The sequence below is a fragment of the Amblyomma mixtum genome, chromosome 5, assembly GCF_055824585.1.
Source record: "Amblyomma mixtum isolate Tamu chromosome 5, ASM5582458v1, whole genome shotgun sequence".
Classification (NCBI taxonomy): Eukaryota; Metazoa; Arthropoda; class Arachnida; order Ixodida; family Ixodidae; genus Amblyomma; species Amblyomma mixtum.
Genome location: NC_143016.1, coordinates 165245829 through 165317917, shown reverse-complemented (window position 1 = coordinate 165317917; position 72089 = coordinate 165245829). Strand labels below are relative to the sequence as shown.

General features: G+C 47.2%; 1 protein-coding gene across 1 annotated transcript; it reads right to left on the bottom strand.

Moving 5' to 3' along the window:
• Nucleotides 1-32558: 32558 nt before the first annotated feature.
• LOC149344496 (uncharacterized) lies at nucleotides 32559-43357 on the bottom strand. Its single transcript, XM_089547245.1, has 8 exons — nucleotides 43211-43357; nucleotides 40968-41027; nucleotides 39663-39737; nucleotides 38046-38094; nucleotides 36462-36673; nucleotides 35034-35324; nucleotides 33354-33573; nucleotides 32559-32581 (listed from the first exon to the last, which is right to left on the bottom strand). The coding sequence occupies exons 1-8, from the start codon at nucleotides 43355-43357 to the stop codon at nucleotides 32559-32561; spliced, it is 1077 nt and encodes a 358-aa protein (XP_089403371.1).
• Between the last annotated feature and the right edge of the window lie 28732 nt (nucleotides 43358-72089).

Below are 72089 nucleotides of genomic sequence, written 5' to 3'. Positions count from 1 at the left end.
GATAGAGACGAAAAAAAAATGCTATCCGGATGAGTGACAATGCGACGACAATCGGGAATTGTGCTACTCATCGTTGAAACCACTCGTTTAATCAGAGACGTGAATTCTAGAGAAGTAGTTGCAGAAGTTTCGTGAAAGAATACGTACAAAAAACGCAATGGAGTTTGAAAGCAATATGTGACGTTAGCCAGTCGGGCAACAAACGCGGTTAAATGATATCCTAGTCCAAATCAATGAGAAATGTGCTTGGGCAGGGCATGTAGGTTACTGATGGCTGTTAAGGGTAACTGACTAGATTCGAAGAGAAGGCAGCCGCAGAGGGTGCCGGCAGAACGTAAGGTGGGCGGATGAGATTAAGAAGTTCGCCGAGATATTGGGGCCGCAGCTCGCAAAGATTGGGCGTAGTCAGATTCACGATGACGATGGTGGTGTGGCGTTGGAGCGCAGTTAATAAGATAACGAGAAACAGAATCGCGAACACGTCCAGACGGTCGGGACCGAAAACGATGAAAATAGGAAGGGAAACCTCCTTGGACTATTATGAAATGAACGATAGATTTCGGAGGTGGGACGGAAGATGAAATTTCAGTGACATCAGGAACCCAGCTGTAACAGGTAAGTGCCATTGTCAGAGGAATGCCCTTGCGCAGACCATTGCTGATGGACAGCAGATGCACAAGCTGTCTAGGCACAACGGCGGGAAAACTGAGGAGAGCGGGACAGTTCGCAACGCGTTGCCTTGGCCGCTGCAAGTTCGTTACCAACAACACCCCGATGAGCCAGGACATTAAAGGGCTGAATCGTATCATAATCATCATCATCATCAGCATGACTACGCCCACTCCAGGGCAAAAGCCTCTCCCATGCCTGTCCAATTAACCCTGTCCTTCGCCAGTGTCGGACAACGCCCCACAAACTTCTGCTACGCTTTCCTTCTATTGGTATCCAGTCCGTTAACCTTAAGGGCCAGCGGCGGTTATCTTGCTTCGCATTACAAGCCCTGCCCAACCCCATTTCTTCTTTATTTCGACTAGGAGGTCATTAACCAGTGTTTTTTCCCTGACCCACCGTGCCCTCTCCCTGTCTCCTAATGTTACGCCTATCATTTTACTCTGCATCGCTAGCTGCGTGAGCTGAATCGCATACAGCTCTGTAATTTGCAGTAAATGATGCTTTGTGTGGCAATGCTGAGGGTGGTACACGGATATGGGAAACAGAAACGACTAAGTACGACGAACCAGTGACCACTCTCTTCCGCTGACGCTGAGGAAATAGTCTTTACGCTATCTGTAAAAATGTAGAATAAACGCTGCTTGGATAAATCAGCGGCCGCTGCAGGAGTAAAGCCCTCTTGTGAGGCCCTTGGAAAAGTAGAGGGAAGATGAACCCACTTGTATGGCATCGGGATAACAGCGGGGTGAAAAGCACCAGTACCAAATGTGACATTTTCTATTCAGCAGAAAAGGCGGAATTGAGCACTGAGAGCAGCAAATTATATTTTAAAGTGATGAGTAGTCGCCGGAACTTGCAATGATTAATCATTTTGGGTACAGTCATTACAAGGACTTTTTTCTATTAACCTCAGTGTGTAAGCAGAGATTGGTGCTTAATAGCTGCGCTGGCTAATCTTTATTGCAAAACGGAAGAAGTCATGCTAGCGCTGACAACATAATGCTCAACAAAACACAGTTGCAACACCGAGTGACACAAGATACGGAAGACACCGAACAAAGCAGAAATGCTAAAGCAAATAAACAATAAACATTAACAGTAGGAATCATAATTCTAATAAAGGGAAAATAAACAATAGCCAAGCATAACAACTTCCTTGCGAGATTCGCTCCCGTGCTCACCGCAGAACATGTGGGATTCGAAAGACTGCATTTCAAAACATAGGGTACGACCGAATTGGCTCATCTGGCATCACGCACACACACACATGAACGCACGCACGCACACAAACACACGCATGCGCGCGCACACGCACGCACGGACACACATACATGCAAACGCACGCGCACACACACACACGCGAGCGCACAAACACACGCACGCATGCGCACACACATACAGACACGCACAAACTTACCACACACGCTAGCACGCGTACACATACAAGCAAGCACACGCACGCACACACACACACACACACACACACACACATCCCCGCAGGGGGGCGTATGCAGCATGCAGACGTTGGTGAGTGGCAACACCACGGGGTATCCCGAGCTTCCGCAGGGACATCCCCGCAGGGGGATGATGGTGAACATGCGTCACCACGGACCCGAGCATCCGCGCTTAGCCGTGCGTGGCATCGCCGTGTCCGGGGAAAAGGGGATCCTGGTGGTTGAGCCGATGCCGAGCGTTTGGACCCTTAAGGCCCCTCGGCGGAGGCAACACACCACTTTGGCCCCAGCTTCCTGTAGACGGCACCTCCGGCCTGACCCGACCGGGGGAAATTGGCAGTCGCCTTTTCCTGTCCTCCCCTCTATCTTTCACTTTCCTATTTCCTTTCTTACAACTTTCCTGTATCCTCCTCTCTTCTTCGTTTTTTCCTCTTTTTCCTGGCGGTGAGGGTTAACCGTGTGTGACCAACTACCCTGAGTTGAGTCATATTAGGTTATAGTTGAGGTGTACAGCTGGCGTGGGCAGGGCTTGTTTTCCAAGTTCCTGTCCCGTCCCCTCGTTGGACTCCATGGTGGGTTGCTGGCACCGTGGCCGAAACACACACATTTTACGGCTTCTCTTATTTCAAGTAATGATCGCACTCTAAAAAGAGTGCGGACCGAAGAACTCACAGCCCAGTGCTCCCGAAAAATAAACAAACTTTCCCCAAATACCACGTCATCCACAGCGAAACTGAAAAAACTGCCAGAAAATTGTCACCATTCATAGTGTCCAAAAGTCTGACCGATGCTTTGAGCACGGGATACAAGTTGTCAAAAATGCCTAGCGGTGACCTGCTTCTAGAAATTAAAGACAGCAACCAGCACTCCAAACTGTCCAGCATAGTTTCAATTGGAGACATCCCTGTTACGATAACTGCACACCGATCCTTAAACACCGTCCGTGGAGTGATATCCGAATTTGACTTTCTCGACCTCACCGAAGAAGAAATGCTTGAGGGTCTCAAAGATCAAAATGTCACAAATGTACTTCGTATCAGAATCAGAAAAGAAAACAAAGAAATACCAACCAAACATCTCGTCCTCACTTTCAACTCTAGCACACTCCCCGAGTACATTGAAGTAGGTTACCTGAAGATCAAAGTTCGACACTATATCCCAAACCCGAGAAGGTGTTTCAACTGCCAGCGATATGGCCATGGGTCACTGAGGTGCCGTGGTCGACAAACCTGCGCAAAATGGGCATCAAACGAGCATGTTTCTGAGAACTGTGAAGCCGCAGCCCTGTACTGCGCAAACTGTGAAGGAGATCATCCCGCCGACTCAAGATCCTGCCCAAGATGGAAAACTGAAAAAGAAATGATCACTCTAAAAACAAAAGAAAACATTTCATTCAAAGAAGCTCCTAATCGACTGTCACACAACATCAATACATTCTCCTTCACTGCAGGAACAAATTTTGCTGATGTGGTGCGCAGGGGCGGCACACCACACCGGTCTCCGGCGGTGGCACAGCCAAGGCTGCCCTGCCACCTCTCAAAAAGGGCCCGCCGGCCCCTCAGTCGGCTGCCCGCAAGGCTTCCCCCAGTCGGGAGAGGCCTGTAAACCGCACACCCGCGGGATCTTCGCCGGCCTCCAGAGCCTCTAGCGAGGCGATGGACACAATGGAGAGCTCGCCTCCGCTGCAGCGGTGGCGCAGCTCTCTAGAAAGAAAAAGCAAAGATAAGAGCCCAGTAATGGCACCCCCAAAACCAGTATCGTACCTCTTAACTACACTCCCCAAAATTGTCCAACATGGCTTTCCTTATACACTGGAACTGCCGTGGAGTATTAAATAATTATTCGGACATAAAAGAACTTCTAAACACACTTTCCCCTGTGGCTCTATGCCTACAGAAGACAAACTTAGGTCCCAAACAGTAGAATATCCTAAAGAAGTGCAAAGTGTTTTGGTGCGACCGAGAGCAGGCTAACAGGCTCTCGGGAGGTGTTGCTATTGTTGTGCAGAGTGGAGTTGCAACACGTGAAATCAAGATTAAAACCAAATATGAAGCTGTTGCAGTCACCATCCTCCATTTTAAAACCATCACCATATGCTCTCTATATCTACAGCCACATCTATCAGTAGCACTTCATGACTTAGAAACACTTTTACAACAGCTGCCAGAGCCATATCTGGTTGTCGTTGATTTTAATGCTCACTCTAATTTTTGGGGAAGTACACAAACAGATACTAGGGGTCGTATTTTAGAAGATTTTATTCTGTCAAATAATATTTGCCTGCTCAATACAGGCAAACACACATACTGTTCTCCAAGCTCGGGAAAAATGAGCTGTATAGACTTGTCTTTTAGCTCACCATCTATTTTTATGGATTTTAAATGGGATGTCCTTGACAACCCCTACGGAAGCGACCATCTGCCAGTAGTAATCACCTTGTTGTCATCACCATCAATCATCCCTAGCAAACCACGTCGATGGAAACTTCACATAGCGGATTGGGAGCTGTTTCGGGAAAAAGCCTCTCTAGAAAAAATATTTGCGGATCACATTAATGTAGATCAACTAAATGAAATGATGACATCCTGCATAATTTCTGCGGCACACCTGGCTATCCCTCAGTCCTCTGGGGTGGTTCGACACAACCACAAGGTGTGGTATGGGAGAGAATGTAGACAAGCGAAGAAGGTGCAAAATAAAGCCTGGGGAATTTTTAGAAGATACCCCACACACGAGAACCTTATAAACTTTAAAAAGGCGAGAGCAAATGCACGTCGTATCCGTCGCAATGCCGAGAAGACCTACTGGAAAAACTATGTATCATCCATCAATAGTTCAATTACATCAAAAAAGATGTGGGAACAGGTGCATAAATTAGATGGCAAATCCTCTCCCTTTACAGTACCATTTCTAACAGCCCCTGGAACACAAACAACTATAAATGAACAGGCTGACATACTAGGACAACATTTCTCTGAAGTTTCAAGCTCTTCACCCTACGCACAGTTATTCTTAAAACACAAAAACACAACTGAAAAAAGAAACTTCCTACGACTGGCAGTACAAACGAAACATACAATACATTATTTACAATTCAGGAGATCAAAAACGTACTGTCCTCCGGTAAACAGACAGCACCTGGCCCGGATGGTGTACATTATGAAATGCTTGCCCACCTGTCCGAAGCTGCTGTAGGGGCACTTTCGCAATTTTTTAACAAAATATGGGTGTCCGGAAAGATGCCGAAGGCTTGGAAGAAAGCATTTATAGTACCATTCTTAAAACCGGGAAAGCCGCCCACCTCCCCTAATAGTTATAGGCCCATAGCTCTTACAAGTTTTATCGCAAAATCATTTGAAAGTGTGCTCAACGTTAGGCTGATGTTCATTCTTGAATCACGTGAACTTCTCGACATCCACCAGGGCGGATTTAAAAAGGATGTTCGACAACTGACCATCTCGTCCGATTAGAAAACACAGTCCGAGAGGCGTTCATACACCACCAACACTGTCTGGCAGTCTTCTTTGACATGGAGAACGCGTACGATACCACATGGAGATATGGGATTCTACGCGACTTAGCAGATCTTGGCATCCGGGGTAGGATGTTGAACTGCCTGAAGGATTTCCTGTCAGACCGATCTTTTCAGGTGCGCCTAGCTGGAAACCTTTCGAACAGCTTTGTCCAGGAGAATGCAGTACCGCAGGGCTGTATCCTAAGTACCACACTTTTTGTGGTAAAAATGAAATCAATAGCGAAAATAATTCCCAACTCTATTATGTATTCCGTGTATGTCGACGACCTTCAGATTGCTTGCACGTCCTCCAGCCTGTCAACGTGTGAGAGGCAGGTACAACTCACATTAAACAAGCTAGCAATCTGGGCAGACAAAAATGGGTTCAAGTTCTCTCCACAGAAAACAGTGGCTGTTGCTTTCTCGCTTAAAAGAGGCTTGCAGATCGATCTGAACTTACACCTGAATGGAGCCACACTACCGGTAAAACAAGAACATAAATTTTTAGGAATAACATTTGATAAAAAACTTACATTTCTGCCGCACAAAAAGAAATTGAAAGTAAAGGCCTCCCGAGCAATGAATATCCTTAAAGTACTCTCAAGGAAACGCTGGGGATCTGACAGAGCATGCCTCCTTCACATCTACCGTTCTCTAGTGCGCTCATGTCTAGATTATGGGAGTATAGTGTACGGCTCGGCAAGGCCCTCATATCTAAAAAGATTAGATCCAGTTCATAATCTAGGTATCCGCCTTTCTTGTGGAGCATACAGAACGTCTCCGGTAATAAGCCTTCATGTTGAAGCAAATGAGGCATCACTAGAAGACAGAAGGAAAGCACTCACATGTTCATACATTCTTAGAATAAGGTCGCGACCAAAACACGTGTGTTATTCAATCGTCACAACATGCCCTTCTCGAATAATATTTACAAATAAGCCCCAAGCAACCAGGGCTTTGCTAATGCGGTTTGAGGAGATCTGCCGAGAACTTGACTTATCAGAAGCATTACCAAATGTTGCAGAACGTTGCGACGCATTTGGCCCTTGCTACAGTTTTCCATCGGTCTGTGATATAAGTCTTACACAGTTCAACAAGAGACAAACTCCAGCAGAACACATCATACAAGAGTTCCTTACACTAAAGAAAAAATATGATAGCTACACCGAGTTCTACACAAATGGATCGAAAACTACAGGTTATGTTGGAAGTGCAGTAGTGGAAGGGAACTGGGAAAAAATCGTAAGGCTTCCTCAGTGCGCGTCGGTTTTTACAGCCGAGTGATATGCTGTGTTTCTTGCTACAGAGAAAATAATAAGCAAGAACATCGAAAACAGCATTATCTACACAGACTCCCTCAGTGTACTGAAAGCACTACAGTCCAGAAATGCAGTCATGCCATCACTAGGTACTGTCATACACAACATAACAAGGATCATAACACAAGGACATAACATAAAATTATGTTGGGTTCCAAGCCATGTTGGAATTGATGGTAACGAGAAAGCGGACGCATGCGCCTCTGAAGCCCACAACAAGGAAATACAGAAATTAAGAATGCCACATAATGATTGTATGAAGCTAGTTCAAAGCAGACTGAGGAAAAAATGGCAGAGCACATGGAATAGTCAGATAAATAACAAGCTACACTTAATAAAACCAATATTAGGATAATGGAAATCATGCACACATCAGGAACTCTTTTCTGAAGTTATTTTATGTCGTTTACGTATTGGACACACACACCTTACCCACAACTTTCTACTAACCAAACAAGACAAATCTGTTTGCGAAGAATGCGGAGACGAACTTACGGTTAACCATATTTTAATCCCTTGTGTTAAACTAGAAAAACTAAGAAGAAAGTACTTCAGTCAATTTTATAAAGAATGCATTCCTTTCCATCCAACACTGCTCTTACATGATAATGCCATTGTTAACATACGTTCTATTTTTAACTTTTTAAAAGAAGCAGGCTTACTCGAAAAACTGTAAACACTGAACCACTGGCTCGCTTTATTGCATGATACACCTCAGCCGCTTTCTCATTCCTGAGAAGAAGGCTGAGGCTTTTATTTGATTGGTTGGGATCCTCGACATCCTTGGCCAGCCAAGGATAGCCGCTGAGGTTGCCTGACCTTTTTTAAAGCTTCTACTATTAGCCATTCTCAAATCCCGTTTTGTCTGTTATTACTAGGTAGTTAAAATTTTTAGCCCCTTTACACCATATTTTTATTAAAGCACACAGAAAACATTCCCTATTACCTTGTGTTTGGCGCATGATGGCCTTAGATGCATATGTGCCACTAAACCCAAACAGAACACAACACACACACACACACACACACACACACAGACACACACACACACACACACACACACACACACACACACACACACACACACATACGCACACACACACGCGCGCGCGCGCGCGCGCACACACACAAACACACACGCGCGCGCGCACACACACACACACACACACACGCACAGACACATATACATGCAAACGCGCATGCACACGCACACAGGCGCGCGCGCGCACACACACACACCCACTCGCACACACACGCACGCACGCGCACACGCATACAGACACGCACAAACATACCACATACGCAAGCACGCGTACACATACGCACGTACACACACACACACACACGCGCGCGCGCACTCATGCACTCCTTTGGAAACATTGCAAAGAACTCTTTTGCAAATAATTGACAGACAGGCAGATTAGAAAGTTTGCGGTAATAAAGTGCCCGCCGCTTGCACAAGAGAGGGTAAATTGGAGATGAATGGGATATATATCTCTCTCACCCAATGAAGCAATAAATTAAAATATAGAAATAATGCCACATTCGCTATGCGCCCACTGGCATAATTTTGAGTGAGCGAATTACAATTGGTGTCTGACTCATTATTCACTGCAATCCAATCTCCATAAAGTCAGCAATAAAATTCGAATAAGGATGGGTGTCAGACCGGGATACGCGATCCTCTGAACACCGCCTGTTTAAGGAGGTGTTCAGACGCTTGGATTAAGAACAGTTAGGGGAGAAGGGGTAATGGAGAATACCTTAGTGACTTGCGATATTGCCTTGCTATGATTTGCAAAGCATGATCAATGACTTAGGCAAGAGGGGCTAAACGGTGGGTCTAAAAATTGAAACGCAGAAAACGAAAACAATGTTCAACAAACTCGTAAGGGAACAAAAGTTTACAATAGGTAGTTAGGCTCTCGAAATGGTTAAGGAATACGTCTACTTAGGGTCCGGATCCGGATCCTAAGATTCCGATCACGAGCGTGAAATAACTGGAAGGACAAGAATGGGGTGGAGCGCATTTGGCAGGTTCTCTCAGGTCATGAATGGCAGTTTACCAATATCCCTTAAGAGAAAAGTTTACAACAGCTGTATCCTACCGGTACTCACCTATGGGGCAGAAACGTGGAGGCTAACAAAGAGGGTTCTGCTTAAGTTAACCAGTGAGGTATGGAAAGAAAAATGGTAGGTGTAATGTTAAGAGACAGGAAGAGGGCATAGTGGGAACAAAAGTGGCTTAATCACATCCTAATCGAAATGAAGAGGAAGAAATGGGCTCGGGCAGGGCATGTAATGCGAAGGCAAGATAACTAACTGCTGGTCCTTTTAAGGGTAACGGAGTGGATTCCAAGAGAAGACAAGCGTAGCGGGGAAGGCAGAAAGTTGCGTGGGCGGATGAGATTAAGAAGTTTGCGGGGATAGGGTGGCGGCAGCTGGCACAGGACTACGTTATTTGGAGAGGTATGGGAAAGGCCTTTTTTCTGCAGTGGACATAGGCTTGTGATTGTGACATTTAATTGTAAACTAAGCAATTCTATGCAGCCGACATCGAAGAACTGATTATTTACTTTATAACGTTGGGCTACGATAAAGTGCGCATCTCCCAACGAGGAAAAGAAAACAAAACACCAATGATAGCGCAGCGGTAAAAAGGCGACGAACAATTGCAGGTCTCGTCATTTGGGAAGTTTGATGCAAGAAAAATATTTGATGAGCGAAAATCTCCCTAAACCATTAACGTGTTGAACCGTGCGCTAATGATAAAACGAGCAACTTTTGTAGCGCATCGGAAGTCAAGGGACGGAGACAGAGGCAGACAAAGCGCGACTACAACACAAAAAAATGTGGTTACGCGGATCCTTGCCGCTAAGATCTCTGACGACAGTTCGCTTGTCTTTTTTGCCGCGTATGCGAAGTCTTTACGTTTTCGTGCGAATGACAATGATTTCTTCGGTTCAATGCTTTAAGATGCGTTCCTTCTTTTTTTTTTTCACCCTATATGCGTTGTCAAGTTCAGAAGCCGGCAGCCGTCAAGTAAGACTTTGCATCGCACGACGCCGCCGGCTGTCTGTTGTCCCTACCTAAGCGACGGCACCGCCATCTATGAACTGACCATGCGGCGAAGTACGCGGGCTGGAATTTCAGTTTTTTCTTGTGAGGCCCATAGCGACCCTCGTATCGCCAAACCCAAGGTACGCGTTCTTCGCTGCATCCACTTCAATACACTCTTGAGCCCTGCCCGTTCTCTCCGGTTCTGTCTCCGGCCCTTCCCCGCATTCCCCGAACTTTGCGCTCACCTGGAGCGTTCCGTTTTCCCCTGCGGCAGTTTCTACCCGCTTGATTCCGTATCGTTCTTCCCGGACGCGTAGATAATGAGCTAGTAGACGAGCCCGCTATTGTAACGCTGCCCAAGAATTTCATCCGAGTACTAACTTGCGGTGCTATAAACTTCGTTCTCTCGCAGGCGCAAGTTTAGGCAGTATGCGGGCGTGTAGAGGCGACACGCGTAATAAGATCAGTGACATGTACCGCAATACCTGCAGTGCGCCTTAACCAATCGACTGATCCGCTTATTACCTTTCGTGAAGTCTACTCGAGATGGCCTATGTCAAAGTATACGGTAAAACATGTTTGCGGCGCGAGAGCAATGATGATTTACTGCCCGTTCTGTCCGCGTTTAATGCGTCGCTGTGAGCGAAACAAAGCGAAACGGTCAGGAGGCCGCTCCTTTGACGCGGCCGTGGGTCGGAAATGTTTGATCCGGAAGGATGGGCAACACTGGGCAAGAACGTATAAGCGCTACGGAAGCTGCACCGGTTGGAAGCACCGAGTTCGGAACATATCGAGGTTGCGCTGCTGTTGTGGAAAACGTCGAACTGTAATCTCCACAATAAGCTCGTTCAGCTGTGTAGTTTTCAATCTCGATTTCGTTAAAATGTACACAAAGTAAATTTTTTTTCGGAAACAGCGTATGGAGTACGCGAAATCTGCTCTCTAAGGTCGTCCATGCTTGATTTAGCCGGTTTTGTCCGTAGAAAGAAAGAACAGTTAGACGATTTTCATCAGAACAGACACAGAGGAAACAGGACAGACACACACACTTTCAACAAACCCAGATGCACTATCCAAGCAGTACACGTAGCTATAGGAACCAAGCCCTGAAAGAGCGTGCGGCACTCCAATATTAAGGCGAAAGCCTTTAATGCCCCATCGTTGTCGACAGAAGGTTGTCAGAAGAGGTGTCACGCTTTTTCTAGTCAGAAAAGAAAAAAATTTTATCCACGATGGGATTCCAACCACCATCCTTCCGTTCCGCAGCCGAGCGTGCTAATGGCTACGCTACTTCCTGCCAACGCATGCGTAGTTCTCCTTGTCTAGGACGCTGGAGAGTGTTTGCAGAAATGCGTCGAATCAGACGGATGTCTCCTAAACGCCCTCCAGTGTCTCCAGCATTTATTATTCACAAACAATTGTGTACTTAATTAACATCTTAACCACTCATCAGTGACACAAGCAGCAACACCGCGCTTAAGGACTCACCGCACTTTAGGTCAACAAAGTGCCCCTGAATTTTTTAAAGCGAATGCATATCTTGTCTCATGTGGGGCGTGTACAGAATCTGTCAACAGATGAGCATGTCAGAAGGGCGTATCAGGGCCTACCGCACGAAAATGACCACTGGAAAAGAAATTCGCCGCCAGTGCGGTTCGAATCCCAGCTCTCTCTGTGCCAGCCGGGCAGGCAACGCGTACGCCGCGAAGGGTCGTTGGTTCAAGCTTTTTAAAGAGATCCGGTTGGGGTGTGTACGACTGTAATGTGTGTTGGGGTGAGCACTGATATGTTAGTCAGTGATGACCTTCAAAAAACTTGGTGACGTCATCCAAATGTCACGTGATGAGTGTCACGCGACAACGATGACTTGCAAAAAACTTTGCTGACGTTCAAACGCAAATGCTTTCGCGTTTCACCAATGCTGCAGACTGCAGAGCTCTACAATTTTCCCTTTTTTTTTGCTACTGTTCATCCAAAAATATTGTTGACTGCGAACCTCCCAACCACGGTCACAAGCGATACCTAGTATACCGCGTTTCTGTGTAGTTTTGTAGCACACTGAATTAAGCAGCTTTGCTGTGCGCGTATATGAAACTCGTCAAACGGCCCTTGAGGACAAGTCGAGAGTGTGACGGAATCCCGTCTGGCCGGGTGGATACATTTCAAAAAGCAGAGACGCCGAGCAGTAAAATAAAATTGAAATTGACGTTTCGGCGCCCAGAACGGGGGCCTTGTTCACAATCTGTGTGAAGATTGAGAACAAGGCCCCCGTTCTGGGCGCGGAAACGTCCACTTCAATTTTCATTTACTGGTCGGCGTCTCTGCTTTTTGAAACTTTAAGGACTATTCCACCGTTTCTTGCAGTGGGTAAAAATCGATTCTACGGCTCCCCTTGAGCATGTTGATGTTTGTCCGGCAGCGGAAGACATTTGTTGCGGAGAACTCTTTCTTGTCACTCGAATGAAAGCCGTGGCGTCTATACGGAAAAGGTCTCTGTGGTCACGTGCCGAAGCGAATGGCAGTAAAGCCTAGCCATTGTGATCCGGGTTCAAAAACTGTGTGGATGCATCGCCGTTTATTTGCGAAATCGGCGGCTGCTGGCGACAACCGTAATTAATTTCGTCCCCCTTTATAGCTTATACAATGATCTGTTTTCAGCAACCAGCGTCTTTGCTCTTAAACGCATTAATCTATCGATACAAGCGAATTTCAGTTATTCCTGAATGGCTCTTTAATTGCTTGATGCCACCAGCCACTTTGCGTACGCAGACGTGTTTACACGTCTGCGTACGCAAAAGTTGAAAGTGCAGGTTGGAAACTGGAATGGGCGTTGTGAACCCGTGTGTTTCGTGTTAAAGTCCCGCCATTTTGACGGCTGGTAAGCGACGGACCCGAGTTCTCCCTCCCACACCAGGTGTGAAGTGCTTCTCGAGGCTATCGCTTCCCGGAGAGGTTGGCCCGCTGGAGCAGCCTATTTGTTGTAGGCGGTAGGCAGGTGCAAGTGCATTATACTGTACAGCTGGGAATCGTTGCGCATCTAATTTCTTGTGCATGCGCGTTTCTGAGTGACAGTTCTTTTTGTGCGCTCATGAATGCTGACGGAGACCTGGTTGCACGCCGGTGTGCTCGATAATGAAATCATCCCCCCATTGTATAAAATATTTAGATGTGACAGACAATCCCGAGGGGGCGGAGTTGCTATTGTAGTTAAGGAAAACATTAATGTGACAATTTTTCCAGCTATTCCTTAACACGAAAGCATCTTTTGTAAAATTGATTTTTACGGTAACTCTATAGCTCTCGGTGTTGTATACCGCCCTCCTACGGCAGATCTTGCATTTCTCGAGCAACTATAGGATTATGTACAGCGTTTCCGGGGTGAGCACGTAAAGTTTTTCTTAGCTGGGGATTTCAATTTGCTGAACATCGATTGGTCAACCATGAATACGATGGACATGAATGTTAGGCACTCAGAGATTCTTTTGAACACTGCATTTTCATGTGGTCTAGCTCAAATTGTTACTGACCCTACCAGAATAACTACAACCACTAGGCATATTCTTGATTTATTGTTTATAAGTTCCGCTGTCAAATGTGACACTGTTGATGTCATGAACGGGCTCTCTGATCACAACTTAGTATTTGGCACCTTTTCCTTTGAAAGGTTTTGTGGCAAAACCAAGCCTGTGATTGTTGTGAAAGATTTCAACAGGGCAGACGATGAGAGCATCCTGGACTGTTTAGAAATGAATTTGGACGGTTTTAATGTTGACGTAGATGTGAATGTTTTGTGGTGTAAATTCAAGCAAATTTGTCTTCATTGTATTGCCATGTTTGTTCCTGACAGGATTAAGAAAAAGAAACAAAACCCCTGGGTTACGAGACAGATGATACACATGAAAAGAAAGCTTAAGAGAATGAGACGATCAGGTCGGTCTCGAGACCCTGCTATTAATACTCTGAGCGCAGCGCTGAATACTTTCTTCACTACAACTTTAGGCAATTTCATGAAAGAAGCACCAGGGAAATTTTGGAGGCATATAGGTGGCACCAAATCCAATAGTATTTCGTTGATGGTTGACGGCTGCCCAGTCTCAGAGGCAAAACCAGTTGCCGATGAATTTAACAGGTACTCTCAATCCGTATACGCCCAGAAGGATAGTCATCTTGTTACCGAGCCTGCTGGGTATTTTTTTTCTATGCCTGATGTCATTGTGAGTCGAGAAGGTATTTTAAACTTGCTCCTTAACCTTGACGCTAAAAAATCGGGCGGCCCCGATAACATTCCTACAGTTTTCCTGCACCGTTACGCGGAATGGATTTCGCATTACTTGTCCCTCATTTTTAACGCGTCACTAGCACAGTGTTCTCTTCCGGCAGACTGGAGGGGTGCTCGTATCATTCCCATATTCAAGTCAACTGATCGCCTGAGTGTATCCAATTACCGTCCAAATTCCTTGACCTCAACTAGTTGCAAAATATTGGAACATATAATCTGCCGACACTTGACCGTATTTCTCGAAGAAAACAAACTGTTATCAGACGCACAGCACGGGTTTCGGCGTGGTTTGTCGACTGTAACGCAGCTCCTTAGTGCATGCCATGATTTTTCACTCGCGATTAATAACAAAGAACAGATTGATGCTATATTTTTAGACTATGCGAAAGCATTTGATAAAATGCCACATAATAAATTATTACAGAAACTTTACGACATGGGAATAAATAGCAGACTTATCGAGTTCATTAGGGCTTACCTAGAAAACAGGTATCAGTACGTCCAAGTTGACAAGTACTGCTCGGAGGCACTGCAGGTGACATCAGGGGTACCACAAGGCTCGGTTCTTGGACCGATTTTATTCCTTATTTATGTTAATGATATCGTAAAAGTCATACACAGTGATGTAAAGATAAAGCTTTTCGTAGATGACTGCGTTCTTTACACCTCGGTTAAGTGTGCAACTGACCAAGTTAAACTTAACAAAGCCCTTGCTGACGTTTCAGGTTGGTGCGCAAATTGGAACATGTTTTTAAATGCTGATAAGTGCTTAGTCCTCCGCATATCCAGGAACAAAACCGTTTTACAACATTCTTATTCTGTAAATGGCACTGCACTTAAGGAATCGCCGTCTGTTAAATACCTCGGAGTTACTATTACACACAATCTGAGTTGGGATTTTCATATTAATACAGTCTGCACCAAAGCCTTTAAATCTCTCTGGTTTATTATACGCAAGCTTTCAAAAGCATCCATGCACGTGAAACTAGCAGCCTATAAAGCGTTGGTTCGGCCATGTCTGGAGTATGCCTCGTCTCTATGGGACCCTTATACAAAGAAAAATATTTCCAAATTAGAAAGGGTTCAAAGAACCGCGGCCAGATTCATTTCCAATAAATATAAACGCACTGACAGCGTGACAGAAATGATTGATTATCTTGGTCTCGAGACACTACGAGCGAGGCGTTCCGAATGCAGATTAAAATACTTGTATTTAATATATAACAATATAATAGACATCAACAATCATAATTTCATTACCCCTCACACACTACGCACAAGCTCGCGTTTTGATAACGGGAAAATGATTCGTGAATATAGCCCCCTAAACGATACCTTTAAGTATTCATTTTTTCCGAAAACCATACACGCTTGGAATAAATTACCTAAGAATATTTTCGACAGTCCCAGTGCGCAAGAGTTCGTTAAAAACCTGAAAATGCTGGGGCGAAGTTGTACTTGTATTCTTGTACTGTTTCTTGTATTCGTGTATTCTTGTATTCGTGTACTCTTGTATTCTTGTATTCTTGATTCTTGTATTTGTTTTTTTTTGTGTCCACTCCTGCTTGGAGTCAGCCGACTCTGCAGTATTCCCAAATAAATAAATAAATAAATAAATAAATAAATAAAAAACGTACCAACGATCTCGAGACACGCTTTCCTTCCATGCAGCCATGTCCGAAATGAAACCCGACTTCTGCCACACGTCGTCCGACAAGCCGAACAGCACCACTTTGGGAGGAAACTATACCACAGTAGTGACAGCCGAAATGAGTTTTATCCTCATTATTACAAAACAAGCGCAGGAGACTAGGATGACGGCAGAGACAACGGTCAGCCGAAGTGTGCGGAAGCTCTGGCACGGAGCTTAGACTGGCCATAGCTGAGCTCGTTATGCATCGATACGTTTTCCCACTCTCCTAGCTCCTGACGTGAGGTCAGAATGCTCGGACAAATGCGCTCACACGCAGCGATTCGAGGACACCCCGAAATCAGTGTTATCGTGGTCGCATTTCTCTCTGATATCTGCTTGCATCCGCCGTCGCAATTAGTTAAAAGTTCCTCCACCATGTTTTCAAAGTTTATTGATTATTAAGGCTTCGTCTGCAATGGAGTCATTGCAAAAAGATTTTGATAGAAGTATTTCACGGGGGCAGCCGTTTGCAGTGTGGGAAAAAAAAGTTTTATTTACAGCTGTCAATCATACGCAGCAATTGTGGATAAAAGCATTTTTGGGCGGGAAACCGTTTATGCGCGCAATATTTACCTATAATGTAAGATTTCACTATAACAATCAATATATGCGCAGATAACCCGACGCCAGTCTTCAATTTTTTTTCCTATTGACGGGTTTGCTATCATCAGAAGCGTTACCCATTGGCTTTCTACGGCGGTCTTTACTCTTCGATGCGTTGCTACACATAACAAGAATGGACCATTACCTTCAATATTTCCTTTGTAGTGTCTTACAATTTTCCAAATTTGAAAATTTTTGCCCGAGAATGTTGTACATATGAGAACCCGCTATAAATGCTCTTGATAGCTCTGGGAATATAATATTTTATTTTTCGAAATTACAGTTTCTAACATAGATAGATAGATAGAGAGGGAAAAGGCACGGATGTTAACCGGAAAGAATTCCGGTTGGCTACTCTAGCATAACGATTTCACTATCGTAACAGCTATAACATCAAAATCTTAACAGTCTTCATCACAAAAATGACCATGACCAGAAAGCGTAAAAGAGAGGGTCTTCTCTCGTGCATTGAAACTATAAAGCAAATTATAGCACGGCTGCAAAACTGCTGTCCATGTAACAGTTGAAAGGAGGGAGCTGAGTGAGTTCATCGAACGGAGTTCATCGACCTTTTACATGAGGATATCTCGTCCTTCGCTATAGGCGCTGGTCATCACCGGGTGTCGTCCGGTGGTTTTACGTAGATATCTTGACAAGCTCTTCATTACAAAATGGCATGTCAACACTTACTGCTACAAGCGGTGATAAAAATTAATCCCTGGGCCAGCTGTAATCAGACATAAGTTTATCGATTGGAGGAGGAGAGAGGTCGTCCGGAAGATGATTATCTGTCCTGCTAATCTTTACTGCGGGAAGGGAAGAGGAGAAGAAAGTGTGGGTCGTGGAGGATTCAAGAGTGCACGTTGTCGGGCGAGTCGGTCGTACACACTTCGGCAAGGGAAGTGCGCAAAAGAAGACCAGGACGAGAAGGGCACAAGGACGGGCGCTCTTGTTGTTCAACAAAACACAAACACAAACAAAATACTTGGGTATAATATATGACCCGCATTTAGACTGGCGGCCACACATTAGGAGCATGGCGCTTAAGGGTGAGCGTGCCCGAGGCCGGTTGGTGAGGATCAGCAACAAAAAATTCGGTATGCGACGAGACACTCTACTACTTCTTTATAAAACCTATGTACGGCCAATCCTTGAATTCGGCTCCGTTCTCTTTTCTGGATGCCCGAAGTACAAAAGTGAACCCCTGTTTGTTATGGAGCGACGCGCTCTCCGCCTTTGCTTAGGTCTGCTTAAATCAGTAGCTAATGCTGTGTTGTACTTGGAGGCGCGGATACCTGTTCTCAATTCCCGGTTTGAGCTTTTCACTGTGCGGACATTTTTAAGGTCTTTGGAGCCTGTTGCTGGATTGGCTAACCCTATATTTACAACGAACCCAACTCTCTTCTTTGGTATTCCCTGGCCTCGGTATAAGTTCCCTCAGGTGGTGTTCACTGATTCCCTGCTGTCAATGTAACCTGTTTCAATGTAACCTGATTGATATAAACCCCCAAAAAACTCATCTAGTGTGCTTTAAAAATGCACACAAGCCAATCCCGAAAAACGCTGCGGTTTTTTTGCACAGCTCCAGTTGCACTGCATGTTCTTGCTACCCCATTACATGTGTTCCGTCCGTGAAATACCTTGGCATTTACTTTGACAGTGATTTATCCTGGAACACGCACATGGCACACCTCAGTAAGAAGCTTAGAGGCGTCGCATGCTTGCTCTATGCTCTAAGGGCCTACCTGCCATTTGCCATAAGACGTTTAATTGCACAGTCTTTGGGGTATTCTCTGCTGAGATATGGCATGTGCTGTTTCTTCAACTGTTCTGCAACATGGAAAAATAGGATAAACCGTATTCTCAAGAATATGGCTAAGAGTGTCATCTATTCAATACCCCATAAACAGCAAAGTGTATTCCTTTCTTCAGGTCTGCCTTCCTTTGACATTGTGTTCAAACAAGTCACTGTACTCAGATATTTCTGGAACTCTGAATTTCGGTTCCACAACGTTAAACCAATCCCATTAAGAAAAGTTTCTCGATATATTGTCCCTGCAGTGCGAACTCATTTTGGTATGTCTATGAGGTCATATTATATCCCATGTATATTCAATGAGATGCCTGATAATGTTTTCAACTTGAACACTCGCAGACAGTTACGTGATGCTATTGCCGAGCTTGAACAGCTCTAGTGCATATGTTTTAATGTAGTACACAAAACAATGAATTGATTTGGTAACACAGGTTGTTGCTGCTGCCGGACGGCGCCCTACAAGCCCAATTGAGGCTTTGGCGCGTCCGCGTCTTGTATTGTTTCTTTGGTGTGAATAAAGTATTTATTATTATTATTATTAAATATTTCTGTATCAATGAGATCTTTAGTACTAGTCAACCACAGGCGGGCTGACACGGCAGTCTTCTTTGACAACAGCCTCCCAAGAAATGCTAAGAACCTGCCCGCCAATATGTTAAATGGGCTCATAGAGGAGTACCTAGAAAATTTCCCTAACCATATTGCCGTCTATATAGATGCCTCCCAGCAAAAGGAAAAGGCTGCTATTGGCATCTACTCAAGGGCTCTTGATTGGATACTCATTTCGTGCCCCTGACTATACCCCTATTTTTGTAGCTGAGTTTCTGGCCATTCAGTTAGCCTTAATAAGGATTCCCTGCCGTATCACTCGGGTTATTATACTCTCAGACAACCTTTCTGTTTTGGCAGCGCTCGAAACCTCGAGAGATACTCCTATGAGCCGTTCCCTTCAATTTTTTATTCCTCCACATGTTACAGAAGTACGCTTTCACTGGGTTCCTGGGCACTGTGGCATTGTTTCTAATGAGAGGGCTGATTTTTTAGCAAAGTCTGCCCTTGATGGACCTATTGTCCATTTCGTCCCAAATACTGTTTACTTTACTCTAGCACGCTTTCAGCGATTCCAGCGTTTCCACACCTTGAGCCATGAGCCTCTCCTCGCTGCAGCGGATTTTCAACACCTGGCATTTCCTTGGAGTGTGCGGATGTGCAGTTCGAGGCAATGTCAGGTGTCCATGACCCTTTTGCGCTGCAGGATACCGCTGCTAAATCTTTATTTATGCCGATCGGGGCTTTCGATATCCAACCTTTGAGAGGCATGTGGCGAGATTGAGTCTATTGAACATTTTTTCCTCTCCTGCCGGCGGCTCGCTGCTCTCCGTAGAATTTACTTGGAGATCCCCCTCGCTCGGCTTAGGCTTCCTCTATCTATTCCGATTCTCTTATCCTTCGGGGCAAGCGCCAAGGGATATGCCCTGAAACCAGTGTGCGATTCTATTCACGATTATATAATTTCATCTGGTAGATTCCTCTGCTAGAATGTGATTTCACAACTTTTCCTTCTTCGTATTTTTTTTTGTTTTGTACAAATTCTAGCTCTGCGTCCGAAAATTTTAAATATACTCCATTCCCTGTACATGTGTGCGTTTGTATCCGCTATGCACCCTGAACAATCCCCCTTCGTGGGTATGTGCCATTCGGCCTGAGGACATCATCATCATCATCTTGTTGTTGTGCTCTTCTCCTTGTCTTCTTGCGCGCATTTCCCTTGTTTACAAGTCGCGATGGATGACGATGTGCTGAGAAGAAAGATGAAAAGATGCTGACGTCACAGTCGCGAGTCGAGGCCCCTGTCGCTCAAAAAGCGTGAAAACGCCCGCACTGCCTGAAGAGCATTCTCTCAGACCAAGCGCATAGCGTTAATTCCTCCGATAGCGGCCTGCTGTCGAAAAGCTTCAAGGAAGCGGCGACTGTTAGTCTTTTGTGCGCATACACTGGGAACACCAATAGTACACGCCGCATTATATTTGGAGATGCCGTAACGTTAGTGAAAAGGTTAGAAGGAGACGCTGAGGGCGCGCGAAGGGAGAGGAGACGCTGAGGGCGCGCGAAGGGAGAAGACGGGCGCACATCGGCTCCTATTCTGATCGCTCCTTATTGCGGTCTGTCAACTCGGACCCCACGAATCTTGGCACCATCGTCTCCGCGAAGATCAGCGGCACAAGTGGGCCCCACTTCCATCAAGGTGGGCCCATTTTTGACGAAATTCTGAGATTTTGAAGCTTTCGCCCACCGCCGCGGCGCTAAGCCTAACGGCGGCGGGGCGTTCGCCGGCGTTCGCCAGCCCCGGCTGGGGATTCCCCGGCGATGGCGGCTCCAAATACGGTGACCGGCTATGATCCGCTGTCCATGCAAGTCGTACGCATGGAAACCGTTCAACCCGAGGACCTTCCAACATCGGAAGATGACTATTTGGCAGATATGGTCAAAATCTGGAGACGCCGGCAGAAGACGAACGCTCCCAAGCCAACTGGAGCCGCCGCCCAGCACCAGGCGGCAGTTCGGTCCCCGCACGCTTCGCAAGGAAGTGTCGGTGGCGCGGCCTTGAAGGGTGCAACTTGCAAACCCCAGTGGCGGCCGCAGCAGACGCCGCGCATTGGACGCGACGACCTCATCGTGGTGCTCAAGCCACGCGAGACGCTGGATCTGAAGGCCACCTTCGCTCCAGGTGAAGCCGGAGTTGCCGTGCGCAACATCATACGGGACTGTGGAGAGGTGCAACTCTCTGTATGGCCCGTGTGGGACCAAAATGTGCTGGTGTGTGGCGTGAACTCTGTGCCAGCCGCTGAGAAGCTCCTCGGCGATGTCACGCTGACGGTCGGCGACCGCCAGCTTCTGTTTCGCGGGCACGCCAAGGCTTCTGGCGAGGTCTGCAAGGGAGTGATCAACGTTCACCCCGGCGAAACGTCGGCCTCCCTCAAGCAGAAGCTGGAGTGGAGACACGGAGAAATACTTTCTGTGCGCAAGCTGGGCGGCACCGCCATCGCAGTGGTCACCTTTCAAGGGAAGAAGGTACCCCGCCAAATCTTCTGCAGCGACCAGGGCATTCCTGTGCGACTGTACAAGAAGACGATCCCCGCCTGTCATCGATGCGGCACGGTGGGGCACCGGGCTGACATCTGCCCGCGGCCGCAGTCGGGACGCTGCGGCCTCTGCGGCTCTCAGGTGGCCACCACACCCGAGGGCATACCACAACATGAGTGCACCCCCCGATGTCTGCTGTGCGCGGGTGCCCACTTCACCGGTGCTGCCGGCTGCGTCGGCAAGTACCGGAAACCGATCAAGCCGGGACCATCACGGAGTCAAAGCAAGCGGAAGTCGGCTCAGAAGCAAGCTCCGCCCACCAATGCCAAGGACAGCAAGTCCACTTCTGCGCCGGGCAAGTCCGGTCATGTCAAGACGGCTGTGAAGTCCGGGACCCAGGCGAGGTCGCCGAACTTCAGCGCTGGGGATTTCCCGCCTCTAGCGACCGCCCAAAACAAGGTGAGCGATTGGGCTAGGGCTGCCTCCGGGCCTCTTTCTCCCTCCCTCTCCCCTACGGAAGCCGCCCTACAGAGGCAAAATGTTGAACTTAGGCGCCAAACAGAATTCCTAGTGCGGAAAATTCAGGACCTGGAGGCTAAGTTAGAGGGACGTAAAGAACCTCACGCTGGTCCTTCCGAGCCTATAGAACTAGCCGAGCCGGAGGACCGAGATGAGAATGCCTCGGTCGCATCTGGGCTGACAAGCGTGTCGCAGCAGTCGGCCAGCACAGTGGTTGGTAGGCTGCCAATGGTGGAGAGCCGCCTGTACAACCTGGAGAGCGAAATTGATGCTCTGCCAGGTAAAATCATGGAAGCGGTCCGGGGCTCCATTCAGCAACTTCTTCAGGCCGAATTGGCAAAAATCATGCCTGCTATAGTGGCACAGGTTACTGAGACAGCTCTCTCTGTCGTTCAGGACCAAATTGAAGCTCAACTCAGTCAAAGCCGCTCCCGCTCGCGGTCTCCGCGACCAGACCTCCGCAGGCGGAAGGTGGTCCTTCGCCAGGCCACAGGCTCACTAGAAAACATTCCGGCCGCTCTCTCTCCGGACGTGCTGGTGCCTCTGCCTGAGGCCCCATCACCTTCGGGGGTGGGACCTGGCCCCCAAAATTAAATAATCACGTTCACGATGGCTAGCCGACCCCAGCGGAAAGCCAACAACAATTCGGAGCAATTCGAGATCATACAGTGGAACTGCAGGGGTCTACGGAGCTGGAAAAAACGGTCACACCTCCAGCTCTACCTGCAGTCTCTCGGTACCGCACCGGCGCTCCTAGCTCTTCAGGAACCCGGCGCAGATGCTAAATTCACAGGGTATAGCTCGTTTCAAGGCGGTCCTACAACGTGCATCCTGGTGAACAAAGCGTACACCGCAGTCCCAGTAGACCTCGAACTGGAGACTGAACAGGAATACAGTATGGTCAAGGTCCTGCCGCTCAAGCGCCGCGACCCATCAATACATGTCCTTAACATTTACTGCCCCCCGCATAAGCCGCGCGTGACCTTCAACGAAATCTTCTACCGTGCGCTCAAATCGGCTGACAAGGAACCTCTAGTGATCGTTGGGGACTTCAATGCTCCAAGCCTACATTGGGGCTACCACTTTGAGAAGGCCAGAGGACGCAAGCTGGCGGAGCTCATCTCCACACTTCGTCTTACACTCCTCACGGATCCGTGTTGTCCCACACGTGTGGGCAACTCGGTTACGCGAGACACATGCCCTGACCTGACTCTCGTTACGAACACCAGAGACGCTACCTGGGAGAACCTGGGAGAGACTCTTGGTAGCGATCACTGCCTTCTCCGGGTCACTCTTCTGGCGAAGGCGGCTCGCAAAAAGTGGGGCCACACTAAATTGACCGATTGGCATAAGTTTCGAACAAAAGAGATACCTCCCGTGCTCTTATCCGGCGGATATGCGGAGTGGGCAAAGCAATTAGACACAATACAAAGACAACACGTCACGACACTTCAGACCACTGAAGAGATCCCTGCAGTGGACAATCACCTCCTGCACTTGTGGGAGGCTCGCCGGAGTCTTACCAAACGGTGGAAGAAGCAAAAGCTGAATCGCAAACTTAAAGCTCGCATTGTTGACCTCACGGAGCAGGCTGCGGCGTATGCTGCCCAGCTCACCGATTCAAACTGGATAGAGAAGTGTAATTCGGCAGCGCGTCAGATGAGCTCGAGAGGAACATGGCGCTTCTTTCGCAGTCTCATCGACCCCACTCAAACGAGAGGGGAGACGCAAAGACAGCTCCGGCGGGCTTTGCACGGGTACCAAGGTACGACGGCTCAACTCGCGGACACCCTGTGCGACAGATATCTCTGCCGCATAGAGGACCCAGTTGGGCCCGAGTACGAGTACGCGGGAAAGCCGAATCCCGACATTGATGCCCCTTTTGAGTTACACGACCTTAAGGCGGCTTTAGCTAAAATGCGGCGAGGTACGGCTCCGGGTCGGGATCGCATAACAGTCAATCTGTTGGCCAACCTCCCAGATTCGGCCTACCTCCACCTGCTAGGGTACATTAACCAGATTTGGGACGGGCGTCCACTCCCTCCCGAATGGAAGACCTCCTTGGTCACTTTCATCCCTAAGCCAGGCAAGCCAGTGAATACCGACAACCTGAGGCCCATCTCACTAACCTCTTGTGTGGGCAAGCTTATGGAGACGATGGTCAGGGATCGCCTCTCTCCACACATAGAGACCAAGGGCCTCTTTGCAGACACTATGTTCGGGTTCCGACCGCATATGTCTGCGCAGGACGTCCTCCTCCAGTTACACCGCTACATAATACGACCCACTGCCATGCGCCACAACGACAAGGCCATCCTTGCCCTTGATCTTAAGGGGGCCTTTGACAACGTTCGTCATAGCAGCATCTTGGCTAACTTGAGTACCACTGATTGTGGGCGCAAGGCATTCATATATGTAAGAGACTTTCTCTCCAAGCGTCAGGCCTTCCTCAAGATTGAGGATGACGAATACGGACCATACACGATGGGTACACGGGGTACACCCCAAGGGGCGGTCTTGTCGCCACTTCTTTTCAACATTGCCATGATGCAGCTTCCCCACCAATTGGCCCGGGTGGAAGGCATTCATCACGCACTATACGCGGACGACATAACAATTTGGACTACCGAAGGGAGCCTTGGGGAAATGGAGGACCGCCTTCAGCGGGCCGCCACCATAACCGACAGCTACGCTATCGGCTGTGGTCTCCAATGTGCTCCCGCAAAATCGGAACTTCTGCACATCAGATCCGATCCTAAGGACAACACGAGTTTGCAAATCTCTCTGACGGGAGGCCCCATCAAAGAGGTCGGGGAGCTCCGCATACTAGGTCTGTTCATCCATAACAGGCTCAGCCCGGAATCCACTATTGCCAAACTCAAGCGCGTAGGCGAACAGGTCGGACGCATGATCCATCGCGTTTCTAACAAGCGCGGCGGGTTGCGAGGCAGGGACGCGCTTCGGCTCGCCCATGCCTTCGTGACCAGCAGGATCCTCTACTCCGCTCCCTACCTTCGCACTACGAAACAACAAGAAATAAGAATCGACACCATCGTTAGAAAGGCTACAAAGCGAGCACTGGGCCTTCCAGTGGCCACCTCCAATGCTAAGTTGTCGGCGTTGGGGGTGATCAACTCCTACCAGGAGTTACGAGAGGCCCACCTCGTGAACCAATATACGCGACTCTCGCAGACGGCATCCGGGCGCCGCCTGCTAGACCGCTTGCACATCCAACACGAGTGCACTCCAGAGGAGACGTGTCGGATTCCGGAGCTATGGCGTCACAAGCTCTGGGTCCCTCCACTCCCGCGCAACATGGACACACATACACACGAAGGCAGACGAGAGGCGCGCGCTCGGGCCCTCGAACACCAACACGGATCCAAACAGGGTGTATACTACGTTGACGTGGCAGGGCCGTCGCCCAATGGATTCTACACGGCCGCAGTAGTTCACCAGGATCAATGCGTTAATGGGCTCTCCTTTCGAGCTCGAAATTCAGCACAGGCTGAGGAAGTAGCCATTGCGCTTGCCGCCTCGGACTTGAATTCGAAGGTAATCGTGACAGATTCGCGTCGAGCCTGTCAACACTACCTGGCTGGCGAGATTTCACCTTTAGCCTGGAGTATATTAAAGCGCGCAGTGAGGGAATCGGACCCTTCGCCCAAACGCATAGTTTGGACTCCAGGCCATCAGGGCGTTAGAGGTAATGAGGCTGCGGACGCGGCTGCCCGAGCGCTTACCTACCGGGCACCTCACCCAGGCTCTTCCGGCTCGGAGATTGTGCAACCGCTTCTGCGGTTCAGAGAAATTCTGGACGACTATTGCGAACGCCATCGTCTTTTCCCGGTCCCTGCTAAGGGCCTGAGTAAAGCTGATGAGCGAACTCTGAGGCGCTTGCAGACCAACACTCTGTTGTGTCCTGCAATAGTTAAACATTTCGACCCCAAAATTGATGGGCGCTGCCCTCACTGTGGGGAAGTTTCCGATACCTTCCACATGGTTTGGGCCTGTCAAAAGAATCCTTCCCTTCCCCCCAATCCTTCCCCTTCCCGAGAGGCATGGGAGGCAGCCCTGCTCAACTGCTCGGGGCTGGAGTCTCAAAGGGCTCTAGTCCAACGGGCGCGAGTAGCGGCCTCGTCCAGCGGGGTCCCGGACTAAGGACTCCACCTATGTAAAGGGCCATTTTTGGCCTGCAAACTCTCCTGTTGTTTATTAAAAAGTTTTCACCACCACCACCATAGACACAGTTGCGTCCCAAGTGGAGCAGTAATTTGAATCACAAATGAAAGCGAACCGTGAACTGGTCTCTTTGTTACAAATCTCGATTGGAAATACGCCAGAGCAATATACAAGTGTCTAAGGACCGCGAATGAATTGAATAACTCTGAGTATATATTACAATAACAGTATGCAAGTTTAAAACGAACGAAGAGGGAATGAAACCTTTCTTTTTAGAGCGCAGCTCTTTGGCGTCCGTTCCTGGGTTTCGCGTCGTCGTCGGCGTCGGCGTCGGCGTCGGCCTCGTAACCAGCTCCGCCCCCAATGTCACGCTTTTCAATTGGTCGAAATGCTCGTGACGTCACAGTGCGCGAATTTCAAATGGGGCCAATTGTACTTTGGCTAGTAACCATGCAACCAATCAAAGGGATCGTATAGTGATGCTGCAACTAAGTTGGACTGAGTTTAGTTAATTGCTTAATTAATCAATTAGCCTAATTAATATAGAGGATAATGAACAGGTCAGAAGAAAAGAAAAGAAAGACGCGCGCCGCAGCGACAATAGCGTCCGCGGAAGGAGACGGTGCTGAAAAAAACAGATAAGTACGAAGCCGCGTTCCCTCCACCACCACGCACTTCCCCACTCAATAAGACGTTGCTCGTTTCATATACGTTGTGTCGAACATCCTAGACAGTTCCAACAATTGACAGGTTAATGACAGAACACGATGGAGAGAAATACAATAATATAAATATGAAATAGCCTAATTAACCTTTCTAGTTAGACCGCATAAATCAATAAAACCGAGAACGAAATTGGTCGAGTTGGGGAATCGAACTAGGGTCTCCGGAGTGCGATACGAGCACGCTAGCCACTCCGTAATGCCAGCTGAATGGTTTGGAATGAACAAAGGCGCGTCTAGCTAATACGGCGTCTTCGTTCACTCCCATCTTCCCCCTTTCCCTTACGGCGAGGTGCAGGTGTCCACCCAGATATGCGAGAGAGATACATTTCCTCTCCTCAAAAAATAAATTTACGGTCCAGCAAGGCGTACAGCCGAATTGGCGATGGCGTTCTGTGGACTCCCTGGCAGCGTTGCAAGACGCTGTCGCGTTCCACTCTTACAGGCGAAGCTTAACATGTTAACCACACATCAGTAACACACGCAGACAGCCAATGGACGCGTCATTCGCTGGCAGCACTTGATTCATCATTCACAACCACATTCTTAACGTACGCTCCCTTGCCGCACATGCCAAGGACGTACACCACGATCACATTCTGCGCCATTCCTCTGTACTTTGCTTTGCTGAAACCTGGATGGATCCCGAAGAGCCTCACGAAATCATAGATTTCCTATACTGCTGTGGTGCTCGCAGAGACCACAACAGAGCGGCGGGAGTCGCTATCTACTTGCGCACAGGTCTCTCTGCAATACCAGTCGAAATGTTTGGCACGTCACATGAAGTTGGCGAACTGTGCGCCGCAAAGTTGCCCAACGGCTTGCTGGTAGTAGCTGCCTACTTCGCCCCTACCGCACTCACGAAAGACGTAGTGCACTTCCTGCAACTCGCATTAACCGTCCGTCGATCCACACCGATGTTAGTAGTGGGGGACTTTAATGTTGACATAAAGACAAACAGCAATTTCCTAACACTTATGCGGGAGAACATCCCGTTCCTCTCGCTCGTAACGCGTCCCACGGCTGTGACAACCTCGCGAGGCACTTGTAATAGATCTCGTCTTTGAGAATCAAGCATTGGTGTACCAAGTCGAACATATATCAGTCTATTTCTCCGACCACAAAGCTTCCTTCATGACTGTCAAGAACTGTTAGTGGAGTCTTTGTTAAAGGAATACGTGTGAAAAATAAAAAAAAAAATTCTGTGATAGCGCATACATGTGTTGCTCGATTTCTTTGCCTCAATCTATCGAAAAGGTGAAACAGCTTATTTGCTGCGCTCAAATTTCGCATTAGGAAGTAACGTAATCGTCGGTAATTTTTTCAAAACATTACGTATATCAAACCGGATGCCTTCAGAACTCAATTAGTGTTTTGTGTCCTGATTATGCAAACAGACAACGCTGGAATGGCAGGTGACAATATCACGGACGAAGTCTTTAAAATATAAAAATGAAATTTTTCTGGAAAATGCTTACAACAACCAAAACAACTTGTCAAGTAATGAAATTTTCGGTTCCGGCATGGAACATATCACTGACGAAACCAGCGCCTCGGTTTTGGGTGATGCGAAGTAGGCTAAGAATTCGGTTCGTAGATTGCTAATAAATTCATTGAATGTGTAGAACGAATGCTATTGAGCGCTTGCACTAAGCCGGGCGGCATACGTCGTGGACCAACTTAACATGAGCGTTTAAACCGTGGGAATGGCGTCGTGAGGAGATTTTGTCTGTCTGTCTGCACCAGGTATGAGTCGCTGGAACGGAGCCGGCACTTTAGTAACCGTTAAAACCTGTTTATTTTTAAAATTTGGAGGGCGATTTATCAGCGCAGTAAGGGTTTTTGGAACTATTTTCAGTGACAGCCCACCAGACGCTGGCGTTCGCTGCAGCCGTGACGTCATGGGCACACTTCCAACGCCGCGAAAATCGTTGCTGCGAGAATCCGTCGGACGTGCATGAGCTGGTATGCCTTAGCGCACATGGGCACCGATTTGCCAGTGACCGACTCAGTTTCGACTGTGCAGTTTCGTGTGGGGAAACAGGCGCGGCGACCGTAAGTCTCCAAACCAATGCGTCAACTGATGTGAAATTAATGGGCTGGGCTCCATCCCCTAGCTGTTTTGTTTCTTTCTTTCTGGTTTCGCGGGGAGAGGATGACATCATTTTAAATCGCCGATATCTTCGGCGCTAGTGAGGCCAGCTTAAAACTTCTTGGGTCAGGATGACGAGCGGTAGAATGCCTATCGCTACTCTTTTTAACTTCGTAAAATGGCTTTTTGTAGTTCCTTTGAAAGAAAGCTTCCATGCGCGTACGCAGTAGCACATACATGTAGCCCCATTTGATACTGCGATCTCAGCCTGTGTGTGTTTTTTTTTTGTGTGCGTAGGGGGCGACAAATTCATCCCGAGCGAAAATGGAGACTCTCCTTGCGCTGTGAGCAGAAAGGCAGAGCTTGCTGTGCGTTCACATCATCACATCACTTTAATTTCCTGAAAGACCCCTTGCGGGGTGTTCGCATCGGGCGGAGGAGGATGTCAAGTGGCAATAGATACCGAACTGGAGACGACGACTGGACGCACTGGTTTTTTATTTACGTATTACACAAAGAACGCACGCACCAAAACGCGACAGAAAAATAAATCAATAAATATATAAATAAACGATAACAAAATTTCAGGACAAGTAATTTGTCAGGAATTGATGCTTTAACTGGAAATGACATCTCTCCGGTATTGACGCCAAGGTCGTCAATTTCCCCCAGCCAATGCGACTGCTTCCGTCTGGTGACGCCACTTCCCTCTAATCAATGGGTGAATTTTATGACCACGACGACTCATTTCGGCGTCGTGGGTCTTCTAATGCTAACGCATTAAGGGCGATTCTTACAATGAGGAGGATAGATGAAACACATTTCAAACGAAAAGTATAATTGTCTTCCGACGCCACTGACGCTCGCGCTGCCAGCTAGACGGTTCTGAACGACAGTCATCTTTCAAAAGACAGCGAAACCTTGCGCCTGGCAGAGACTGTTGTCTTCCTCCACCTAGGGATTGTGAATTCAAGTGAAAATCCCTGCATAGACTCCGCACCCGGTTTTCCAATCGTGGCGGTATTTCGGGCGCACTAAGTGACGCAGAGATTACGCCACGGATACTGGAATGTTCACTAGCACGAAACGACTGAAGAAGACCGCTGCGCCTCCGTCTTCCGCTGCGGAGATTGCGGCGTGTTGCATTGTTGTATTGAACCGACATAATTCCATGAAGATGTCGTCTGTTTCCCAGCTTGTGCCATTGTTACTGGCACCAGCTGTAGTCGTATTCGCCGGCTAGTAACAGCTATCAGTGTTCCGCCTGCACGATGCAACACTGGTAATTTGAGGCTAGAAAACGGGCAATAGGCTACGAATAACACCAATGATGGGGTCTCATATCTGTTGGGTGCCATTTGAAACTGTACAAACGAAATGCAGCTGGAAAGAAGGACGCCTGACCCTGTAGGTTTGAGTGCGCACACTTAGAAAAAGCTCGAACCACCTCTGAACACTCGCTCATGCGTCTGTACAAAGTTTTCGCCGCAGATGATCGTCAATCCGAGCTGCGGCGTCGGTGCAGTGTCTGCCGTCGTCCCATTTCACCGGTGTGAGCTGAACGCTTCCACCGAGCCGTGAGTCTCGGAGGCAGCCCGCGGCCATCACACCATCCGGGCGTCGTAGACGAAGCGGCGGCCCCCGGGTTCACGGTGTTCGGCCAGCAAGTCCTCCTGGGACTCGCCCACGGGACTCGAGGGCCCGTTGGGCTGGCCGCCGCCGCCTCCGGGCAGGGCCTTGGCGCCATTGCACAGCTGGGACCCACGTCGGCTGCGCCTCTCGGGACAAGCTGCGGAGGAGGCCCATTCGGTCATCGGTTCATTTCGCTTTGGTGCACAGCTACGCCAAGCTTAAGAAGACGCGTAAGCTTCGCGTTAAGAGTAGACGCTATAGCGCCTTTTCCTTCTTTTCTGAAGCCTAATTAATAGCATTTATATACCTGGTTGCATTTTTATTATTATAACATCAGTACACATCCCCAGCACACTTTACTGTTATACACACTGTGAACCAACGACCAACAATACACGTTTGATTGTAAATGGCTGTCTCTCACAACAAGTGAGTATTCAGTCCCCTGTGAAACAGGGTTGCCCGCTGTCCCCACTTCTGTTCGCATTATACTTGGAGCAACTTTGTCTAAGTGCTATAAACAGTGCAGCTGTCAGTGGCTTCCCTATAATGGGTCGCGAGCTGAAGGTATTAGCCTAAGCGGATGACCTCGCGTTTTTCTGCGCTCGTAAGCCAAGCATCGATGAGATTATTTGCTCAACGGAGGACTGGTTCAATGACAGGAGCTCAGATTAATCGTTCTAAGAGTTGCGGTGTCTGCTTTTGATTGTGAGAATCGACACCTGTGGAATATGGTGGCATGCAACGGACACGTAATCCTCTCAAGTACCTTGGCGTTCCTCTGAATGCCTATAAGCATAGTGAACATTACTGGAAAGACCGTGTGGCAACTCTACAGCCCTATGCTCAGACTTTTGTCCCTCATGGTCTCTCGATTTTTGGCAGGGCGTCTCATGTAATCTGTTCCTCGCCACTAAAATTTACTTGCTCGAACTAACCGTCGTGTGTAGATGCAGACTTGGCAGTGCTCCCGTGTCCGTTGGACGTCGCTATTTGTCGACGCACGACCAGGGCCAGGGCTAGAGCGCAGACGACGAATATGGCGAACAGGGCGGCTGCGCAGCCGACGACGATTTCGACGCTCACGCAGCTCCACGCTGAAAAATTGAAGAAGTGCGAATGAATCAGTTCGCCCCTAACGCTGCAGAGCTAAGCCTTTCACTAAGACAGTCCACCCTTGCGACAGGTGCCCAGCGGTAACAATTATGTTCTTAGTGTACAGGCAAGTCTTGCCAAGTGCAACTGCTATTTGCCTGATGCAGAAAATTCGGTAGTTATGATGGTGTGTGCCCGGAAGTCCAACACCGAGAAAAAGCATGCGAGAGCCGAACAACCACGAGCTCTCCACAAGCGCAAACTCAGCGGTTAGGACGTCACGTAGGACACGATGACCTCGAAATTTCGACTTTTGGTACAAATCTCTTGGAAGTAGAGATGAATCTAAACTACTTTTTGTCTTGAGCGTGCACCAAAAGATGTCCCCCAGCTTCTTCATGCTAAAGACTAGGCGCCAGGCGCACGTTGACAGTTGCTTTATGTTTAGTTACGTTTAAAGACTCGCCTACATACCCTTCGGCTACAGCTGGAAGAAGCCAAAGCCTCTAGCACTACAACAATCGGACGCGACGCTGGCGTTCGGTGTGTTGAATGGCATCGCTCGAATGAAGCAAACGTTTGACAGAAGAGGCAGCACGCGCATCGAAGTATCTGCAGCACTTGTCTTTGCTCGTGTGACAACTCGGAAATGAATATAGCTTGTTTCGCCTCTTAGTCATGATAAAATCGAAACTTGGCCATGCATACAGATGATGTCACCGACAGTATAAAGGACATAGATCCGTGTTGACGTTGCAACGACGCTTCTATATAAGCAAATTGCATTTGCTAGATGAACATTTTTAAGTTTGGCAAAAGTAGTCAGACGTTTGGTGGTCGCTGAACTGATGCAAGGAAACACGACCATCACAGAACAATATGAATTACGACGGTTTTATAACGAAATGTCGAGGCTTCTTGCTTTTACAGTAAGTTATAGTGACCGACACATCGCTTGGTACCGAGGTACTTCTAGATTAATGCAATACATTAAGGCCTGTGAAAATTTCGGCCAGAATGATAATATTAGATCATGGAGCTTACACGGCAAAAGAAAGACAACAATGACATCATGGCTTATTTCTAAGCAATGATATTATTACGGTAAAGACGGCTGATAGGAAACAACTGATATTCGGGGGAGGGGGTACGTTTGTCTGACTTCCGTAAAGTGCTGCCTTACTCGGAAAAGGGTTAACGCAGCGTTGTTAGGGGAAAAAACACAGTTAAATTCGCATGTCCGCAGTAACACGCCCCGAACAATCTCGCTTGCTAGCGCTTTCAAAACGGTCTGCAGGCCTTAAGCACAGTGGCCTAACTCTAGCTTGAAAAATTGAGCAGCGAGTCCTGCAGCGATTATTATTTATGATTTTTACGTCGTTTTCTCTATTCTCGCCCCTTGCCTGTACAATGCCCCTTGCCATCCCCCTCGCGTAAAATGAATACGCTGTAGAGCAGCCGGATTTCCGCACTATGAGAATACATTTTGCGCTTGGCTGGTTGGTGTGTGCTGTGTGACCAGTCCATTTGCTGTTTGCGACGGGAACCAGCGGTTAGCAGTAGTCACTGCAGGAGCGAACCCGAGCATTGATGAGGGAGCATGTAGGTGCAACTCACGCGGAGGGGCCTCCTGAATGCTGGCTTCGGGCTCCGCAGCGAGGAGCGTGTCGAGGAGCAGGGCCTCCGTCTCCGCTTCGGGTTCTCCCGTCCACGAGGACAGGCGGCGGACGAAGATGGAGTAGGAGGTGTCCGGCCGGAGAGGGAGCGTGGCTGACTGCCGGGAGGTGTACAGGCGCCCCGTCACATCCACCGCGTTGTCCAGGACCTTCCACATGACCTGGGAGAGCGCGAAGAACCACCGACGCACCCTTAAATGCGGCTATGAGCAGAACTATCCGATGATCATCGGTCTCGTTTACAGCCTTACCCGTGATGCCCGTGACTGTGAAAAGAGGGTAGAGAACGTGCCATGTCCTGTGTACTAGAGAGGACAGAACTACCCAGGGTTCGTGGCTGGTGAATTTGTCGTATAGGTGGGATATGTACCAGCAATCGCCTGATTTCACTAGCACACGTTAGAGAAGCACAGTGAAACTTTCACCGCCGTAAGTGTGGAACCGCCGGCCGGCATGAAAGCTATGCGCTTTGGTTGCCGTTCGCGTATCCTATATTTTGCTCTCTGCTAAGAGCCCAAAGGACGACCAACCAATATTCCTCTGTATAGATTCTCCTTTGTCTTTACATGAACCGCTAAGCTTATTTGAGCACAGTTCTTTCGTTAATCGTATTTGTAGAACGTCAGATTTCAAGCCTAGTACCGCGTTCGCAAACAGTTCATGACCCATTGCACAATTCCGTAGTATTGATTCATATCCGTGATATCTCTATAGTTTTATACGTTTCATTATGACCGCGTTCGTCTTTCCTTTCATCTTGAGACATTCTTCGTGGGTATTTAGATATTCTTTTTATTCGTCAATCCACACCTCCCGATATTTTATCTTCTCCCTGGACAGCAATAGCGGTATCTGTCTTCTGCCCCTAGCCAACACCGCGTAACGCAATGGGGATGTTTTCACATGCAATTGTGAGGAAACTACAGAGTGCCATTACATGCAGCTTGAACATGTTGATATGTGTGGCCTACGCTTCCACTCTCTACAAAGCCGGACTTGTAAAATGATTGCTACCTTCCGGAAGCACCAACCACCTCCCCTCATTGCGCCTCGTTTAGCCCCACACCAAACGCCACCCTGATCCCCGCCCCACCCTACCCCCACCCATCACCACCTTGTAGGAGCGCGATCCATCAGCCATCCACCAAAGTCTATTCTACAGAAGCGCCAGACATAACGAGATCTCCTCCCTCTACTCTCCACAAGGTCGCACCGGACTAGATACCAACGCAGCAGCGGATTAAAAAGCAACGGTGAATCGAATTCAAGCACGCTGGCTGGGCACTGCGTTGGTATCTGCCAAGAGGCAGTTGGCAGTATCGAATAAATAAATAAATAAATAAATAAATAAATAAATAAATAAGACAGTAGAGTGGGGGAGGGGGGTGTCAGGCCCTCCCCCCCTTGGATACGTGCCTGACCGGAAGTAACGTCACCAAACCGAAAGTGATGCGACAACGCATCGGGGCGCTCCTTGCGGTATCGCAACCCAGGCTGGGCATTGCTTAGGCGTCCACTAATTTTTGCCACCGGCTCTGCCGTTCACCCTGCGGAAACCCTTCCACACAAATATCGGTCTACATTAAACGTGCTCTACAAAGCAACTGTAATGAGACCGCACCTCGAACTTGACTATCTTGGAGTGGGACGAGTGGTGGGCGCAATCCCAGGAGACCTGCGCCTCGACCTTTTGCCCCGCCGACTGGCGCAGCTCCAGCAATTTGGGCGCTGCGCAGGTCTCCACCCTGTCCGCGGCGTCCGACAGCAGGGTGTCCTGGTCTGGCCGTACGGCGTCCAGCTCCAGCATCAGCCGGCTGTGCGCCCAGGGTCCACGGGGCGCCAGAGCCACGATCTCCAGCTCGGACGCCTGCTTCAGCTGGCTGCGGCTCAGGGTCGCGTTCTGGTACTGCGTCTGCGAAGAGCGAGGTGCGATGGTTGAGGCTGTGAAAAAAACATCACAGAGAGGGGCAGAAGGTGCGTCGAAATGTGGGGGAGGAGATTGCAGGTATATTCAGGCTCCTCCTTTAGGAATGACGCGATGCGTTTTTCTGCGGCCTGCAGGCATAAAACGATGATGGTCGATTTGCATATATATTTAAGGCAAATCCGAATTAGGTGCGCTAACGCCTTGTGGCGATTGTTCGGATTGTTTGATGTGCACTTGGGAAATAGGTCACGTGACCTTGTGACGTAATCACGACCTTTGCACTGAGTTTTACAGTTATTCGGGGTTTTTCTGTTTGTTTTTTTAATAAATTGATTAGCTACTCTCAAGAGCTATTGACCATGAGCGCACGTAGACAGCGTAAAGTTTAACGGGTGCATCACGCTAGCGTCTTCCTTAGCCTGTTTAGGTATTTCATTTAGGTATACTCGTTCTGAGAAATATAATTTATGCCGTCATAATTTTAGATACTCACAGCTGAGCATAAAATTGTGCTACTAATATCATGGGAGTAGTTCTGAGATATATACATCAAGAGACAAAGCATTACATGATGTTTCACCTTTTTTGATCCTCGCATACTGCCCAAACGTCTTGAACATCTGCCAGCAAACAACTGCAAATCACTGGCCGCGAGCAGTGGTAAAAGATGGACGCTATAGGGAACCCGCGGGAATGAGTGAAACAAACAGATGGAGACGAAAAGCGCCAATCTGGGGCCGTCTTTTGTAGGCGCTGGTTTCCTTTTCCCTTTTCTTTAGGTTGTCTGTCGTTGTATGTCCGCGACGTGCTACGCCATCGGGAAGCCGCGAGCAGTCGCAGAAAGGGAAACGAATTCTTACAAAGTTGCGGCCCCTGGGGCAGAACTGGCGGTGACTACATGCGAGCCAAGTTGCTGCTGCATCAAACCTTCTGTCCCATAACGTATAAGAAGCAAAAGTCTGAGTGCATGACCATGGAAAGTGGAGGGGAGGGACAGCATACCGCTGCCCTCTTTATGCTGTGTATTTGTTCTGTTATCTTTTTGTTCTAACTGCACAAACCTAACACGGGGCACATGCTTTCACGTCGCCAGATCTCCGACCGCTCGGCTGGCATGCGTACCTGGGCGGCCTCCTCCCAGCGGTCCCGGTGTACCACTCCCCTCAGCAGCAGCAGGTACACCAGCGCCGGTTCGGTCGGACCATCCCCGAGACCCAGAGGCCGATGCCACGTCACGCGCACCGCCTCGTCTCCGTCGGCCGCTTCCAGGCGCGGCGGGTCTGCGAACACGCCGGCCAGTTCCTCCTCTGCAGGGCTTTTCGCAGCTGCGATGCCTGCGAGAAGGAAGCCTGCATTCTTGAGGTCCGCTCGGCACTTGAACTTGCTGGGTTGTGAGGAGGCTTCTTGAATGAGCCGTCGCAGCTGTGTGATCCTAGCCTTTTTGTTAATTTCCGCAGCAAAATTCCCACCCCTGTAGTACTTTTTCACGACAATGATAGCCAAAACGGGTACATAGTCAATAAATTACGTCTGTGCCGATCAAGTAGAGTCCGGTTCAAGATCTGACTTCACTAATCACTTGTTCACTACGACAGAATCATTATGGAGTGCTGACATGACAGTCACAATGAGAACGAACAAATCAAAAATATTTGAAAGCTAATGAGATTTATGTGTGTTACTGAAAGAAGCTTCATTACTTGGAAGCGCGAAAGAGGTATTCCTAAAATGAAGCCCACTCCCTTTTCGAACAAATTAGAAGAAAAAGCGGACAGCGTTTGTGAACACATCTATTAAAAGATAGAAACAATATTCTAGGAAGCTTTTAGAGCACACGCTTTGAATGTTCATACCAAATGGGCTACGGAGAGAGTATTGGCCCAGTGAGATATCTGACACCTATTTGGTTGCATGCACAAGTCTATACATTTTGGATTCAGCCCTGACAAACTACAGTGAGGAACACTGTGATGAGCGCTGTAGATAAACACTCGCTAGCAGAAACCTAAATACAGGTCTTCTCTTGCAGTTTATCTCTGTCTCTGAGGTCTCAAGTTTAATGATGTGCTTTGCTTGTATTTAGAGAAGGAAAAAAGTTTTGTTTCTTTGTTGCGTCGGTGCTTTTGAGGCATTGCATACCCCTCTGTGTATCCCTTCTGTGCTTGTTACTTTCTCAGGGATATATTGGCCGCGCATCCGTGGTATTTCTTGCTTATGATGGTATATTTTTCTAGATAATTTTGTGCATAATATATTTTATATTTAATATTTGCTATCACGCGCTACATAGATTATTCTGAAGCGAGAAGTTTTCTTATGGGCTTTCGGGGCCTTCGTCCGCAATTTTACACCTTCTGCCAACTCGCCTCCGAATTTCACATGTCATTGAAACCAAAGAAACTATCAAGTAATCAATCACTCAATGAAATAAAATGTGTTGACAAGACAAATAAAAAAAACGGATGAAAGGAAAATTAAAACTCAGAGACTGACTCTTCAACGAGCAAACATCCGTTCTAGCTTTTGAAGGTACTACTTGAGAGCTGTAGTGGCTTAACAAAACATTCCAGACAAAAAACTCGGGGAGCTCAATGTAGTCAGCTAGGTCCGGCACGTAGACTTCTGCCTTGTGTTCGGTTCATTCTGTCGGCACCAAGCACTAGTGGTCCCGTCTCGTTTTGTGCTACTACGTGGCAGTATACGTACCGGTTCCATTTGTGCGCTGGAAGGAGCAGGCCACCTGACAGCCCGGAAACTGCGCAAAGAGGGTTGGGAGGTATACGTTAGGAGAGCATGCTCGTGCAGGAGCCGCTGCGCTCCGAAGAACAGGCGAACAACTATAAAAAAAAGACGCTGACAATAGAGACAAGAACATGGGTCCTCTGCTAACAGCTCCTCCAGTGGAGGTTTTAGCCGAACATCCGCACTGCGCGATGTCTTGGCTTGGTCTTTTTTTCTCCCTCCTCGCGTGTTATAAGTGCACAGAAGGTTCTTAATGCGAAGCTGTCAAAGGCCGAAAAGGAATTTTACTGATGACAAAAGAACCAAGTGAGCAATGATGCTTAAAGAGGCACACACAAAGTTTCAACGCTCTACGCGTAAGATTCCGAGTTTTCGCTTTTAGTAAGCAAAAAAAATCAGCGCAGTAATCGTGGTAGTTATACTGCCCCATTCCCACCCACCCATCGTCTAAAAGCCCATCTGAACAAAATTTCCGTAGCCTAGCAATACACACGTCTTTATCTTGTGTTCTCGGACGCAGTCACATCTCTCTCCTTCTCCATTCCCTTTTGCAACCCTTCCTGTTTTTCCCCCTGTGCAAGGCAGCAAATCGGAGGAGCTGGCATTCTTGGAAGCCAACCGGAACACCCTCGTGTTGCTCCCCGCTCCCCGCTCCTCGCCACTTCGCTGCTTCAGCGCGGGCGGGGCAGAGAATGTCACGTCGTATGTGTTTTACGGAATGTCGCCTCTTATTTGACGCCACTCTTTGTGACGCCGCAAGGGCATGGTTTTCGAATGGCGTGACAAATGACCCGAATTAGTTGAGCGACAGCGGCGAGGGTAATCGCATTTTCAAAATTCTAAAAACTGATATGGCTATTACAAACGACTGGCTGCAAATAACTGAATGCAACCAGGAGCCTATAGAAAATAGTTAAAAATTTAAGTCCTAAAATTTAGTTAGGCCTAATCAGTCTACTAGTTAACACGATTCGCCAGTTCTTTGATGCCTGCCAACACTGGTATTAGTATGCCGCAAAATACTTGTATTTACCTCGAAAGCCGTATAAGAAAAAATTTGGACCTTAAAAAAAGCAAGAAAACACCCGGTATATGTAGAAGCGCGGTCTGATGTAAACGAACCGTTCTATGGCCTTCTGGTACTATTTACTTGTTGAGAAATATAAATATGAAGGACGGTCATATTCACGGAACAGTTCCTCATGAACACACTATTTTTCTCAATTTGTGCTACCACAGTAGCAGTGAATGTACTGAGAGCAGACAAGACTGCTCCACTGACTCATGTATGCACCCATACGCTTATCACATAAACACTCCCATAGTATGAAAGAAAAGAATAATTTTGCACACAAGTGCGAATTTTTTTTGCTATTTCTTCACTAAAGTAGAAAATGACTTCTGAATGTTATACGGTAATTTGAGAACAAGTTACAAAACAAAAAAAAACCGTGCCTGTCGCGCCTAACAATGATGATATCAATAACTGAATGCTCTTACTCCGTTCCTCTCATATTGTACACGGGGGTCTCCCGCAAAAAAAAAAAAAAACAAAAAAACCTGCAGGGCGGATTGACTTACGCAGATGTCTGCCGCGGTGCACATGGGTCCCCAGATGGTGAAGTTGTCGTAGAAGAGGCCGCACACTTCCCAGCACTGCGGGGACAAAGAGAGTGGTGAGAGGAACCGACGCTGTCCTGACGAACGCTCCTTGTCGGCTTCCATGTGGCTGACGCGTACGCTGCATGTGCTCAGCCGACAACGACATGCGCTCAGAACACAGCGCATGTCCTCTCTGCGGTCTTTTGAGTCATTACGGGACATTTACAGCGTTCTAGAAGTATCGTGGGTTGGGTAAGCAGGCACTGCTTAGTGTTCAGCTGTGATCCTTTTGGCTTTGCATCAATTCCGCACGCACGCAGCTCGCACACCTGGTGAGTATACATAGCCCATCCATGCGCTCAAAGAAGGATTGCCAGACTGAAGATGCAAAGACGCATATCCCGAGGCAGAGCGCATGAGAGCGGCTCCGTGTCGTGTTCTTCAAGGAGCTAACAACAAATTCCTTAATATAGGCAACCGCCAGGTGCGATCTCCTCGTGCTTTGTGCATGCTCCCACACTGATTAAATTACTTGAAACCTCCATGCAAGGGCACCTTCATAATAAAAATAAAATATCAAGCCGAAGAGAGAACTCCCATCTCACCAAGAATATACGCTGGATCTAGCAACCATGCTTTCTGGATGTACGAGAAGTACAAAGTTCTTTTTGGATGTCGCGGCACGGTTTGGCCGAAGCAAGTGCACTTGTTCGATGCAGTGATATGAAGCGTTCATAATGAAGACAAAAAACTGAGAGCCAGAAGACGCTTTCATGCCTCAGGCTGGCCGTAAATCTGGCCTGTCAATATGGCCGAACCGGGGCTAACAGCCAAGTGCGTTCGGTCTGAAATTACCTGCACGTTCAAGACAGTGCTATTTGCTGGAGTACACCACCGTTGATTTTTATATCTTAAAATCCTACGTTGCACCAAAAACTGCTGCATTGGTTGGTTGGTTTATGGGGTTTAACGTCCCAAAGCGACTAAGGCTATGAGAAACGCCGTAGTGGAGGGCTCCGGAAATTTCGACCACCTGGGGTTCTTTAACGTGCACTGACATCGCACAGTACACGGGTCTCTAGAATTTCTCCTCCAAAGAAATTCTAGCCGCCGCTGCCGGGATCGAACCCGCGTCTTTCGGGTCAGCAGCCGAGCACCATAACCACTAGGCCACCGCGGCGGCTACTGCTGCATTCTACAAATTCGCTGTTTTTCGAAGTGCCTCCTATAAAATATAAATCATGTGAACTCTACGTGAAGTATACCCTGAACTAGAAGACTCACCATGTAACACTCCTTGTCTCCCTTGCATTCAATCTGCTGGGACCCGGTTGCCAGGCCAAGCTGAAAGTAAAGACGTAGCACGCAACTACACATGAGAGCATTACAGTAATCTTTGGCACGCAATTCTATACGGTATCGCTCGACGCGCACTAGGCTGGCAGGCAAGGAATCGTCAACGTTATTGTGTACCGATGAGAGAATTTAAGCAATATGGCCCGCATAACTACTTACTTCCATGTAGCGATGTAATGCGTATAACGAGAGTAGGTTTTGTTGAAAGCTCGACGCTCAATCACTTCTGGTCTGACGGAGCCCGAATCACGTGGAACAAATCAAATTGCCTGTGATTCTGCTTGTCCAGAGATTAACAAACAGCAAATAATGTTGCAGACAAATGGTTGAATCGGGACGTATCCGTACATCTGATGTGAAAAGGGAGGAAAACTTCACGGCCAGCATCATGTAACTATTCCATTATATTCTATTCCTTCCCCGTTGTGTTGTTCAGTGAGTCGTTATCGTCGATATAAGCCAATCGCTGCAGCGGCTGATTTCAATGGAATAGAATCTAGTGAAAAGGCAGTGTATTAAACCGAATTAAAGTACACCAGGCGTTTCACGGCCGTTCTCGACTAATTTTTAAAATAGGCTTTTAGATGCTTTTCGCGCAATTTCAAAAATTCGAAATATCATATCCTAAAAAATGATATGGTATTGGTAACGGCGAACTGCAACTCTCTACTTACAACCAGGCCTCTGGCTATAAGAGTGAAAAAGGTACCTATTAGAATTTAGTTAATCACTTTGCTAGTTAACATCTTCGCCACTTTTCCGTGGCATTACAGTGGTATTACTATGCCGAAGAAAAAATATCTTTACCTAAAAAAACCTCCTGTGAAAATTTAACTCCTTTCAGACTTTAATTGCAGAAGAGCTCGATCACTGTAGTGGAGGGCTCCGGATTAATTTGGAGCAGCTGGGGCTTTTTAACGCGCACTCACATCGTTCAGCACACGGGCGTTTTCGCATTTCGTCTCCATCAAATTGAGGCTGGCGCGGCCGAGATTAAGCACGCATATACTTGAGCTTATAGCAGCCGAATGGCGAATCCACTGAGCCACAGGGGCGAGTTAAACTGGATTAAAGTAAGTCGCGTTAAAATAAAGCGACATTGACGGTCACCGATCAGAATTTGTGCCAATTTCTCGACAACAAATTATTTATCTTTTGTGGCGTTATGTGTGGTTCAAATTATAAGTTTACAGCGTCAAAATAGCGGCGAATAGAAGCGGTTAACAGGAAAAATATTTCATTTCTCAGAGCTGTGAGCGAAGCGTTACAGACCTCCAACGCAGTCGACTGTTCCGATTGTTTCCACGGATGCCTCAGTTTGTGCTGCCGACGGCTCGCAAAGTTAGCGGGCGTCAACACTGGAATGTTCAGAGCCGTGACTTCGACAAGGACATTTTGTATCTTGCGGGCATCATTGACTAAGAAATCGGAATACGACTGTCCTCACGAAACCTGAGTATGCGTTCTTAGTTTTTCTTGCTAGGGGGACAGGAGTTACGGAATGAAGATATTTTACTGCTACAAGGAGTGAAGCCTGTTTCACATGCAAGCGGGAACGCTAGCGAATCCTGCCGCCGCGGCCTAAAAACCTGTTTTGAGGCGTCGCGGCGGCTCGAGCGGGCAAAGCGACGAGGTTTCAACGAGTTGGAAGATTTCGCTGCGACGCGCCGCTCAGTCGCTCGCATGTGAACCAGGCTTGACACCTCCACTCGCGAGAACTTCCTATTTTCATTTTTCTCCTTAAAAGAAACAAAAATTTTACTGCTATTTGCCTCAGGCACTTGCTGTAAAAACTGCGTTTCCTGCTTATATCACGCGTGAATTACTTAATTAATTCACGGCCAGGTATGTTGCACAGGCTGCGCAGTCAGTGTCAAAGCGAATACCTTTAAAACAACTGTCGCGGTCGTGGCGCGTACATTTCAATGGAGCAGAGATGCAGAATCCCCCGTGGCCGAGCGCCATGCGAAGTGAATGCAGGGTAAAGAACCTCAAGCGGTCGGAATTTATCCGGAGCTCTCTGCCACGGCGTCTCTCACAACCCCGTGGGCAGCTGTGGTACGTTAAAGCTCTGGTTAAACGAACTACGTATCAACCGCCGCGCTCTCTGAACAATTCAGCTACCGGATAAATGCCAGCCGTAGGCGTCCACTACTTCCAAGGTCTCTCACCTCTCCGAGGCAGGTGGCTCGGCACTGGGCCAGCCGGAGTCTCTCCCGGAGGGCACCGGCGATGTGGAGTTCCGGCGTCGGCCGGTGGGCCACCACCACGCCGACTGCGACGAGCACGCCCAACACGAACACCTTGCTTGCGAACATGGCTGTGCCCCGGGGCGAAGACCACTAGCGCGTCTCCGGGTGCGAACTGTGACGGGGTCCGGGACCACTCGGAGTCCTTATGGGCGCTCGGTTTCCTGTGTCCCGGAGGCTGCTGATGCGAGCACTGACGATGGCGGACACCCTCTCCATGCCGTCGCCTGTGCGCTATCGGTCCCCCTTTCCTTAAGCTGGGCTCTCCTGCCTGAGTCGATTTCCTTGGTCTTCCTCCATCTCCTAGTCGCCTGCGAACCGATTGAAAACAGTTTCCTGCCTTTTACCCTGTTGTCAGTCGCGTTTCCTCTGAGCGCTGACACCGTTGACGACAGTGATTGCATGACCCATATTTCATTTCCTTCTCATGTAAGGCCTTTGGGCTTGCTTGTACGGTCCTCAGCAGATTTACAATATTGCGTGCTGATTACGTTGTCCCCGAACGAAATAAAATCAGTTAAAGAAACACAGTCTCACTTTGCCCTGCACTAGTAAAAGAAGTTACCGGGAATTACAGTATACAATCGGCGCCCAGTGTACAGTCCGTTCGGAATATTTTTCGCCTAGAAAGATATTTTTTCTTTGCGCTGTCCGCATAGGGTATATGGCCCACAGAAATTGAAATTGAACTTTATTCCCTCGAGGCGGAAAGGGACTCGAACAAAAGTGAAAACATATCACTTGACGTGGTTCCAGCCCCCATTTACAAGGCGTACAGCAGTTGCACATTTACATATATAGCAGCATAATCAAGACAACGTGCCCACATAGCAAGTGAATCAAGACCTTCTTGTCTGAAAAGAAAAATTAGTTGGTCGCAGTCTACGTCAATGTCCCATTTTACACAACAATAAGATATCCCCATCACATCAAGACCAGCATAACACACCTGAGAAAAGAAAAAAAAAGCACCATTATACAATTAGTAGCGAGCATAACCATCACTCTTGTTTTGTAAAGTCTTCAGAGTTTGGGTGCTAACGTTTTCGATATTTATATCGTGTTTATGGACATAACTTAACAAGGTTCGAAGTGAATATTCGAGCATATGACGGCTGATGGTTGTGCGCATGAATAATATTTTCGCAATTTCACTTGACCGCGATGTAGATCTACCTTCTCTTAAACTTAGATTTGATATGGTTTGAATGAGGACCTCATTGTTTTGGACATCGTGTTTATATCTTAGCAAGAAGTGCAACAAAATATATGCGCACGCTCACTGCAAGAAACCTCGCAATAGAATAATGGTTGGGAATTCCATGTCATATTCGGCGATGCTTAAAAAAAAAGCTATATAGTTCTTCTCTGTAGGTAGTTGGCAAAGTGCAAAATTTCAATGTAGAAATATTTTATAAATTTATAATTATGTATTGCCTTCGAAATGTGTGCCACTAGTTACTGTACAGAGGTAGCCCCACTTCCTCATTTTCGGGCTCCTGTGATAGGAAGAAAATAAAAAAAAACTGCGACAAATTGCACTCATGCGAAGGAAATACGAAAACATTCTTTTTTAGCCGGCACAATCTATTCCAGTTTGATTATACTCAATTATGACTCTATTCCAATTACGATGTCTTTCGCTCTCAAACCTATTCCAATTCTCATTCTGTTTCAATACTGAATACTTAACTACGCGGAGTGAGTCGCACTAATAAATCGTGGCTAGTCCTCATATGACTTACCGCAGCAGTGACGCTGCGGTTAAGCGATGCGTCACTCCTCTGACAGGCATTAAACAAAGCCACTGGTTAGGCTTGTGAGACCCAGGTAGCTCTTCCCGAGCCATAGCTCCCGCAAGCCTCGTTTTCGCGAATATAGTTCTTCGGGAGGCTGTCTGTTTTGCACGTAGGCCTGTTGTTTGGTTTGATTTTATGGAGTTTAACGTCCAAAACCTAATTATAGGCCATGAGGAACGCCGGCAATGAGGGAAAGAAAGAGAAAGAAAGAGGGCCGGTGGTAGCAATACCGTACATTCACGTTTCCCATCGCCTGAAAAGCATTGGTCAAAAAGCTGGCGTGAATGTTGTGATGACGGCTCCTAATAAACTCAAAAGTCTGTGCCGACGAGTCAATTCCGACCCGACCAAAAAGAAGCAGGGATGCACGATAAAGCATCGAACCCCCTTTGTGGAGTGTACCGAAGGCCTTGTTTATTCGTTGCCAGTGACATGTGGGAAACAATACATAGGGCAGACTTGCAGGTGCATGAATGAAAGGCTACTAGAACACAAAACTAATGTCGAGCAAGCTTGCAGACACCTGGGAATTCATTGCAGAGATTGCCCTTCAAAAACTCGTGCACCTGATTTCCAAAAATGTACAGCTTTGGGTCATCACAAAGACTAGTTAGTCTGTTAAATAATCGAGGCAGCTTCGATAGCGAGGCTGCGCGACGATCGTGTCAGCACGCCGTCTGTTGCTTTAACAAAGAAAGAATTCCATATGTTAAAAATATGATTATAAATCTCTCTGATTATTTGTCTTAGGTTGTTATTTTAGGACACTTGAGCGATATGGTTGTGACACATGTGTTTAGAGGGTGTGAAGAAGGTATAAGAAGCAATGCTTCTTCGAAATAAAAATCAGTTGTAAGTCAGCGCTTGTCTCTTGTCCCTTGTCCCGGTGTTTTGCGCTGTTCCGTCACAAATGAATAACCAACATGCCCAAGCTGCTGTCCTGGCAGAGTAAAGGCCTCCGGATAATTTTGACCGCCTTGGGTTCTTTCAAGTACGCCTCCATAAAAATGCGACTGCCATGGCCGGGATGAACCCGCCTCTTTCGGATCAGCGGCCGAGCACCACAACCACTGAGCCACCGTGGTGGCGTAGGGCTGCTGTTGACTGTGCGATTTTCTTCATAGACATTTTCATTTTTTCTTACCCACTCTTCGTTCGGCGTCTCCCTCCTCTTCCCTATAGGTGGAAAGAGGCAGGAGGAGAAGGGGTGACGGGTTTCAGGTTGAAGGTGGAGAGACGCAAATCCTCCTAAACCCACCTAGCAGGTGGAGACTTCACACAGACGCCGACACCGACGCCGGACAATTTTCGCCTTCACGACCCTCGCAGTAATGCCGCATTGAAAGTGAGGGACTGCATGCTCCAGCATAGCTATAAGAGGAGTAAACTGATCAAAATAAATTAACGGGTGCTGAAAATAAGAGAAAATGGGCAATGTGATTTTAAATCCAACGTCAATTTTAAAAGACGCACGGGATGCGTTGAGGGGAGAGACAAAGGGAGGGCCGGGGGCGCACTCAAAATGCTGGCTGATGCGAAAAAATGAAAGCCAGGCGCCAAGTGCCATGCAAAGAAGGGGAAAAAAAAGAAGACAACGCGGTAAAATAAAGGACGTGAAGCCAGAAGTATCAAAAGAGAAGATAGGTTATGTTTCACCTCGAACAACGCGATAAAGAAGTAACAAAAGAGGACAGAAGAAGAAACGCAAGGAGGAAAAGAAGGAAGAGAGCAATTCCGCTGAAATGTTCAGTTTTTGGATCTGGGATCATGAATGGCAGTTTACCAATGTCCCTGAAGAGAAAAGTATACAACAGCTGTATCTTACCGGTACTCAGCTACGGGGCAGAAATGTGGAGGCTAACAAAGAGGGTTCAGCTTAAGCTAAGGACAACGCAGCGTTCTGTGGGAAGAAAAATGATCGGTATAGCGTTAAGAGAACGCAAGCGGACAGAGTATGTGAGGGAACAAATGCACATTAATGAGGCCCCGGCCGAAATGAAGAGGCAGAAATGGGCTTGGGCAGAGCATGTAATGCGAAGGCAAGATAACGCTGGTACTTAATGGTGAACGGAGTGGATTCCAAGATAAGGCAAGCCTAGCAGGGGGCGGCAAATAGTTAGCAGGGAGAGGCGGGGGGGGGGGGGGGGGTGATTAAGAATACTGCGAGAGAGGGTGGCCGCAGCTGGCACAGGACAACTTTAAAGGGTCAGTCCACTGAATTTTATCGGCCATATTTTCTTTGCGGCAACCGATAGCTCTTTACTCAAATTACCGTTTAGCCAGGCGTGGTGCCAAGAAGTGCGGTAGAACATTTTAAAATAGACTTTATTGATGTGGGAACACATCTATATGAGATGGGAGTCTCATCTGGCAACCATCTGGATTTCCGCCGCGCGGTGACAAACATGGCGGCGCCCGTCGAAGCCGGACCCCTCGCGCTTCGGACTGAATTCTCGTTGTTGCTGCCTTTTTCAGTGCGTTCACTGGCCATAAATGGGACGCCGGTCTTTCGCTTCGTCTCATCTCGCATATAAGAAAACGTATAAGTGATAAATTTGCTTTATTCTAATAATTAGAGTGACGATTCTGCCGCTTCTAGGCTTAAGTGGAGAGTCGATTTGTTTACAGCAATGGTTCCGGTCCTGACAACCAGATGACGCCAGTATAGGCCGAGTTCCTTTTTGCATCTCTGCTAGCATACGCTGAACTAAATGTGGGAATGCGACCGCGTTTAGCGTACGTATAACTATTCATGTGACGTATAACTATTCATGTATAACTATTCATGTGATTCATGTATAACTATTTCATGTGATTTACAGAAAAAGCGAGCGGTACGCCTTCTACAGTTTATTAGAACAAAACGTACGTTTCTCTGATATTGGGGCATACAAACGGTACGTAGAATAATCACTTATGGTTCTACAAAAAAAGACTACCACCTGCAGCAACAAAATGAACGTTCGGGGTCGCCACCATGCATTTTTACGCGACATTTAACGCCGAAATAAAATATAAATTCCTGCTTAAACCGGGAGCAGTTCCCTCGATATTGATGTTATAGGGTGCCAACTACCAGAACATGCCATTATTTATACACTCATCTCGGTGAGTAGACTGACTCTTTAAGTGATTAGGTATGGGAGAGGCCTTTGTCCTGCAGTGGGAGTAGTCAGGCTGATGATGATGATGACAATCTAATGTACACTAAGCAGTTCTAAGCTGCCGACATTTCTAAGCTGCCGAAGAACCCATTATTTCATCTATAACATTGTGCTGTGAAAAGTGTGCATCTCCAAGCACGGAAAGAAAAAAAAACACCATTGATAGCACAGCTATAGAAGGCAACGACCAGTTGCAAGTCTCATCATTGGGAGGTTTGGTTCAAGAAATATGTTCGGTGTGCGAACACCCCCAAAACGAACGTGTTCAACCCTGCGCAAATGATGAAAAGGACAAAGCTTGTAGAGCATAGGAAGGCAAGGGAGACCGAGTCGGACAAAGCGCGATTACACCACATCAAAATGTGGTCATGTGGATACTTTCCACTGAGGTCTTTGACGACAGTTAGTTTATCTTTTGTGCCGCATATGAGGTCTTAACGTTTTCATGCAAATTACAGGTGTTTCTTCGATTCACTGCTTATAATACGTTCCTGCTTCTTTTTTTTCAGCCTGTATGAGTTGTGAAATTCAAAAGCCGGCAGCCGTCAAGTAAGACGTTGATCAAAGGTCTTCACGCAACGCTGCCGGCTGTCTATTGACCCTAGCGACGTGACGGCACCGCCATCTCCGAGCTGATCATGCGGCGAATTACGCGCGCTGAAATTCCAGTTCCTGCTTGTGCGGCCCATCGCGACCCTCGTCTCGCCAAACCCAAGCTACGCGTTCTTCGCTGCATCCGCTTCAGTGCACTCCTCAGCCCTGTCCGTTCTCTCCTGTTCTGTCTTCGGCCCTTCCCTGCATTCTCCGAACTTTATGCTCATCAGGAGCACTTCTCCTGCGCCAGTCAATCCCTGCATTAATCCGGATCCTTCTGCCCGGACGCGTAGGGAATGAGCTAGCAGACGAGCCCGCTATTATGAGCCTGCCTCGGAATTTGATACAAGTACTAAACTGCAAGAGAACAAATTTTAAAGCAACGTTGCTTTAAACTTCGTTCTCTCGCAGGCGCAAGTTTAAGCAGCACGCGGTCGTGCAGAGGCGACAAGCGTAATCAAATCAGTGGCATGTACGGCAATACCTGCAGTGTGCCTTAACCAATCGACTGATCCGGTTATTACTGGACGTGAAGGCTGCTCTTGATGGCCTATGTCAAAGTACACGATGCGGTGTATTTTTGCGGCGCAGAGAGCGCTCATGTTTTGCTGCCCGTTCCGGTCCCGTGTAATGTGTCACTGTGAGCGAAACAAAGCGAAATGCTCAGTAGGCCGTTGCTTTAACGCGGCCGTGAGTCCGAAATGTTTCATCCGGAAGAATGGGGAAAACAGAGCAGGAACGTAGAAGCACTGCGCAAAGTACGCCGGTTGGAAGCACCAAGCTTTTGGAATATATCTAGGTTGCGCTGCTGTTGTGGAGAACGTTGAACTGTTATTTCCAGCCGAAGCTCATTCAGTAGCGAAGTTCTCAATCTCGATTTTTTTAAAATCTCCAGAGAGTTTTCTTTTTTCCAAGCACCGTATAAGGAGTACGCACAGTCTCTATATGGTCGTACCTGCTTGCTTTAGCCGGTTTTGTCTGTATAAAGAAATACATAACAGTTGAACGATCCTTATGAGAACAGACACTATGAACAGACACAGAGGCAACCGGACAGAAACATACAATTTCTACAAACTCAGACGCAGTCTGCAAGCAGTGCACGTAGCTAGGAACCAAGCCCTCAAACAGCGTGCGGCACTCCAATATTAATGCGGAAGCATTGATTGCCTCATGTGTGGCGTGTGCAGGACCTGTTAGCAGAGCATGTCGGCAAGGCTTATCAGAGCGTGTCCGCGCGAATATTATGGTGTGTTCGACTGTAACGTGTGTTGGGGTGAGTACTGATGTTAGTCAATGATGAATGTCAAAAAACTTGGAGACGTCATCTAAGGGACACGTGATGACTGTCACATGACAACGATGACTTGTAAAAACAGTTGCCGACATAATCGAAAGGTCACGTGATAAGTGTTACGTGACAATGATCATTTGCAAAAAAATTTGCTGACGTTCAAACGCAAATGCTTTCCCGTTTCTCCAATGCTGCAGACTGCACTGCTCTACAATTTTCCTTTTGCTTCTGTTCAGCCAAAAATATAGTTGACTGCGTACCTCCCAAATGCGGTCACAAGCGGTACCTAGTGTACCGCGTTTCTGCGTAGTTTTGTAGCACACTGAATTAAGCAGCTCTCCTGGGCACATAGATGAAAGCCGTAAAATGGACATTAAGGGCAACTGCAGCCGTTTCTTGTTGTGAGCAAAAATCGATTCCATGGCTCCCCCTGAGTAAGTCGATGTTTGTCCGGCAGCGGAAGATATTTGTTGCGGAGAACGCTTTCTTGTCACTCGAATGAAAGTCATGGCGCCTACACGAAAAAGGTCTCTGTGGTCACGTGCGGAAGCGAATGGCAGTAAAGCCTAGCCATTGTGATCCGGGTCCAAAAACTGTGGACGCATCCACGTTTATTTGCGAAATCGGTCGCTGCTGGCGACTCCCGTATTTAATTTCTTCCCTCTTTCTAGATTATACAATGTTCTGCTTTCAGCAGCTACCGTCTTTGTTGTTAAAGGGCAACTCCGGCGTTTCTTCAGCCATTTTACGTCAATGGCTGTTTTGTGTTTCTGAGAACCTCCTCTTATGTGTATAATACAAGGTTTTCAAAAGCAACCCTAAAATAATTTTTAAACACCAAAAAACGCAAAGCTCGAAACCGAAACCGCAAAACCGAAACCGGAGAAGTGCCTTCGTGCGGTATTGACTGTGACGTCACTAGCGTGTTCGCCGTGCTGTGAAGTCCCCGAAGATATAGCAACTACCCTGAGCCGCACTGTCGACATGACTGAAAGCGCGGAGAACAGCTTTTCCGAGACCAGCGGGTCTTTAGAAGACGACTCATTCGACGATTCTTGACTGGACGAGTCACCTTTCAGGTATGATCCCCCGCCGCGCGAGCCAGCCGACTCACACCACAGGCCGCGTCACCTGCAGCATGGAGACGGTCTGAACACGGAGAAGTAAGTATTTGAGCCATTTCTCGTGCATGCATTTGTGACACAATCGTCAGAACAAAAGTTGATGTGATGCTCCCGCTGACAGCTGTTCGTGTGGCGAGTGCCGGTCGACCAAGTCTGATGAAGGAATCTGCTGCCGGAACGTTGCCGCAGTGCACAACGTCCTTACAGGGGACTACATCACCAACAGTGCTCTCTTTGCGAAGCTTTGTTTCGACGGCGAGCTTTTGGAAGTGAATTCACGCCAGCTACAGTTTTACAATCCAACATACTTTGAGCACGATGACCAGAACATGTGGGCGGATCCGTATTATTGCTATCCCTTCGAGGTGGAAGTGCGATTATTTCGCGAGCTTCTCAACTTTTTACTGCCGCATTACGAAATTCGCGACGCACGAAGCAATGCGTTTATTGTGCATCGCTTTAAGCTTCAACCGCTCTGATTTATGCCTGTGAGCTGTGGTCGTGGATGCAGGTTTGTTACACACGGCAGAGCGAAAATTACGAATAATTGGGCCTTTTTGTACGCGCCTGTCGAGTTCTCTCAACAACCGGGAGTAAATGTAATTTTGGTGCAAAAAGGTACATTGTCTTGTTCTGGAGCAACGTTTTGCATGGCCCATTTCTTTCACATTGAAGAGAATAATTATGACCCGTTTGCAGCCAGCTGTCAGTGCATTTTATTTATTTTATTTATAAATACTGGAGGCAGCAGCGCTGTCCAAGCAAGAGAGGGATTGCATGCATTGCAGCAACAGTTCAGCAAACATATTTCCATTTGAGCATTCAACAATAGATGAAGGCAAACAGTCACACCGATGTGTTTTGAGGGAAAAGTATGAATTGCGCAGGTGGTCGAAATAATTCAGGACACCTCCACTACAGCACCTCTTTCTCCCTTTCTTCTTTCACTCCTTCCTTCTTTCACTGCTCCCTTACGTCGCGTTTCGAGTGTCCGCGGTTCGGGTGTCCGTTACTGCGTCATTTACTTTCCTCAAAACCAATTTTCAGTTTTCCTCTGCATTGCCAACGCCAGCGCGCGCCCGACCAGCTTGACAGGCCGCCACGCCAGTGACGTCACAGTACAGGGTGGCCTGTAGAAGTTGCTCGATCAATGGGTGCCGCTCGCTTCGAGGAGCGCTTGTCTTCAAAATTTGATTGCGGAAAAACTACGCCGCTTTCAGGAGCGAAATTTTGCACGAGACATCAAACTACCTTAAAGAATACAGACCTAAAATTTTACTTCGATCGATGGATATCAAAAAATCGCCGGAGTTGCCCTTTAAACGCATTAACCTATCGATACAAGCGAATTTCAGTTATTCCGCACCTCTTTAATTGCTTGATGCCACCCGCCACTTGGTGTGCGAAGTCTTATTTACACCCGTTGAAAGTGAAAAGTGCAGGTTAAAAAACTGGAATGGGCGTTGTGAACCTGTGCGTTTTGCGGGAGATTTTCAAAATTTTTGTCTGCTGGTAAGTGACGTGTCCGAAATGAAACCCGACTTCTGCCACATGTCCTTCGACAGGCCGAACAGCCCCACTTTGGGAGGAAACTATACTCCGGTAATCACAGGCGGCATGTGTTTTATCCCCTATATCATAAGACAAGTGCAGAAGACTGGAATGACGGCAAAGGCAGTGGTCAGTCGTGATGCGGGGAAGCTCTGACGCGGAGATGCATGCAAAGCGGAAATTAAGCTCGTTTGTGCATCGATAGGCGACGGTCACTTGACACCACACCGCTTACTAGAGCGCGCTTATTTCCGCTGCGACGCCCGAACCGCCTGGGCAGATAACGCCTGCGTAGACTGGGCATAGTAGAGCTCGTTATGCGCTGATATGTTTTCCTCATCTCCTCGCGCTTGACGTCAGGCTAGGATGCTCGGACAAATGCGTTCACACGCAGGGATTGGAGGACATCCTGCCACCAGTGTTTCCGTGGTCGCATTTCCCTCTGTCTGTTCGCAATTGCTTAAAAGTTCCTCCACCATATTTTGAAAGTTCATTGATTATTACTGCTTCATCTGAAATAGAGTCGTTGTGAAACGGTTTAGTAGAAGTATTTCACAGTGACTTCCGTTTGCAGTGTGCAAATAAAAAAAAGCTTTATTTAGTGCTTCAACTTGTACATCCACGCTGCTAGGCGCGTTATGTCTTCTTGCAAGGCTATCTCCAGTGATCGAAAAGCCCGCTACAAACACTCCTGATAACTTTTTAAATATAATATTTAATTTTTCAAAACAAAAACTTTCAAACAACGCCATTTGAATATCATAACAGGCGCCCATCAAGCTCTGAATAGCCTTCTTTGCAGAAATGACCACAAGCAGAAATCGTGTAAGAGAGGTCTGGTCTCGTGCATTAAAATTGTGACACGGATTATAGCACGGCTGTAAAAAGTGCTGCCCAAAGCAGTTCTGAGGAGGCAGCTGAGAGTGTTCGTCGGTTGATTTTGCCGCTGTTGGTTCATGTTTACCGCCCAAGAGAACTATATGTATTGAGATATCTAGAACGCATACTTTATTCTATCCTCAGTGCAAGCAAAACACAGGGGAGTGGGTGATACAAAACAAACTCAAAGGACACTTAATTTAATTAAGTGTTGAGAATTCGTTAGCATTGAAGCCTAAAGTGCGCTCAACCTGCTTCTTCTCATCTGTCATTGATTCTCACAGAATACGCTGAGCCTGTGCAACCGCCCATACACTATCTTGAGCCGCCGCGGTGGCTCAGTGGTTATGGTGCTCGTCTGCTGATCCGAAAGACGTGGGTTCGATCCCGGCCGCGGCGGTTGAATTTCTTTGGAGGAGAAATTCGAGGCCCGTGTACTGTGCGATGTCAGTGCACGTTAATGAACCCCTAGTGGTCGAAATTTCCGGAGCCCTCCACTACGGCGTCTCTCATAGCCTTAGTCGCTTTGGGACGTTAAACCCCATAAACCAACCAACCATGTATCTTGAGCGACATACTTCCGTGTTGGCCCTCTCCACTTGCGACGATCTTCCTCTATGGTAGACACAGGTGGCGTTGATTTTGTCTCCATTCCGACCTGATGCATAGAGTTATCTATACTACGTCTCGTATACATCTGGTGCAGCGCTGTGAAAGCTAGCGCTATTGTTTGCGCTGCCTACATCCGCGGTCAAAAAGTATTGCGTTCCTTGTGGTGAGCGAAAAGTAATAAATGCTTTGCCGGCAGGCTTATTACACATATGTTTGTCATAAACTTTTTAAATGCGCTCTTACTTGGCGACATGTCGTCGCTTTCTCGTACCTTAGACCACTCGGCCCCAAAACAAGCACAGAGTAACGCGCCTCCCATTATTTTTTCATGCGCACTGCTTCCGTAGGTTTCATATGGTTGCATACGATGCATGAAACGGAGTATAGACTCGTCAGTACACATTCAAGCGCACCTGCCAACTGACGCAGAGACCGCCTCCACGCTCGGCCTTGTCACGTGACCGGCACGCCTGCTAACTCGGCCATGTTCGTAGCCTCCTGATGTCACACACACCGCCGATCACTGAGCGCTCGTCCATGTCATTTGGTTTCATGACGTCGCAAACCCCATCGGCCAATGAGGAAATTTTCTCTGCAGAGGCTTTTCAGCACATCGTATTAAAAAAAAAGAAGATTGTGCAGCGCAAACAACAAAGGGGCACTAAGTACAACTCTTTCCAATTTTGTACTCATTAGAAATCGATTCTGCGGTTCTCTCTGTTTGAGCTGATGCCCTGGGTAGCCTAAGAGGGTTCTCGCACAACTGCCGTCCTTAGCGTTCGATAAGGTTCCACGTGACATTCGCCGTAATACAGGGTGTACTAAGCCTGCCGCTATGGAGAGAGTGGCACGGGTAAACACTCTCACGGTTAGCTTACACGCAGCATAAATACCCCGAACGTATAGAAGATTGTACAGCCGCCGAGATAGCTCAGTTGGCAGAGCAGCGTAAACGAAATTCGATGGTCGTTGTTAGTTTATTTTAGATTATGGAGTTTAACGTTCGAAAGCGACCCGCCGGTGGTGTGAGGTTGTTTTAGTGCGAAAGCACTAATTCTAGACGTCTACCCGGCTCACCGAGTCTGTGTGAAGCTTGACCTTGAGGATGACCTTGGCCAAACCATAAATATATTAATAAATAATATATTGCCGTCAATGGGATTCGAACCCGTGGCGGCACTAACAGATTAGCTTTGCTGGCCACTGCTGTCTGACATTCGAAGAAAATGAAGCAACAACTGGCCCAACGTTCAACCTTCCTGAACTGCACGAGAGCACTACGATATCACCGGAGCCGATCACGCCTTCTGTTGTTGTTGCCTTGGTGGCATGGTGTTAAACTGCAACAGAGTCTCGCGCAGTGCATTGCAGATCGTCGTCTCTATATACTAATACTACTATCGGACTATAGCGTCTCCAGACGTGCCGACTACCCAGTAAAGCAAAATCATAAACCAACCAGACTAAACACAAGCTTTCACACGTCTACTTTGTTTAACTACGTTATAACCGTACGAATTTTTTTCCTTTTACTGTCGAATGAATTCTCCTTCACTTGCTAGCCAGCGCTCGTATTGTCGTAGTCTTCTTCTGTGTTCATGTCCTTTTTTTGATCCACTGCTAGCAATGAAAGTGAACAATTACTGCGGCTGAGTGAATGCTTTCCGTCACGATGGATGCCTGCCTTGCGTGTGAGCAAGCGCTTCCTGATCACACGGTTTGCTCATTATGGGCAGAACGCCAGTTTTACTGTCACGTGAATACATGCGCTGGAGTAAATGGATAAAGCGCTCTAGAAATGTCTGCAGTCGAAAAAAAAGCGTAAAAGTGCTTCAACCGTTAAACAGCGATGGCCTGTATAGCAGTAACAGCGTTGTAAAAAAAAAGTATTGAACTAGAAGAAAATCCTGTTCAAGAAATGGCGCAGATTTGGTGCACGATTACTGAAGTTTTAACATTTAAGTCCAAACCAGACAACTTCAGATTACCAAAGCTACCGTCGATAACATTGAGAAAACCGTTCAGGTGATGTTAACTAAGTGTGCAGAGGTCATAACACCATCGGAGAACATAGTGCGGATTACTCGCTCTTCAAGAGCTCGTCGAAAAGGTTCGGATGAAGATAAAATATGCAGACACTGAGACAACCAAACAAACTTCAAAATACTCAAGAAGCCAAAACACTGAACTGCGATGAATTTTTAAACAAGACCGCCGCATTTCTTCGAAGAGTTAGGCAGTTTGGCCAATGACTTCAAACTTCCACAGCTTTGAAAGTCTAATAACGTAGTAGTATATCGTCTTCCTACAAAACGTTACAAAAACTAAGAGGACGGTTCCCGGGCTGCCGCGATTATTCGGGACACATGGCTCTAAGCAGATTGAATAGAAAAGAGCGAAGTGGGCCATTTTTTTTTTTCAATCGGAACCGAACTTCTGCGAACAAAAGGTAAATAAAACTATTTAGACGCTTAAGTCACCTTACAAGTGGAATGCAATGGCAGATTTCACGTGTGTTGCAGCTTCTGTGGCAATTTTCGTGTGTGTTTACGACAGTTTCTTAAGAATTGTTTTTATCTAGGTTGCTTTCTAGAAGCTGGGTTGCTCATATCTTGGTAGGCAGGTTGTGAAGACGTCGCAAGGTGACGGGATCTTTTTCGACCATTCATTGTTTTCATTGCCTCCTGCACGTGTGGGCAGGTTGCTCACAAAGCGGTGGCCATGCTGCCACCTGCCACAGTGGGCAGGTTGTTGTGACGTCACAAGGGCACGTGACTTCTCTAGACCAATCAGGGTGGCCGAAGCCCATGTGACCTGTCGATCAATAATCGAATTTCGCTAATCTAGACATCGGCGGGCTTTCGGTCAGATGGCAGCTCTAATGCTGCCGCATCAAAAACTGATCTGCGGCCGTAAATTGCAGCCGTTTGTTCCACTTCCCGTTGGTTTGGTCGAGACGTCACTTATGACGAAAGCAACAAGAGGTGCGAAAGACGACCAATTGCAGACAGGGCCTGTTTGGATGAGGCGCCTCCACTAGCCACTGATCCTCCGCCGCAACCAGCCCGGCCGAGGGACATCGACCACCCACCTCACAGTTCATTTCCAGAAGCGAGATTAGCGCAGATAACGGTCGCCACGCATGTCAAACGCACAGCCACCACGCGGGAAGTTGTTTTAGTCGAGAGGTGCGCACTGCAGCCTTTGACCAAAAGTGATGCTTTTCTGTGGATATTTTTTAAGTGTATTTTAGACGCAACTAACGAATGGGTGAAACGAAACTTTCCCAAATTTTATTAAATGAATTTCAAATTATAACGAGAAGCACTGCGCGTTTTCATACGCCGATCGGCGCATGAGCTCTTGATACTTTTTGCTGCTGAAAACCGCAGACTGTAGCAAAGGTTTGTTGCCTTCCCAGAAGCCGTGCTTTCTGAAGCCGTGCTTGAGCAAGTTTGAGACGCGTTCTGCTTGAGTGAGAAAAATAATTACTTGCACAAATACAGTAAGTGTAGTTGGAGATATGGAAGTGCTTCAAGCGCAAGCGCAGTTTGACAGAGACATTAATGAAACTTCCATTTTTATATTCTGGAAACGCAAGGCCTAGCTGTATGCAGGCTGTTTCACGTTACATGAGTCAAGGATTAAAAACAAGTGGCTGACCGCAGCTGGGCGAAACCAACGACATATAGTTTCCCACCGTCTGGCGCTCCTCCGAATATTTTTTTTATAATTCCACTGAATTAGTTTATTAGTGAAGAGTAATTATGCAAATTTTCTATTATTCACTTAAGGTCACGTATGTTTCCTTGAGTTGTAGTGGAACCCTTTATGCCTCCATAGGGACACCCGTGTCCCACCTCCATGATTTTGGAAATGTGATGTCCTCGTGAACTGAGGGTAAACTGAAACGACAACTGCTTGTGGTGTCATCTATGAACTGCCAGTACAAACATATTACACATTTTTTTTTGTTACACAAGGTGGCGCTGGCAGTCTGTACTAGGTTCGAGGTTGCAAGAAGGGAAGCTCGTGGGCTGACCTGCTGTTTTATGGACGTCGCGAAGGCGTATGACAGCGTACCACATGAGCCTCTAATGCAACGCCTAGAGTCATTGGAAATGCCATCCGCCTGGATCGACGTGCTTCGTCGCCTCTATGCACGCTGCACAGTGGTGGCCACAGTGTCCGGCGTCAGCTCGGAGCCAGTGGCCGTACAGAAAGGGTTGAGGCAGGGCTGCCCTTTGTCCCCTCTTCTGTATATGTTGTACGCTGCAGGGGTGGAGCGCAAGCTGTTGGAAGCGCAGTTGGGGTTCACGCTAAGCTACATCTACATCAGCGGTGGTGTAAAGGACCGATGGATATTACCGGGCATAGTCTTTGCCGATGATGTAGTATTAATGGCAGAGACCAATGCGGACCTCCAGGCTCTCATCAACATATGCGCTGAGACCATGGCACCACTTGGCCTGAGCTTCAACTCAAAGAAGTCGGCGGTGCTGTGTTTTTCAGCGCCGCTGGACGCCGAGCAGCCGGTCCACCTACCTAACGGGGACGTCCTCGAGATGGCAACGGAATACCGATACCTAGGCATTAGGTTCAGCACGTAGCCAGAATATGCTGCAAAACATGAGGAACACTTCAAACAAGCTTCGCAGCGAGCGGGAAACATATTGAGAAGGCGGTGCCTATGGGGCTGCAATCGATTTGTTATGGTCCGCGAGGTGTGGAAGGTAGTTCATGTGTCCGCATTGTCATTTGCAAACTCAGTTATCTGCGTGACAGCGCCCACAAGGGAATGGCTCGAGCGTGGTCAACGAGCGGTGGGACGTCCGGCGACGGGGTGTCATGGGCGGGTGGCTAACGAGGCAGTGCAGGGAGACCTCGGTTGGTCTACCTTCGAGGCTCGTGAGGCAAGAAGCAAAATAGCCTACGACGGCCGGCTGCGCCTGATGCACAAAAATAGATGGGCGCGCAGAGTCTTTGACTATGTAAGTCAAAACTGCCTGCGGACTACATGGGTGAAGCGGCTCCAACACCTTCGTCGCAAGTTCGGCTTCTTCAGAAATGAAGTACAAGCCAACAACGCGAGGAAATGGGCCAAGGCAGTTAATACCCAAGTGCATGCGCAGGAGCGAGAGGCGTGGAGGGCTGCCATTGAGGGGAAGTCGACACTGGAAGTGTACCGGGCAGCCAAGCAAGACATCTGCGTTGAGAGCTTCTACAACAACAGTGTAGGCAGCCGCCTGTTGTTTGAGGCACGCGCGGGTGCCATGCCAACGCTTGTGTACCGCAAGCGCTTAGACACTACAGTCGAATGCACCCAGTGCAGAGCCTGCGTACAGCACGACGAAACAACGGAGCACATCGTCCTACTCTGCGAGAAGCTGCCATCGCCACCGCACGAGGGCGCTACGTTTCCGCAGGCGCTGGGTTTCCGTTCTTCGAACGAGGGATGCACAACGGATGCGGCAAACCATGCGGCAGTTGCAGCGACGAAGCGCCGATTGACAGAGTGGTGGACGCTGGTGCGACATTAGACCAGTACTGTTTCGTCGATATTTGCGTGTGTGTTTGCCGCTTCGCGTTTGATAGTGGTGTTTTTATTTGTGTCTATCCAGCCAGGGCACCTTTGGTAGGCGCCCGCCCGTTACAAAGGGAAGGCTACATCATCATCATCAGGTCAAACCTGCTACTTTTTTCGAAGTGTGGATGTTCACGCCACGTGCTTTTCGAACTCACCATAGGTGCTTCCCAGTGCCCGGTAAGATTTATTTTGTTTTCCACATGTTCCTGTGTCTGTATACTGTTTGCCGTTGAATGGGTTTGTTTTTTTGCACAGCGTAACGCGTTGTATTCATGAAAATCTGATATTTCACGCGGTTTTGTTAGCCTAACAGTGACAGTATGCCGCCGGTAATAGTTTCAAAAATGATATGGATTGTGCTTTCTTTTCAGGGAATCAAAATCTTACTGCTGAGGAAGCTGTAGATTTGTTCTTCAGCCTCTTAGACGACTACGCTAGTGATTCTTTCACAGATTCTTCGGGCGATGATTTCAATGTGCCTTCCTCATCAGCTCTTGTTCTCGTAGAGACATCAGAAAGTCATGAGATTGACGAACCAGCACCAAAAATTCGCAGAAAAATTCGAAAAAGAAAAATTGGCAGAGGCTTAGCTTGGTTAAGGCTAGTGGCTTGCGAAAGCAAGCACCCATATCAAGAGATGTTGAACGCATTCGCCTGGCTGCATAATATGCACGCCATTTAGCTAAACGTTGTTCCCGCTCTTCATCCGTTTCTACCGCACGCCGCTGCTTCTTAGCTGCAGCACATCGTTGCAGCTTCACCTTATACACATCATCCGACATATCGTGGAGGATTCGCTGGGACGACTGCGACGAGCCGAGTTGGGGGGCCGCTTTTCCACAGCTGGTATGGCGTCACACATAGGTCACGCTAAAGGTCAATGATGGATTCTCCGGGACGACGGTCAAGAGCGGAAACCTCAAGCAGTATTGCTTTCGCAATAAAAGACAAGGCAAGAAAATGCGCGTTAAGCCAATTGAGAATTATGATGCATCAGATTGATATGACTAAGGGGAACCGCAGCCAACGGGACGAATTGGGGGCCTACCGACCGACATTCCTGACGCCATCACAGCGAAGCCACCCACATTTTCAGCAAATCTTGGTCCACAAAGCAGTGCGTGTGATGCATTCACTTTGTATGTTCATGATGAAGTGCGGCAAATGATAGGACAAGAAACAAATCTCTGTGCATCTCAGGAAGGGAAGGCACGCTATGAGCCAATAACAGTGAGCGAGCTGAAGGCATACGTAGGCATGCTCACTCTGATCAGCATTCACCCCTTGCCGCAAGTATATCTATACAGGAGTTCTGATAGGTTTCTCAACGTGCCAGAAATATCCTGCGTAATGACGTTTCGGCGATTTCAGCAACTTATGAACTGTTTGCACCTGAACGACAACTCTAAGATCCCCTCAAAACCGCGCCAAACTACGACAGATGCATGATATGCTAAACAAGAGGTTTCAGAATGAGTATAAGTGCACTTCGCACGTTGCTGTCCACGAATCTGTGATCCTCTTCAAAGGCAGGTCATCAATGAAGCAGTACATGCCGATGAAGCCCAAGCTAAAGCACGGTTACAAAATGTGTAGTCTTGCCGACGGCGAAACAGGATACTTGTGCAAATTTGATATGTACACAGGACGCGCGCAATACAGGCCAGACGACCTAGGTCTGGGCGAACATGTTGTCCTTTCCCTCAGCGAGGATGTTGTGGAAGCAGGCTCCCAATTGTTGTTCGACAATTTTTCTCATCCTCTAAGCTGCTCTTCGCCTTAGACAACGAGGCGTGCTCTCTTGTGGCACGTTCCGGCCCGATAGAAAATACCTGCCGCCTGAAGGAAAAGTAGATAACAAGCTCACCCGTGGCTCCTTCATCCACAGGTCGAAGGGACCAATCTCACTCTACCAGTGGCGGGACACTATAAAAACGTCCATATAATGTCCAACTACCATGATCCCCAAGAAGAATCCTCAGTAGAGCGGAAGCTACCGTGTATCAAAAAAATTCAAGTCACATGCCCCAAGGCTCTGAAGGACTCCAATTGTTGGATGGGTGGTGTTGACCGCTTCAATCTGAAGCGGAATGCTTATGCCGTATATCGGAGATCAGAAAAGGGATGGCAAAGAATATACAATATTTTATTTTCTCCTTGACGCTGCCATTGTGAACGCTTTTATTTAGTATACAACAGGCCTTGAACATGTACAAAACATCGACTTCCTGCACTTCAGGCTCATTCTTGGGCGACAGATCATGCAGTTTCAAAGCTTTCGTGCTGAAAGGAAGTCGCGAGGAGACTTTCAGCGTAAAAATGGACGCAAAAGTGGCGTCTTGATGACTAGTGTCCCAGCTGAGATCAGATTTCAAAGAAAAGACCACTTCGCAAAAGCATCTGGAACGAGGAGGAGGTGCCGTTGGTGCTCCACAAAGTGCTCCGAAGTCCGCACGAAGTTCCTGTGTGCAGCTTGCAATGTGCCATTATGTATCGAGTGTTTCTCGTTGTTTAATTCAGGCAGATTAGCAGTTTTTGTAAAAACCGGTCACCGTGTGATAGCGCCTCATGTTCAGTCGGGCATCGGTGGTCCCACTTTGCTGTTCATCCTTTCACATGCACTTGGACATACGCTGTCCCACCTTTTAAGCTTTCTTAGAATGATGTAGATTAATGCAAGTTGCTTTAAACACGTTTTTTTATTTGAATAAATAGTTTTTTCATTGAACAACTTCATTGCTTTGCTTATTTTTTTGCACCCTTTAAAGGGTGAAAGAACTGATCTAGTTTTTATTCCGGCATTTAAAGACTGTCCGCGGAATAGAAAAAAAAACACGTGACTGTGCTCCTGCGCCGCCGTATTCCAGCGCTCCCAACCGTGTTTTTGAACGAAGGAAACGTGCTTGCTGACCGTGCTCAAGCGAACGGCCGCCTCTCAGTTAGACGGGCTGCAAAATGATAAAAATAAAAAACGGAGGCTACTTTAAAATATGAGACTCCACTGCTTTCTCTTCCTTTCTTATTTTGCGGATGTGATGGTTAAATAGAAGCTCTGTCTGAATTGGCTGTCGATGGCCGGCTTATCGCTTATCGCAGATCACGGCGCGCGCTTTCCATGTTCAGGAAGAATGTGTTATCGCACTTTCACGACTGTGCTGAGAGCGGAGTCGGCGGCTCACTTGGCCACAATCAGCGCACAGGCTTCGTTCACTCATGAGAGGCTAGGCAGCGCTACAATACAATAGTGCAAGAGCGCAATCACTTGCGTTTTTTTGATATTTCGCGGGCTTTCTTTAAATGTTGAAAAAAAGGACCACGTAGAAAATATATACCTGCAAAAAAAAACTGGTTGGGTTGTTACGCAACCCCCTCTACAACTCAACGAAGTGCAAAGGACACTAAAGTGAATGTTAAATTTTTGCATAATTATTATAAGCTAATTAACTAAATAAGCTGAATTAAAAATTGCTCTGAGGAGCACCACACGACGGGAAACAATATATACTTAATTTCACCCAGCTGCGGTGCGTCCCTTTTTTTAAATCTTTGGTTCAAGTTGCGTGAAGCACCCTGTATATTGAATTACGCCGGAACTAGATCAAACTGAATTGCCAATGCGCACGCTTTGAGTGCATGTATCTTGCATTTTTGAAGGAATGAAGGTTCTCTTGTACAACTCAGTGCTAGTGGCTTCCTCGGAATTCCGTCAGGACGCTTTCTGTGAGTGGAAGTGTTTGACTAACGGGCGAAAAAAACCAAGCCGCCTACATTCTCGATCCAGGCATTTTTTCCGACTTCGAGATAAATTACGTGCATTTCAGTAAACAGCTGTATCTTACTGGTACTCACCTATGGGCAGAAACGTGGAGGCTAACGAAAAGGGCTACACTTGAATTTTGTTCAATGCCGCGAGTTACGGAAAGCAAAATGACAGCGTTAACATTAAGAGATATGAAGAGAGCAGGATGGGCCAGGGAATAAACATGAGCTAATGACTCTCTATTTCACATAAAAAGAAGAAATTGCCATGGGCACCGCTCGCCATTTCAAACGCAAGACAGCCGATAATCGAGAAGGGTCACGGCCTGGATTCAAAGTTAAGCCAAGGTTAGCAGGGGTGGCAAAAGGTCAGGTGGGTTGAAGAGATTAAGAAGTTTGCTGGGATAAGGCGGCCACGGCAGGTACAAAACTGCCCTAATGGAGAGATGCGGCACAGGTCTTAGGCCTGTAGTGGGCGTGGGTACGCTTGTGGTAATAATGATGATTAATACGTGCGTTTTTTTAAGTTTTAGGACTCATCAAAAGGCTCAGTTTATTTTGTGCAAACGGAATGCATCACTGTATTTTGGGGACGGTGTGCAATTGAAACGAATTAAAGTTTTCTTGTATTCGGATGGGCTCACTTTCTAGGAATTCTTACTGGACGCTTTTTGATGCTTCAAACTTTCAAGGAAGGGCTGAAAGAAAAATTTTCTTCATCAGCCGCTTACGTTGCTTGATATGGCGCGTATTTTGACTTTGAGGCAAGGTACCTGAATTTTACAAACCTTTTTACCAAATTTTACAAACGACGCACCACTTCTGAAGACGTTGGTGAATACGGAAACGTCTTTTTGTAAACATTCAATTCAATGATGTACAGTCAAGCACAAGAAGTTGCGCTCTTCTTGCAGTGGAAATTTTGCAAAACAGCCGTATACGACTTCCGATACCAAGAGAGAAGAGATGACGCAAAAGAAGACCATCAACCCGCGTGACTACCGAACGCTTAAGGAGAAGACGAAGAAAATCTGTGCCCTTCGCAGAAGGCCCCTTGCACATTCCAGAAGATAAGTGTTATGACAGTCGTAACGTCTCTTCAGCGAAAGTACTATCCGAATACCTGAGCGCAAGGCTGAAGCTCAAGATGCCCCCGAGGATACCCTCTCATCGAAGACCAAGTGCTGCAGCAACGCCAAGTACAGCAGCGGAGGCCTCAAATCCAAGAGCGTGGTTGAGACGTCGGCAGGACATCGTCCCAAAGGGGAACGTGAACGGCGAAGATCGACGAAATGCTGGCGGCAGGTGCAAGCCATTACCGCACTTCGAGTCGAAGGCAACAAATGGACGCCACGCAACCACGGGTTCCCCTCGCCGCAAGGAAACAACGCGTCTGCAACCAAACTGTGAACTGGATCAAGCCGCAAGTCGATCGCCGAAAAGTTTTGTCAACCGGAACGCACTGGCCCAGCATGTCCAACACGAACACCTGCAGCCCAGAATGCCAGCGCCAGCAGGGGGTGAGTGCGCACCGAGGCCATTACTGACGTGGAAGCAAACCCCACGACAACAGCCGCAAGCTGGACGAAACTCGGCAGCGCCTAGTCGGCAAAAATACTCGCCACGTAAGGAGCGCAACATGCCATCGAACAACATCGCTTCCGACGGCATCCGAGCTTTTCCTGGCAACCCGCGAACGAGTGCGTTTCCTGGACCACCAAAGATGAGCACGAGGCGGTGCCCAAACGACTCTCCGCACATCAGATCAGGCACTACGAATACCTCTATGCCCGAGGGCCTTTTTAGTCCCGTTATGGCTGCACCAGAACCCACCAGCATCAGTTGGGCTGAGGCACCGATGTCTATTGGTACGGGTTTTCGCGATGGAACCGGAGTCCCGTATGGACTGTCTCCAAAGGTCGAACACTGGCCCATGGACTCTGAGATGCCCGCGCAGCGGCATCGCGGCTTCAACGCGTTTCTTCTCATGCCGCCAGTCGGGCACAACGCGGGTTGTGGCAGGCAGGCCGAAAAGCTGGCTGCCGAGTACGAGGCTGCGGGAGACTCCCTACGCAAGGGCGCGTGGAAACAGCCTTCGCAGGCCACGAAGCTTCCGATGGGCCTGTGCGTGTTTCTGATTGCCCTGCGCGGGCTTGCGTTCGCTGCGTTGTGGTTAGGATTTGGCCAGCGACGAGGCAATATCGATGACGCGGCGGCGGATAACGTCACAGCCTGGGGGTACTGGACTCTGCCGCTGCTGGCGCCCAAAAGAAAGGCGGCGACAGCGCGCTTTACCGCCCCTGAAGGTTCGGTGGAGGACACCTCTACCAACGACATACAGGGTCGTAGTGTAGAGAACGAGGAGACGACTGGACCTTGATCCTTTATTAAGTTGGACTGATGAGCCGGATAATATAGCACTTACTTTATACGAGCGAAACGTGCTGTAATATTACCGCATAAGCTTAAGTCATGATTTTTAATTTGTTTTTATGCAAGCATCTCGGCAACAGACCATGACGTAGGGTCGGCCTATCGGCGTGATATGCTTGTAATAAAATCTCGAGGCAAATTGTGGTTGCTTCTAAGAGGAATCAGATGCGGGAAAGAGTAAGCCTTTATAGACCTGCAGCATCGGTAGAGGCAGCCGCACGAAGAGAACAGGGTCCACGTCAACTGGGTCCAAAGACGCAGTTTATTCGACGCGCGCAAGTATTTATAGAGAACACGCGACACAAACAGCCGATCAATAAGTACACATAAGCACAAACAAGCAAATAGTCAGTCCATCAACTCGAAACCGAAAGTAAAACTAATGGATACAAAACACTTCCTTGTTTCGGGAAAAGAATTCTGCAAACTTTTAATGTGAATAAAAAATTTTCAAAAGCATTCCAGCAATCACAAAAATTTCACATGCCAAAATACAAACAATACAGAAATTCATGCACACAGAATGTGCACATTCTTTTTGAATTAAACATACGTAAGCCACAAAATGTGCTCAAATAACACAATACAGCGACAAACTTTGCCGAAGGTGTTCTCTTTTTTGAAGTGGGAAAACTACAGCATAGCTGCAGATGTATCTTCGCATTCGAAGGAGCGACATTTGAGGTACACATTCAGTGTACGATAGCAATGGTTGTTTTTCACACATTAATTGTTACTTAATACATTCAGATATTAACGTTAAGTGTACTTCATACACAAAAGTACAGTAAAACTGCAGCTAGAATCTTCACAAATGAAGCAGGTACATGTAAAACGTCTCAATACAAAAGGACATTGCACGCCATTCATATACTCTCCTTCCTGTTAAGAAATGTAGACAGGTGTGGTGCAATAAACTTTGCAACTACCTTAGCCACAAATTCACAAAGTCCTTTTTAATGGTGCAATGCTTTAGAGAAAAGAAAATTCGCTATCGGGCATGTTGTATAAGAAATGCCTACAAAAATGTAATCAGGAGGACAATATCTAGTATAATGCTGCATTTAAAGAAAATGCTGGAACAGCTTCAAGTACTTAGAGTAAAAGTGGTTAGTTATTGGTGTCTTATTAGGAAGGATTGAAAAGCAAAATTAAAGAATGAAGTCGGGCTAGTTTGTGCTTTCGATTCACTGACTGCGGGATATTACCAGCGGTAAAAAAAACACACAAAGGGCGGCGAGCAGAAACTCACAGGACAGACACTAGACTTCACCTGCCGTTTATGGCACACGTCAGTGAAGTAATCACTATGCGTATCTGCGCATGCTCGATATACATGGCTTTCCTTTGACTACCGCGATCGCAGGTGTTCACCGAAGCACACAGAGTACAACGCGGCGTGGCGCAAAAAAACCCCCCTCAAAAACATAGCCCATGGATAACCAGAGATGTTATTCACATGATGCGTAGAAAGAATAAAGAGATTACGTAAGAAGAAAGGTGATCGCACCATCCTGTTGGAAATACGCGACAGACTTAAAACTGCTCTGTCTGCTTCGATGCAACGCTTTTTTGATCAAACATTGACTGGCTATCTGAAAGCTTTTCCCCAAAAATTCTGGCGTTTTCTAGGCAAAAAGAATCACAGTATAAATCAGACCACTTGGGACACAAAGAATTTGACTGAAAAGTCATAGATAGCGGATGGCTTTAATATTTTTTTTTTCAAACAGTGTTCACGAGTTCTACTGGGAAGTGCAATGATGGCGACGGGGATCCCGCACGGGCTAATACATATTGCATGGACAGCATCTCGTTCGCACAGGAGGGCGTTTTTCAGCTATTCCTGACTTTAGTTGCGAAGAGGGCTAGCGGTCCTGATGGTTTACCAACAGGATTCCTAAAAAGGTAAGCTGAATGAGTGTCCTTCTACCTTGTTCGCATTTTTGAAAAATCATTACTAACTCATTCCGTGCCGCAAGATTGGCGTTGTGCTGCCGTTATTCCTATATTCAAAAAAAGGGAATCGCTTGCTTATGACCAATTATGGACCCGCGTCTCTGACTTCAATTTGCTGCCAGCTAATGGAAGACATCCTAGCGAAGCATATCACTGTTTATCTCGAGGACAATAGATTACTTTATGAACATCAACACGGCTTCCGCCCAAGGCTTTCGATGACAGCACAACTTATAGAGACCATTCTCGATTTCGCCAAAGCATTAGATTACCGTCAGCAGATCGACATCATTTGCGCAGATTTTCTCAAAGGCTTTGATAAGGTGCCACACAGTAAATTGCTTTTTAAACTGCGAGAAACAGGAATTATTTTGGAGGTTTTCAAATGGATAAAAGCCTATCTCGCCAGCCGTACACAGGTTGTAAGAATTGATGGTTGTGAATCTTGTTTCTGGAATGTGTACTCTGGCGTGCCTGAGGGTTATGTGCTTGCGCCGCTGCTTTTTCTGATCTACATCAATGATGTAGTGACCACCGTGGATCACCCTGTACAACTCAAATTTTTTGTTGATTATTGGTTAATTTATCGATCAGTAACTTCTATCCATGACCAGGTAAGAATTAACCAGTGTTTTAATGCATTCAGCGAGTGGTGTCAGAAATGGGGAATGCAAATAAATTGTGGTAAAACTACTTTTACACATATCACCAGGAAAAAGAATCTACTTTCGTTCCAGTACTCTAGCTGTAAATATTCTTTGAAAAATGTAAGGAGCTTTAAATATGTAAGGATAACTATTGCACATGATCTGAATTGGCATAAACATGTTCAATCTGTGTCAACAGCAGCTTTTAAAAAACTGTGTTTCATGAGGGCAAGGTTGTCAAGAACTTCGAAGGACGTCAAGTTATTGGCCTATAAAACATTCATTCGACCAATTTTGGTGCATGCTTCAGCTGCCTGGATTCGTCATGAACAAACGTTAAAATCTGATCTAGAGAGGATACAAAGTCTTTCCGCTCGTATTATTTGTGGTAGATGTAGGAGGACCGATTCGGCCACTGAAATGTTGCAGTTCTGCAACCTTGAGCTGCTAGAAACCAGGAGAAAAAAAGTTTGAAATTTTTATACCAGATACTTCATGGGGAATTAAAGATACACAGATACAGGTACCTGCATCCTCCAGCCAGACGTAGCGCCCGACTGAATCATGATCTCTCAATGCGTCCTTAGTTTGTGGGCACTGACGTCTTTCGTTGTTCCTTCTTTCCTGGTGCGATACAGGTGTTGAATGATGTGCCTACTCATGTTGTACATAGCGTGTACATGGCAGCTTTTCAAAGAAATCTTGACTAATATTTTAATCATAGCTAACCTGCCTTATTGTATGTACCATTTGTAGTATTTTTTCCGTGTTATTAGCTCCGTTGTAACAGTACTTGCATTTCAATGTTTTTGCACTACTCACTCGAAATGTTCGACGTTATAATGAATCATATTTGTGGTTTTGGTATGTATTACTGTTTTTAACAAATTGTTTCTGTTCCCTCCCTGTCACGACCCTCAAATGAGGGTTAACAGCATGATTAGATATATAAATCAATAATTAATTAAGTGAATAAAAGATGTACGATAGGTTGAAGCGCGTGCTTTTTGTCAGGTATGCAATTTCTTTACTCGTGAGGGCTATTAAAGTGGCGCTCACGAAGTTCTCTCCTGCTTTATGAATACAAAAGACATCAAATATTTCCCTATCCGCCTGCTTGTCGAACCGCTTCAGCGCGCGAGTGCTGCGAAAAAGAGGGGTGCACTCTTCCTCCTCTATTTCGCCATCTTTGTTTGTTTTGCACTTGCGGCAATGGGCCGCCAAGTGGCCACCTCCCATCAGAGCTGCGACTGTTCGTCGATGTTTCCGCAATCTTTAATTAAGGCACTGGCCCGTCTGGCCTATGTAGCACTTGCCACAAGACAGTGGTATCAGGTAGACGACTCCAGTGATGCAGTTTACAAACAGCGTGGCGCGCTTGGTTTCACATGCTATGTCTTCCTTTGTGCTGCTCACTATGCGGCACATCCTGGATATTTTGAGCGCCGCCAAAAAAACGAAGAGTAAGCCGCACTTCCCGCCACCTGTTTGAGGTGATGGGACAGGCCGTGCATGTAGGACACACACTCAGGAAGTCCCTGGGGACCATCCCCGCTGAGGCGTGCTGACTTATGTCGATGCCTTACCTCTTTGACAAGGCTCTCAGCAACGGACATGAGAGTGCTGTCTGGGAAGCCAGCGCTGCTCAGGCGGAGAGCCTGTTGATGAACAGTTAAGTTCACCTTATGTTCGCATGATTTCTGAAGGGTGGCTCTTAGGCTGTTCAAAGCTATCTCTTTCTTACAATTTTTAAATGGGCCGTATTAGAGTTAAGCATTGTCTTTTTGGACCGAGGACAATATGTCCGACAGACGGAATGATCATTAAAGCTGATGTTTAGATTAAGGTACTGCAGGCAACCCTCAACCAGAACCTCATGAGTTAATTTCAGTCCCTTCACACATTCTTTAAAAACCTCCACAATGCCATCTCTTCCCTCAGGCGTCACTCTTTTCAACAGAACAAGATAATCGTCAACATATCTAAAAATATTTGCGACAAAAAACTTGTCAATGCGAGAAAAATTTATTTGTCAATACAGGTTAAAAGCAGGTCACTTAGAACAGGCGCAATGCAAGAACCAATGTATATACCTTGCTTCTGTACGAAGGAGTGATCATTAAAATCATCAAGAGTAGACGAAAGATAATAAGCTAAGCAATTTCAGGAATTTGCAACTGACAACTGCAAGTGACTTGCAAGTGACTTGAACCGCACTGCTTCGTGTGTTGCGCTGACAACGCTTAACGCTATTCACCTGAACGCACGCTCTGTAAAAAACAAGATATTGTGTTTAGAGGAGTTCTTTGGCGAATTTTCATTTCCTTTTTCTTTAATCATGCTCAGTGAGACTTGGAGCACAGATGATTCCGACGTTTTCAGGATGACCAATTACAAAACTTATTACTTGAACCGCTCCGGCCTCCGGGGGGGTGGAGTGGCTTTACTGGTGTCAGATGACATTGAATGCGACAAGTTGGACTCGTACAGTCTTATTACTGAAGATTTTGAAGTGCTATCAGCCTGTACTGGCAGGTTCGTGTTTTCGGTTTGCTATCGTCCACCGAAGGGAAATATGGTTAGGTTTTTGGAATTTTACGACTGTTTTCTTTCATTTATAACAGATAACAAATACACTCTAATAGCTGGAGGTGATTTTAATATCGATATGTTGAAGGATAACTCCTCTACTAGAGACTTTAACGCAGTCTTGGCCTCGAACGGATTTATTAATCTTATTAACGACCCAACAAGGGTAACACAAGAAAGTGAGTCACTTCTTGATCTGCTGATTACGAACACTTCCCAACCGATAGTTGAGTCGGGCGTAATATCATGTGCGATCAGTGACCACCTTCCAGTGTTTGCATGCATAAATAAGACTAGACTAGTAAAGTACCGACAGGAGAAAGCGAAGTATCAAAGTATAACCAATGCTACCCTCAATTCATTTCACAGTTCACTAGAACAAGTTGAGTGGGATAGTATTGACGTTACCAGTGACGCAAATGAGGCTTACGATGAGTTCCTCCGAGTATTTAAACAGCTCTACCATTCCTCTTTCCCGCTAAAAGTGCGTGCAATTAAGCGTAAAACTCGCAAACCTTGGATATCTTCTGAGTTGCGCCAAGAAATTAAAACGAAAGACAAACTGTACAAAATCTTTTTAAACACACGTTCAACAGATGACCTAAGCATTTTTAAGAAATACAGAAATAGATTAACAAAAAAGCTACGTCTCGCTCGTGCGGAATACTTCGCGACATTTCTTGAAATTAAAAATGGTCGCCACGATCTGTTGTGGTCAAGGTTGAATTTCTTACTGAGGCGTGAGCAACCACAGGCTGCCCCGCGGGCTTTAAAGCTTGATAACAAAGATGTATCCGGCAGAGAGTTGGC

Excerpts from the sequence above, each read along its gene's own strand:
- LOC149344496 (XM_089547245.1), bottom strand. The coding sequence starts at position 43,357 with ATGTTCGCAAGCAAGGTGTTCGTGTTGGGCGTGCTCGTCGCAGTCGGC. Across the intron at positions 41,028-43,210 it reads GAGCCACCTGCCTCGGAGAG|CTTGGCCTGGCAACCGGGTC; the intron begins GTGAGAGACCTT and ends CTTTACTTTCAG. Across the intron at positions 36,674-38,045 it reads CCAGCGCACAAATGGAACCG|GCATCGCAGCTGCGAAAAGC; the intron begins GTACGTATACTG and ends TCCTTCTCGCAG.